The 67,127-nt window shown below is 38.8% G+C and overlaps 2 protein-coding genes, 1 long non-coding RNA gene and 1 pseudogene across 4 annotated transcripts; 3 read left to right on the top strand and 1 right to left on the bottom strand.

Moving 5' to 3' along the window:
* Window positions 1-6,568: 6,568 nt before the first annotated feature.
* LOC148736766 (uncharacterized) lies at window positions 6,569-28,005 on the bottom strand (annotated as a pseudogene). Its single transcript, XR_015997307.1, has 16 exons — window positions 27,707-28,005; window positions 27,092-27,447; window positions 26,194-26,358; window positions 25,905-26,033; window positions 25,494-25,619; window positions 25,290-25,386; window positions 24,757-24,975; window positions 23,921-24,297; window positions 23,448-23,615; window positions 16,226-16,336; window positions 15,788-15,904; window positions 15,391-15,481; window positions 14,703-15,070; window positions 14,278-14,400; window positions 8,371-8,505; window positions 6,569-7,070 (listed from the first exon to the last, which is right to left on the bottom strand). The product of XR_015997307.1 is annotated as an uncharacterized LOC148736766 (transcript).
* A 1,495-nt stretch (window positions 28,006-29,500) lies between these two features.
* On the top strand, window positions 29,501-31,003 carry LOC148736765 (uncharacterized). The gene is made up of 2 exons (XR_015997318.1): window positions 29,501-30,122; window positions 30,254-31,003. It is a non-coding gene; the product is annotated as an uncharacterized LOC148736765 (long non-coding RNA).
* A 9,048-nt stretch (window positions 31,004-40,051) lies between these two features.
* On the top strand, window positions 40,052-48,435 carry LOC148736764 (adhesion G protein-coupled receptor D1-like). The gene is made up of 16 exons (XM_088749173.1): window positions 40,052-40,462; window positions 40,664-40,853; window positions 41,393-41,497; window positions 42,140-42,227; window positions 42,721-42,811; window positions 43,301-43,350; window positions 43,617-43,746; window positions 43,901-43,995; window positions 44,209-44,311; window positions 44,416-44,566; window positions 44,726-44,810; window positions 45,023-45,089; window positions 45,801-45,883; window positions 46,030-46,150; window positions 46,939-46,980; window positions 47,154-48,435. The coding sequence occupies exons 1-16, from the start codon at window positions 40,052-40,054 to the stop codon at window positions 47,328-47,330; spliced, it is 1,989 nt and encodes a 662-aa protein (XP_088605299.1). The 3' UTR covers window positions 47,331-48,435.
* A 12,410-nt stretch (window positions 48,436-60,845) lies between these two features.
* Window positions 60,846-64,440, top strand: LOC148736763 (uncharacterized). Its single transcript, XM_088749172.1, has 4 exons — window positions 60,846-60,885; window positions 61,010-61,706; window positions 62,037-63,913; window positions 64,022-64,440. Exons 1-4 carry the CDS (start codon window positions 60,846-60,848, stop codon window positions 64,438-64,440), a joined length of 3,033 nt encoding a protein of 1,010 aa, XP_088605298.1.
* The last annotated feature ends 2,687 nt before the right edge of the window (window positions 64,441-67,127 follow it).

Genomic DNA, 67,127 nt, shown 5'->3' with positions numbered 1-67,127 from the left:
TTGTGTTTTAAGGCAATGCACGGTATGGCACCCGGCTATATTTTTAAGCTTATTAGCTTTAAAATTCCCACTAACTATGAGTTAAGGTGGAATCAAAAACTTCTGCTCAAGTTCACAAGTGGTAAGATGTTACCCACATTGGGAGCGAGGGCATTCTCCTATGCTGCAGCACGTCTCTGGAATGACTTACCAAGTAACGTCACTGGCCTTCTCTCCTTCTCTAGTTTTAAACGTAATCTTAAAACCTACCTTTTTACCCGGGCTTTTAATCTTCCATCTCAATAGCGTAGTGCTTTTTAATATTCTATCTCACTTGGTTAGTGCTTATTACTTTCTTATCTCATTATGAAAATTGTAATTTTACATATATATATAATTTTTTTTCCTACATTTTCTTTATTTTCATGTAAAGCGCATTTGATCATGTGTATGGAATTTGCGCTATATGAATTTCAATTGTTATCAGCGGCACCTGAGGGAGACATATGTAACTCTTTCGCCTCTTACTTTGCTTCCTTGTACGAATAATGCCGACTTAAAACAAAAGAAAAGCAAGCTATCTTGATTTTTCATGATTTTATAGGCTTGATGTCAGGGCATGTGTGGTGATGATTCCTTTGGTATGGATAACGTGAATATTTGGTCTTCTGTCGCCCTCGTACATAGCGTTCGTCAACATTTTCACGCTTTTCAACTCAACCCAGGTAAACTTAACAAAATGTTTAGGGAATGAAAGGGTAGTGGTGAATTCACCACTAAATGAGATCCTTCCGTTTTAAGGTAAGAAGTCAGAGTTTATCTCTGCTGATATCAGATGTCTATGATAAGTTCTAAGCTCTTTTCTGACGCACAACTAACCTTTAAAACGAATGTTCTATCCCATTAGCACATGCTTGAAAAACTACCCTAGACGGCGACTGAAAATTTCAACAGTTTTTGCGTTCTTAAGTAACATTGTTAGTAAGAGAAAAAAAGAGAAAAACAGATCATTGGAGTTTCAATCTTTGTCCATAAAAATATAGGCCACTATTTATAATTTTATGAGAAAGTGTACTTTAGGAAAACCTTAATGAGACAAATGAAATATTTCTATTTTGTTTCAGTTATGACAATTTTTTTTATTCAAATGGAGTCAATTTAGGATATGGCAAGAGAACACTAGGGGCCTCACAATCATGATTGTGATGGATATTGCGACGGTTTTTTCGATCGTATGATATTCCATTATATACCTGATTATATACCAGCTGACTTCTGGAAATACGTGGACGACACATCTTGTTCCGAAATAGTTACTAAGGGCAGTGAGAGCAAACTCCAAGAAGCTGTGGATGACCTTTCAAGACAAGAGAGTATCGATGGGTTCCAACTGAATGAGGCCAAGTGCAAAGAACTACGAATTGGATTCTCTAACAGCAACTACGATTTTTAACCCTTAGTCCTAAATGGCAAACCCCTTGAATTAGTCACCAGTGCCAACTTGCTAGGCGTGACCATTAGCCACGATTTAAAGTAGAACATGCACACCTCTGAACTAAGTAGAAATGTTCTTCTCGTCTGTACTTTTTGAGACAACTCAAGAGATCCGGAGTTGCACCAAGCGAACTTGTGCAATTCTATGTGACATGTATTAGGCCTGTCTTGGAATACGCAGGTCCTGTACTCCACCGTTCTCTACCAAACTACATCAGCGAAGATTTGGAGCGGATCCAAGGAAGGGCACTCAGAATCATCTATCCTGACCTGTCATATAGTTTAGCACTAGAAACAGCTGGCCTACCGAAACTTCACGAGAGGAGAGAAAAAATTTCAACCAATCTGTTTGACGAGATAGTCCGTAACCGCACCCATAGACTCCACAGCCTCCTCCCCCAAAGGAAGAGCTGTAGATACGCACTGATGCGCAGAAGTGATTTCACTCTCCCCATATGCAAAACCGAGCGCTTGAAGAACAGTTTTATTTTTAGCCATATTTCTAAGATGTAGATAGTTTTCCTTCTTTCTTAATGACGAAGTTATAATATTTTATACTTCCTTTTTTATCATCTGTTTTTGTAAATATTCCGTAATGTAGCCTATGACTGCAAGGCGTTGATAATAAAGCATCTATCTATTTGTTTGTTTGTTTGTTTGTTTTTGTTTTGTTTTGGTACTTCTTTGGTATTTTTTTTTACTTTCAAGTAAAGCAACCATAGTGGATACGTTATACTTGCGTGTACACAAAATAATTTATTGCTTGATGATTTATGAAAGTTTACGATGCCTAATTTACTTCAAATGCTGGATTTCATCTGCTAACGGGAGGGTATGGATATATGTTGTTTTCTATGTGCTGATTAAGTTGTTAAGTTGAATTCGTGGAGTTTATTTCGCATCCCTTTTCACACTTTGCCTTCGGTTATTGTTTGTACCGTGAGCATTTTATTTGCTTGCCACTAACCCCTAACCTCTCTGACTATGCTCAATTGATTCCCACTAAATATAAAATAAATATCTTTCTTGGGTAGACCTCATAATTGGGAGATGCCGTAAGCGGGTAACGCGCTGGATTTCATATTAATAATTCCTTGTTTGAAACTTTATTGGTTTATTGTTGTGTGTTGTTAGGCGAGACATTAAGCTTTTATAAATGAGTGCAAACGAACAGTCAGGGGAACCTTTTAACGCCCGTCTACTGAGGCAATTTAGAGCACTAGGTTCAAGATAAAACTTTGCTTTGACTTAAAATCGTGTTGTTTTTGATATAGTTTGATTAGTGGGTATTATTATTGTTATTATTATTTTTTAGTTAAATGCATTGCTACCGAGGCCGGAGATATCAAGAAAATAGCAATCAAGCAGCATGCCAAAGACAAACATAGTAAACAAATACGTAGATTATATTTCAGCGACACCAGTGGAGGATAAAGGTGAGCCATTCGCCTCTTACTTTCCTTACTTGTACGAATAATGCCAAATTACTAAGTACGTGAAAGCGAATTATCTGATTTTATTGATAGCTGATTTTACAGGTTTAGTGTCAGGGAATGTGTGGGGATGATTCCTTTGCTGGATATCACGTGCCCATTTGGTCATCTGTTGTCCTTGCACAAAGCGTTCGCATACATTTTCACAATTTTCAACTCAATTCTAGTAAACTGAAAACAGCTCCTAGTGAATGAAATCTGTACTCATTTATCACTTACACGAACGGGTGGTTGGTGCATTCAACACTTATTGGGATACCTCTGTTTTTAACTATGGATCTTGACAAAGATCAAAGTAAGAAGTGAGAATGTACCTCTATTTATTTCAGCATACAAGTTCAACCAAGTCTATCATGAATTCTTCTCTTTTGACGCTAAACTAATTTTCCAACAATCCCATTAGTTCCTGCTTGGAAAAGATACCCTACATGGCTATTGAACTTTTAACAGTTACAGCGTTCTTAGGTAAATAGCTTTGACTTTACAAAAGGAAGAAAAACCGAAAACAAAAAAGACTAAGAAACATAGCATCGGCGTTCTAACTTTTTTTCAAAAACTTATGGCATAACATGCGCCCTGATCGGTCAAAGATCTATTTTGGAGTGGTTAACTTGATCTCCCGCATCATGATTTGACAGGGCTTCTTGATTTTCCTCCTTCCCTGCGTGAGAAACTCAGAGGTGTATTATCCAATTTTATTTTGTGGTTCTCCTCGTAGGCCTAAGACCAGCTGTGTTAAGTTTTTTTCCTGACTAGGCTTCCACTTTAAAATAAGAAATTCAATTCGATTGTTGTTTCGTTCCAATTCAAAATTCAAAGCGCGGTCAGTTCTCAAGATGGAGGAACAAACACTAAGCTAGCCTGGCATGTACATGAAACTGAGAGCAGTATTTTGCCAAGGAAAATTTATATCCAGTTACAATAGCAATAAAACTAGTATTGAACTCTCTGACAGTTGAGCAGTCCATTTGGTTGACCTCAGATCTGGAAGGGGATAATCTTGAATTTGGGAATTATATAGTATTATTTTTTAAGGTGAGTTTGTCCTCAATCAGGCAATAGCGATAAACTTGTGCTTCAGATCTGCAGATTTTAAGTACTTCAGTTATTATTATTTTTAGAAATCAAGTATCAGAGTGTAATTAATACTGTTAAGGAACCTTTCGGAAAGTCGACCAAGAAAGGCGTGATATTTGACTTTTCATAGATATAGATATTTAACAATTATTCCACGAGCGCGCGTTGGATATGAGATGATAGATAGCCAACGGGGCGCGTAGCGCCGAGTTGGCTATAATCATCTCATATCCAACAAGGGCGAGTGGAATAATTGTTTTATTAAAAACGTTGAATTAAATTATTAAATTTTCTTAAATTTTTAGCTCCCTTTTAATTTTAAGCTGACACGTACGCTTACCATATTTGTAGATTATGGTATATTGGCTGATATACCATAATGGCTAAGCCAATAAAAAGTCTTGAATTGCATTATCCAATGATCTAGTTTTTAATAAATATATATATTTTCCATTCTTTTGCTTGCCTCTTTTTCCCATGGGTTATGGCTCCCAGAAGTTGGCGATGGAGAACTTTCCTTTCGCTGACTGTAAGAGTTTTCATCCTGAAAAATATGTATCTCGTGTAATATGCAGATTAGTTTGAGATTTAGCGTTGAAGTTTTAATTTTGATACTCGGGCTGTATTTATTCAAAAAATCTTTCTCAATTAGTCATTTATCGAAAGAAAACAACTTTTTATTTCTTCATTTAAAATTAAGCTACATACACATCATAGCGTTGACCTGAAGGTTGTAATTAAATGCCATGACATGGATGTATGGCAGAACTCAGGACTACAATGGAATTGTGGCATGTTACCCATTATGTGGAAGTGACTTTATACGTGTCAACGACAAATACTATCTGAACAGTGACTATGCTGGTAAAGAGAAAGAAACCTTAAAAACTGCCAGGGAGGCATGGGTGGAAAGAGATCATCCTCGCAGCCTCCACATACTTATTGTCGCTACAGTGCTCTTAAAAAGAGGCTTGTATCGGGCATGTTTTTGACAAGAGCTCAGTTGACGGCATGGTGGAATTATTGCAGAACAAAAAAGTATAAGAGTGTACAGATAGTTTTCATCATCCCAGCTTGGACAAGTTTGAATTGTCTGGTGACAACAAAACACCACTCCTGTAAGGTACGCCAAGAAAGAAAAAGAAGCTTGCTGCACAAAACAATGTGCTCAAGAAGAAACGGTTTGTGGCAGACATTCAAAATCACCTTGAAAATTCACCAGCAGTAAGTAGATGCAAATTATCAGAGGGAGAAGAAAGTACAAGTTCTGATATGTCAGAGGGTGTACAAGACAAAATAAAAGCACCTCCTGCAGTAGGAAGGAAAACTAAGAGTAATGGACCACCACCGTTAATAAAGCCAGGAATACAAGCCAATAACACAGAGAAGGCAAAAACAGCTGGGATTCAAAAAATTGCTGCTCAAGATGTGCCATTGGCAAAAGGAGAACATACAAAGATTCCACCACCTCTTTTTCCTTCAAGCAAGATAAAGGCAGATATGGTGTGTCTCTCACAATATCTGCAGTGAAGCCCAAAGGAAATCAGTGCAAATATTTCAGAGTGTTCAAGGACCACACCTATTCAAAAGCAAGTTTTGTCTTCGAGCACAAAGCTAAGGGATATTGAAAACAGAAACCACACTCACTGATGAGTAACGTTCTCGGAAATGCCATGAATCTTTCCGTGGAATTATAGGATACCGCAAACAATCATGATGTAAGCCCTTTACCGTCAATAAATGAGCAATAAACGCTCTTTGCGTTTAATGTTAAAATAGCATCCAAGGCAACACTAGCACTAATTTGAAGCGGTTCTCAGAAAAAAAAAAGGGAAGTATGATATTTTCACTGATGACGATACTCAAGTTATGATCCATTTATCCCCAGACTTTTGAGTAAAGACTGGACCAGAAACCAATCATAAAGGGCTAATTGTTAAGGGGAAATAATCAGCAAAAGAACTCCTCCCTTCCCCCCCCCCCCCCCCTCTTAAACAGTGGGCTTTTCTCTAACTTTTGGCAAGAAAAGCACCAGTTCAATGCAATAAATATACGATGATTCGTGATGTATAAAACAGTCACGTATAAGGTGTGAAAGAAACGTCGGAACAGTCACCAAGGCTCTTAACCTATTTACTCGAGCGACATTTGATATCATAGTCGCTTTCCATGTGCGCATGTGAAAGATGTTGAGTCACATGTCAAATTTACCCATAGAAAAATTATCTCTGTCCAACTGATATATCTCTTTTCGCGACGCACCGATCTCAACACCATGTGCAAATGTTGTTTTCCTCTTAAATGTATTGAAGACTCCACCCTCTTCCCCCTATCCGAAAAGAAAGACTTGCCCGTAAGAGGTCACGATGCCGTGTGGTTTTCAATTTTAATTTTGTAAAAAGAAAATGACACTTGTGTGAACAAGAGTCAAAAATCTTTATCATTGACTTTGTCTCGCTATCACTTTGTTCATACCTTCCCCCCCGACCCTTGATAACAACCGAGAAGAAAAAAATACACCCATGTATCTCTAAGAGCCATTTATTTCCTTATTGCGAAGAAGTAAAGTCATGCAGGAGTAAGTCGGGATACGTTTTATTATCAGCTCGGTGATCTTTGGCTTACATTTAATTGTTACTTTTGTGATATAGAGGTTTGAGCACGATAAGTATTAAAAGGTGCTGCAGTAACGAAGTGTACAAGTTGGTGTACCAGTGATGTGATAAACGTAGAAAGCGCCACAGTTTGTCACTTTGATGTAATGTGACCAATAGCAGCAGTTTGACTTCCAGTGAAAGCAGGCCAGTCTATTGACCTGACCATCAGACACTGATGGGTGTCCACCATTTAACCAACCGGTCGCATACGTGTCACATCTGTGTGTAGGCGGACACGAAGTGGCCATTCTGGTTCCTGCTGAACCTTGAAAGCGATACCAGCCATAGAAGCGATTGTCACAATTATGATTGGCATGGTTGTAGGTCACCCGCCTGGTGATACTTGTCAGGCTTTGGAAGTTTTGACATTCTAAGGAAGGGCAAAGAGCAATCTATTGAAGAATATGAAGGCCAGTCTGCCACTCACGCCAACAAATTGAAGATGGCAAAACTCAAACAAAGATTCTCCCTGTCTTTTGGCAACGACAAAATTTTCTTGGACAACGACTATTCTTATTCTCCTCTCATTTATCTCCCGTCTTTATTGCTTGATCAACTCTACGATACAGGAATTCAAGCTGTAAGATATCTTATCGTTTCATTAACGAACTAAAGCCTTCAAAGTTATTTAGTGTTTAGTGTTTATATCCCTCTTATAGCTGAATTTTGTAAGCCTTACTCCGTAAGAGAGTTTAAGTCGGCATTTAAGGTAACTGCCGGTTGCGAATTCTTCGGTGGTGTGTCACTTGATTTGCTATACCAATCAGGTCAAACATTTGAATTGAACAAGCTTTAAAAAATACTCTCTCTAAAACATGTATGAGTACAATCCTTATTCTATAATCGTCTATATATTATCCTCATTTTCTCAAATGCAGAAGTTCAAAAAAATACAAGTTGAGCCCCTGTCCCATCAGGACAAAAAAGGAGTACTGTCTCCAAGCGGAAAATTGACCATAGTCGGAGTGTAGCATTCTTGTTTGCAAAAAAAAAAAAAAACAACAACAACAACAACAAAGGAAGGGAAAGGGATGGAAACATCTCCATTCTGTACAGGTTGTGGACATGTAGGATAAAGCAGTTCTCAAGCTAATCGCAAGCACATTTATCTGGGCGGGTCTCTTGATTTTTCTTCTCCATTGCGGGAGAAACTTAGCGGTACGTCGTCCTTTGCCTAGACCTTTCTCTAGTTAGATTATTATGTTACTATTTACTTCTTAATCATTCATTGTGAAAAATACGGCCAAGCAGTTGTTTCATCGCTCCCTAAACTATTTACTGCTCTTCAATTACCACTATAATATATTTATCTCCGTCTCTCTCTCTCCCTCCCTCACCCTCTCCCTCTCTCTCTCACTCCCTCCCTCTCTCTCCCTCCCTCTCTCTCCCTCCCTCCCTCTCTCTCCCTCCCTCCCTCTCCCTCCCTCCCTCTCTCTCCCTCCCTCTCTCTCCTTCCCAGCCCCCGTCTCTCCCCTCCTCTTTTCCTCCCTCCTTCCTTCTCCTTCCTCTCTCTTCTTGTTGTTGTTGTGTTTTTTTTTTACCACCTATCGTTTATGGTAATAAACTATCTCTCCCGTTCATTTTCCATCTATTGGTCACTTCAAGTGAAGTGGTGTGGCCGTGAATCGAACTAGTTCTTGGTTTATCGTCTCGCAAAGGACACTCTTTACCTGAGGCAGAATACCTGCACGTCTTTCCATTTCCTGTATAGAGGCTGTTACAAGAGCAACTGTAAGACCCAACAGTATTGGTACATGACGCATGTTGATGGCAGTTGTGAGAACCACTGGTACACTCATCAATGTCTGCGGACATTAAAAGCACCAACATATTAAAATAAGTAACCGAAAAGAAAAGAAATAAATAGAATGGAATGACAGAATCCTATATCAAAGCGAGCATAACTCTTAATCATGTATTTGCAAACACTACCAACTGAGGAATAACAATTTCCGAAAAACATATTTCATCATCATCATCATCATCATAGTTTATTTAATAAAGCAGGTTGAGGGATAGGCAAGACATTACGTCCTGATGTGGACCTGCATCAACTAAACTATCAATTAATAAATACCTAATTAGTGAATAGACCGAAAATGGTATGTAAATAATGACAATTAAAGGAAATAAATATTAATAACAATACGGAGTAAATGTTAAAAGTATTTAAAGTCAACAGATTTGTAGGAAACGCTGCAGGAAGCTTTAGCAAAACTGATAGATTTCAGAATTCTCTTATTTTCCCTGAGTTTTCTCTTGAAGGAAGTTAAGTTTGAACTGTTATTTATGTCTTCGGGAAGGAGGTTCCAGGATAGTGCAGCTCTGTGCTTAAACGAAGATCTTCCCATTTCTGTTCTTGGTCTATGAACCTTAACTTTTAGGGATTTTCTTAAGTCATAAGGAGTCTCGGATTTCACTATTAAGTCATTTAGAGGCTCAATGCTATTTCCATGATAGATATTGTACGTAATAACTAAAAGTCTCCTGATGTAAAATGAAACAATAGAGTTCCAGTGTGGAGCGTTCATGATGTCATCACTGTGGATGCTATGGGGTAGGTTGTAAATAATTCTAGTAGCTCTTAAATGAATTCGATCAATATCATCCATCAAGGTTGAAGAACAAGACCCCCAGACTACAATGCCATACAAAACGCTAGGGATAATAGTTTTATAATAAATGTTTTCTAAGGTTGGTATCGGTAAAAACTTTATCCGATTCAGTACTGCAACTTTGTTCCTGAATGACTTACAAACGTTCTTTATGTGCTCCTGCCATGATAGCTTGCTGTCAATTGTCACCCCAAGACATTTAGATGATGTTTTGTACTCAATAAAGCTATTACCAAAGGCCAAGCGTGGCAGGGGGCCAATAAAGTTCTGGCTAGAAATTATCAGGGCTTCAGATTTCGATTCGTTGGCGATTAATCTGTTTGATTGACACCAGGTGTACAGCTGGTCTAGTACAGACTGGAGTGTTAAGATGATATCGTCGATGTTGTTTCCAATTGTAAAAATAGTGGTATCATCGGCAAACATAAATAATTCACCACTAGTTATTGATTCTGGAAGATCGCTTACAAATATTGAAAATAATTTTGGCCCTAGTATTGAGCCTTGGGGAACTCCATGTGTGATGGTTTTGTGCTCGGACTGATATCCTGATATTTGGACAAATTATTTACGTGCAGACATGTAATCGGTAAGCCACGAATGCAAATCGCCAGATATCCCAATTGTCTTAATCATGTATTTGCAAACACTACCAACTGAGGAATAACAATTTCCGAAAAACATATTTCGTTGAATACTTAATATTTTGTTACCTCAGGTCAGAAAACAATTCATTTCAATTTAACGATTTAACCAAAACAACAGCGTCCACTCAGGCACTTAATGAAAGTGTATCAAGGAGAATGTTGAAATTTCAGAAATATTGCTGTCATGTATCAACTACTCAGCTATAATAGTTTTCTGAAGACCTCAATTCACGGGATTCGTTACATATTACGATGAAGGGAAGGTCCATATCGCATGCACTCTGAATCAACTGTGACCCTTAACCTTGAACGTATTCATTTACTGAGAAGCTCAGAAGAAAGACGCATTGAGGGAGAATTTGCCGTTAAAAAAAAAAAAAAAACATACATTGCCGTCAAATGGGCAATAACACAAAAAAGAACATCCGGCTATCGACCTTAATCTTTGGTTAGGGGTTCAAGGAAACTACCTCTTTTGGCGAGTTCGATTGTTGAACTAATCGAACTTTGACCATACCATTATTCTCTTACATGTCCCCTATTAGAATTTTTCCTTTGGCTGGTCTATATGTTCCACTCAGAAATAAAGTTACTTACTTACTTACTATGATACGGTGGAGTAAAATGGCGCGAGTGTGTAGTGCAAGTGAGTGTATGCTTTTACTCTCGTCAACACGAATAGATTTCCATGGCCCGTTGGTGTTAACGGGGTTCCACCGTAGTCTCTTTTGCAGTTGTTGGTTTTGTTGTTGTTGTTGTTTTGGCATCGCATAACTCTTCTTAGTTTATTAGCTTCGCCGACAGGCAGGGACAGTGGCAGGGACAGTTACATTAATGAATGACAGGCAGCGACAGTTACATTAATGAACGACCGGCAGGGACAGTTACATTAATGAATTGGCGCAACAGTTTGCGCCAATTCATTAATGTAACTTTGTTCTCAAGCGATTAGAGAGAGAGGGGCCTGTGGCTAAAGCAAGGTCACATTTGAGGTCAATATCACCACCCAAAATTGCCATTTTTTGAAAAACCGTAACATTTACCTGCCCTCTTGCATAACTTTCATACCAAATCCAGTATATACTGTGGTGACCCATTTATCAAAATCAGTGAGAAAAATCAATCTCATTATCTAGAAATACCTCGTCTCAGAGCATATAAATACTCTAAGAAGGCCTCTAATTAGCACTACAAACAACTAACGGTTTAGCAAAATAAAGGTGATTTTTTTCTTTGAAAACCTAGTACCCATCATAGAGCTCAAAAGATGATGTTCTGAACTCGATATGACAACATTTGTTAACGATGCTTGAATTTCCTTTGATTTATCTTTTTCAGCTCATATCTCCATACAGACTAAACTCACAAGCATGCAAAGTCTCTATATTTTGTCAAGCCCATTTTTTGACGCAACATGAAGTTAGCTTAATGAAAACGACCGTTAACAGAAGATCTATGGTTAAACTTTTGATAGCCTTGCTGGCTCTTGTAAATACGCACGATGGCATCAGTAAAAGAGCAGGGTGATGCATACAGGTTGTAGTGAGTAGCGTCCAGATGACTTGTGATCCATCCGATTTCTCTAGTACGTTAGAGCTGAATAAATCAAATCATCCGGGAGTAAATAAGAAATCCACAGTTAGGAGAACTGGATAACAAATATTTTGTGTAGCAGTTCATATCAAACGCGCCACGCCACACCTCGAGATACGATTGTTGTTGTATCGACTGACCCACCATATTAGACGTGAGAGTGAGAGGACTGGACAAAGTCGAGGAGTCACGCAACCTTCACTGAGTTTTGAGTAACGCGGGTCTGTTGACCATCCCTTGTGGCAATCGCAGGAGTTTGCTTACTGTAAAAAAGGTTCATAACTCGGTGCCTTACGATTAGCACCACCTTCAATTATAACGTCGGAAAAAACTCGCACAATGACTATAGTTCACTGAGTTTTTTGCTTATGCAACACCTAAGCAAATTTTCCCTTGACAGAGAGATCGCGATAGTTGAAATCTTCATATAGAAGAAAATTGGAAAGCCATCAAACTATTTTGAAACATGTGTCCGAAACCCTTTTCATAGGAAATAAAAACTAAGAAAATCTTTTTCACGGGAAGCTGAGAGGACTGCCTATAGCGAGAGTGGCACTAAAAAAGCCATTTGCTACATTTATGGGCATGTATGAGCCCTTTCGTATATTTTTTTATTAATTGTATCTTGTAGCTTTGGTATCACCAGCTCTTCCTCTCGCCCCAGACTCACCTGAACCCTTGTACTTGTGTTTTAATCAAGTAGTCATGTCATTATCGCAAGACAACAAAGGAGTCATCCCTGTTTCACGCAGAGCCCATAATGCGGCACCGCATTGATCAATTACCTTTCCAAGGGAACAAAGCGCCATCGAAAAATTATCCTGAAATTTTACTATCGCTATACGTTTAATACTTGATAAGGACACAAACGTTTACGCTTGAATAGTGGGAGGAATGGAAACTTGGTCCAGACCTAATACTCTCACGTCCAAAATGGCGGGCCCAGTTGGCATCATATCATGTCTCGTGTGGAATATTTAATTTAAACAGCAACAATAATTTTTTGTCATCCATCTCTACTGAATGTAGACTCCCTCTTGTTTTGGATGGTTCCATTTCTTCAGTTCTAAAGTACCTAAGATTTCTAGTGGATCACAAGTCACCTGGACGGTGCTCACTTTGGCACGCACACATAAGCTTATGCTCTTTCTCGCTAAGTGATGGGTATTTGCGAGAGCTATTCACAGACTATTCAAACGCCAGGCGTAGATCATCTTTTAACAATCATTTTCTTCTGAGCTTAATGGTTAGGGTCGGCCGGGTAAAGGTCACCTTATTTTCAATTAAAAACGGCCTGATAAAATATGAAGACTTTGCATGCTTTCAGTATAATATGTATGGCTATACGGTCTAGCAAACATAGATCAGAGAAAATTCAATCGCCTTTAAAAAGTATTGCAATATCTAGAAAAGAACGTCAACATTTGTGCTCTATGACTAGTGCAAGGTTTTCATAGGAAAAAATACCTTTATCTTCTTAAACCATTGGGTGTTTACAGGGCTGATCAGAGGCCTTCTTAGAGCAATTATAAGCTATGAGACGAGGTATTTCTAGATAATGACATCGATTTGGCTTTAATGTTTCATTTTCACTGAACAAATACCAAATAAAGGCTTTATGTCAAGACGTTGGTCTATTTATAGCATGAACTATGCTCAAAATTCTATTATGCTTGGCCTTAGAGGGGCATGGAGAGTTTTTGCCAAAAACTTAACAAACCTTAATAAGCCAAGTTAATCTCAATTATTATAATAAATGGGTCACTAAAGTGTATACAGGATTTGGTATGAAAGTTATGCAAGAAGGATGTGATGGTTTTTCCGAAAAATGGCAACTTTGGTTAGTGATTTTGACCTCAAATGTGACCTAACTTTAGCCCCTTGCCCCTCTCTGTCTAGTCACTTGAGAACAAATTTACATTTCTGAAGTAAAATTTGTTTTATAATAGAGTCCATGGTCAAATTCATTTGGCAGCGCAGTTTACCAATGGAGTTTTATAACACTTTCAAAATGCCATTCAGAGGGATGAAATTTTGGTGCCCCTTAGGCCACAAATGGAGCCCCCCCCCCCCTGAAACTCCACAACAAAAAGAGTCGGAGAAGCGAGCCGAAGTGGCTTTTGAAATATCTTATCAAAAAAATTGTTCGTTGATTACTTGCTATCCTCCATAAGTCGGAAAATTATTTATTTCAATTAACGATTAAACCTAATGAATAACGTTTACTCGGGCACCGAAGGAAAATGTACTGAGGAGGAAGTTGAAGTTTTATGATACGGCTGTCATATATCAGCCATGTGATTCGTTGCGTAATACGATGCACGAAAGGTACAAATCGCATGCAAAACCCCAGTTTTTGTATATAGACTTTTTAATTAAAATTTACTGGAACTGCGATCAATCTGGTGGCAAGAGAATATAAACGATGATTTTCTTGTTTGGTGGCCATAGCCTCAGGAGTTTTGTAAATTTAAGAGGACAGTTAAAGCCCCTAACCTCGCTCTTTAGCTCTTCGAGAATCTCTTGTCTGAATAAGGGTAATTGGTAAATCTAATACCAACTTAAGGATGTTAATCCATACTTGTATTGAATTAGCACTGAATAACATAACAAAAATAAAACATTTTAAGCATCCAAGGAACGGTACAACCATGTCAATAAGAAATAAAAGAGGCTAAATGGTACACTTTCTCTACTTTCAAGAGTTTAAAGTTGGTCATACCATTGCATGTTCTTCCATCACCAGAATACCCAGCTCTACAGGTACAGGTGTACGACCCCACGGTATTCGTACAATCTGCGTTGTCTGCGCAGTTGTCAGTGTGTGTAGAGCATTCGTCAAAGTCTGCCACAATCAACGTATAACAATTTAAGTGTATCCCTATACCATATCATAAAAAATGCCGAAAAGATCTGTATTTGTTGGTGGGAGGGATTATCTTACCACAGCAAGGAAAAAATTAAAAAGCTTGGGGACTGAGATCTTTAGGGACGTCCAATAACTAGAAGTACCCATCAAGTAAAGAAAAAAGTCTGGATTGAAAAAGAAATAGCATGTTTCCATTTATCAAGGTCACCTCAGTTTCAATAACTACTCAGGGTGTTATTCAAAAACAATAACTACTTGCGAGACAATAAATTCATTACCTGTAAAGCACGTAAAATTTAAGCAATTTTTGCATGGCACGTCATTCCAAGCGTACCCATGCTTTGCACCAAGAGTGTGCACGCAGTCTTGGTTGTTCCAGTCATTTGGTTGTTGCGGAGCCCAGAATCTAAATTTGCTTATTTCTTTATTTGTCCAAACAAATGATCCTTCCACACTCCGATCATTGAGTCCAATCCAAGATCTTCCACCGTTATGTCGATGCTGAACGTAAACATTTTCTTCTTGGTTGTCACCAACTGGGAGCCCATTGCAGAGCAGTTAGACTCAGCGGTAAGCCATGGTGTGCATGCGGGGCTTGTGAAGTAGCAGTAGCCGTCGAAATAACTCCACCCTGTTTGGCATATATCTGTATGAAAGTGCACAATACGCGCCCGCATCAAAGTCAACACGCGTATGGATCTATGCCGTATATGCTGTAGTTATACGTTGGTTTGCTCATAACCGGTAGTACGATTTCTCTATGGCTAAGGACAGAGCAAAGCAGAAAACAAAGCAAAACCAAAACAAGAACAAAAAGGCAAAGCAAAGGAAAACCAATGGAATCCAGAGATACTTTAGGTGGTCAGTTAAAACCAAAGGTACTTTTTAAAATAATATGTTTCAGATAAAATAACCTCTGTTGTGATAAACATCCCTCTGCACTTTCAGGGCCAAACATACTCTCACCTGACAAAACAGTGTATGACACTGAAAGTGGGTCATACTTTATCTCGTACAACTCTTTTAGACAAACTCTGAATCCTGTCTCATTGATGAACTAAACAAAAAAATGAAAGAAAAATAATAACATCAAAAATAAAAGAGTTAATCTCAACTAAATATTATTTGAAAAGGAATGAAATGCAGTACAATGAGAGGGAAATTTCCATTACATATCGTAGAGCTAGCGAACGAAACAAATGGCAAAGAGTGTAATAAACAGAAAATTGAAGAGAACAATACCAATAACATCTGCTGAAACTCAGGTGTGGCTTCAAAGTTAGATAGCAGATTTCCCGTGGCAAAAAGAAAGGGGAAAACGGGAAAAAATTGACACTTTAGGATGATGAGTAATCGACGCTACCTCAACCCAAGCTGTTATCCCATTATGTATCGGTTGCAGATTTCCACCACTGGTTGAATGATTTGCAGAAACAAACACATTCGGGGTGCTGTTGAACTTCTGATTAAAGGAGACATCCTATGTAAAGAGCAGATCGAATCCAGTTCAAAATTAACTTAACTTTGCGAAGGAGGGACAACTTAAATCCTGCTCGTTATGCATTGTTTCTTGGTAGGTCTGTTAGTTTGTTTGTTTTCTTCTGATTTTCAAATGAAGACTCCATGTGGCAGTTTTACACTGACCTACTGAAGAACGATGTTTTTCATTACGGTTCAATTCACAATTAAAGACAATAACACCACCCGTTCTGGGACCTACTTTTGACGGCGAGAACGAAAAGGATATTTTTATGGGAAAAAATGCATTGGTATTGGACAAACTTTTTTAGCTCAGCTGTACCTTGCAATAAGCGCGGTTGTGATCAGCAGGTGGCGACTGAGAATTAGCAAAATAAACCGACTTGTGTTCAGAGAAGAGAGGCTTGTGCAGAGATGAGAATGCCAACCATTTCTAAAACGTGAAATTAAAGATCATTCGTTATGACTTAATTTTGTGTTAATCTGTCCAAGTGTAGCTCACCGACCTTTAGCCTTGTTTCTGAAAAATAAGACCACTTGATAAAAAGAGAATGGCAAATTAACCACAAGTAGTATTCAAAGGGGGTTTCTGACGCAGTTTGAAAATTGCCTCATTTCTAAGGATAAATTCAAAAATAGTCTTAAAAACAAGGCAATCTAAAAATGTGTCAAAATAATCATGTTTTAAAGGCAATTTTGAAAAATGTAAAGATGAAATAAACAATTCTTTAAAAATCGAGTTTCCAGATGGGATTTGAACCCACGACCCTCCGTGATCTAGTCGGATGCTTTAACCACTGAGCTACAGGAGACTCTATGGTGAGCAACGGAAAAAATTACTTTAATTTTTAATCTTACTTTAAAAAAGCACAACGATGATTTCAAGGCAAAATGATTGACGCATCATTTGTTTCCTTCAAAATCAAAGCAAAATTGACGAATTTTGAGATTGCATTGATTTTCAAGACAATCTCAAAATGCGTTTGAACCAATACTTGTAACGAGGACCGAATTATTTTCTCTGAATCTGTCACGCAATCTCAGACCTTTCTAGAATTGTCTTTAGTTTGTAATATTCCAGAAACTTCTTTCATGTGACTCAGCAGTTTCCAAAAATACTTGTAATGCGCTGTAAATAGTAAAAGAACATTATAGATACCTAAATTATATGTATAAAAGCTGGCTTGTGAGAAGTGCAAAAAAACATTTGCCCGAGGGCTTGCCCTCGTGGCCGGATGGCTCAACTCGTGCAAGCCATGATGTGACGAGGCTATGACCTTTCCATATCCGGAGAGAAGGAAGAGAAGAAAAAGACGATAGCCGAGAAGGGAAGAAGATAAAGAATACACAGCTCCCTATGTAGTCCTCCGTAAAATTTTGTGTACGCGGAAAGAATACCATGAGTCAAGAAAGCCAAGCGTTGTGGTCTTCAGACGGCGGAAGTTGGAATTCGAAGTTGATCAAGACGATGAATACTTCTACGGCATAAAGGATTGTAAGCCTGCTTTACGAACTGCTTAACTTAATCTTAACCTAAGTAAATTAAGCAGTGTAAAACTAATTAAATAATAGTTAAAATGGGTAACTGCCTGTTGTTACATTTTTTTGGCGTGCCTTATATCGTACTCGGATGTCTATTTTTTATAGATGTTTTATTAGCAGACATCTGTTGGTCATTCGTGCACGTAACATAATAGATATTTTAAAAATTACAGATTTTGGAGATATTGATCCTCTAGTAGAGCATACTCATGATGATGAAGACGACGATGAAGATGATGGAGATGCAACAACACCTTTTCAACCAGATGAGAATTCAACTCCGGGACCCTCAGGCGAAGAAATTCCAATGACGACAATGAAAAGGGGGCAAGAATAGTGTTCAAAAATGGCTGAGACATCTTTCATTGAAGGTGATATTTTTGGCTCGCGAGTTTGAACTTTAAATGAGAATTGCATTGGAATCACTTACTGGTATTTTTCCGGAGGCAAAAGCTTCAGAACTTGAGGTTTCTTACAGTGAGAAAGGAAGGTGGCAAGTGAAGATGTTTGGTCAAGGCAAGATGGTAGATCCTTTGTCTACTGAAGAAAGGGGCCTAAATAGGCAGAGGTTGAATCCTATTCTCCCAAAACAAATTAAAACTTCACTGGGTCCACAGCGAGAAGTTTTGATAGCTCAGAAGGATAAATAAATTGAAGAGAAGGAACAGTCCATTCGAGATGATCAAGAAATTTCTGGTGATGAAAATGAAAACCCCACCATACGAGAACAAGAAAGAGAAAGGATAACTGAAAATCAAGAGCGGATTGATGCCCTTAGGAATGAAAGAGAGAGACTTGGAGAAAGATTATCACTCCGTGAGAGATTGATAAATATCTTCAAGAAGTATGGTTTTAAAGTCTCAGCTGTTGTTTTGGCAGTTGGAACAACGATTGGAGTGACTCTGAGCACACTAAAAATAGGCCTTAGGGGTGGGGAACGGGCTTAAGACTCTTGGAAAAAATATCGGTGGAATTTTACCAGGTCTCGTTGGTGCAATAGTCAGCTTCGGTTTTAGAGTTGCTGGGTCAGTGATCAACTTTCTAAGAGAAAATGCCCGGACTCTAATAACGGGTGTTGCAATATTTATGGTTGAGCGATTTCAAACCAAAAAGGCGATGAATCCGGAGGGCTGAGACCAGTTCGACTGAGATCAATCCGTCTTTAATTTAATCATTATTTGTGTCGCTGTTACTCGACGCTTTCGTCTTCACAAGAGTTTCACTTGGATCTGTCTTCTGAGCTTCGCTCGCGGTCTCTTTATTTGATAGGTGAGAAGTAGGTCTCTTCATTTTTGATGAGCCCCCGTTCATATGCTTAACTCCGACTGATTTCGTATCCAAATTAACTGATCTATTGACTCCAAATTTCATGTCGAAACTTGCCTTCTTCAGCTTGTTATTATACCCGACTGCGCTCTGTGTGTTCAGAAGAATATTTGAGGGCATAAGCAAATTACCTGGTGAGATGGCAAGATCAAGTCTGACTTTCGCCTCATCAATCGGAAGCTAAAATCTCTGTACGCTCTTCGAGATGTCTGTCATTCTGATCGCATCGTCAACTAAAACAATAAACTCACGCTGAGGCTCGTTTGCGCTTCCTGATGAGCCAAAGATGGATGATCTGACATTTACTTGTGAACCGAGAATTAAATAAAAAAATGCCTCAACCGACTGAGTTAGTCTCCCCAGCCCGGTTTGCTTCAGGCCTTCTGACTTATCTGTCATGAAAAAATCGAACTGTTTATCAACTTTAGTGTTGTCATTCCTTATGAAATAATTCAAATTGCCTTTTATGGCTTTTCCACCTTCATCTCTGGACTTGTTATCACCCGGATATGGGATGGCAGTTGCCATAGGTCCAGTATTAGTGACGTAAATGAAAAGAGATCCGAGACCAAAACAGTCTTCTTCTGTAAAGCGGAAGTCTGTGCTTGGAGAAGTTCCAAATTCTGCACACAATCTTTTGAACGATAACTTTTCGTAGTTATTATTTGTCTGACTAAGCGTTGGGTCGCCCGGGAGAGCCGATTCACTCTGTATTCCACCCATCTCTAAAAGAATCCTTCTGACTGCGATATAAATTTGAAACCGCAGAAACGACTTGATCTGGTCTGGAACCATGTCAAACGGTTCACGAGAGATTCCACAGCCTGAAATAGCGCACCACACTGCAAAGTTGAGTTGTTGAAACGAGTAGCTCATAGTCGGCCCCGCAAGCCATCTCTTTGATTCTGCGCCTGAGCTGTGTTGAATTTTCATTCTTGTGAATATTTCTCTGAACTTAGCTTTAAAATATTGGTTTGGGTAATAAATATGTTAGTCTCTTCACTGAAGCTACTTATCGCACTCTTGTGAGTTAGAACGGCTGGAACCTCCTTAATTGCAGAAGAATTCAGAGTAACCTCGATGGGAAATCCTGCTATTCCAAGTGCTCGCTTCATTTCATCCTCCCAGTCTTTTCTGATTGATACTGAGACGCTCGTTTGAACACCATTGGAGCAATTCAAGTAAACTTCAGCTTTTCCCTGGTTTTCCCTGAAGAATGTTACTTGCACATTGAACTTGCTCAGGTGTGCGTTCGGATATTGTGCTTTGAATTCATTCAAGGCTTTTGTTCTTTTTTTCGCAACAATTCCTTTCGCTTCATCTGTTCTTAACCAAGCCGACATTTTAATTGGTTTTATAATCAAAATGGTTGTGTTGACAATTATTTCACATTCAAATGATTTCACAGTTCTCTTCAAAGATCCTCTCGTGAATGGAAGTGAACATATTAGGCTAGTGAGCTGTTCTCTTTACAACTCATGGCAGAACCTGGGTCACTCTGGAGAAATCTCTTCACTTGATGCTCAGGACAATTCATCTGTAAAGAAAATTTCTGAGAGAAATTATTCGTTGAAAAGCCTTGGCAAAGCTCTTGGAGATGGATTGAAAACGAAGGAGTCAAAGTTCGACAAAAGGTTATCATCATTGAACAACTACCTTGTCAATTGCGATCATTTGGATGCTGAAGAAGACTAGAGAGGTTTCCAAGGACAAAATCGAGTTGGTCTCAAGAAAGGGTGTGTATCCATATGATTACATGAGCAGCATTGAAAAGTTCAGAGAAACAGAAATTCCACCAAAAAGAGAGAGTTTTTATTCAAAGCTGAATGACTCTGATATAACTGATGAAGATTATGAGCCCTCAAAGAATATCTGGAATGAGTTCAAAGTGAAGAACGTGGCCGAAGGTCGGTCTTGGACCTTGGGTGATTATCATGATCTTGTGTTTGAGGAGTTCAGAAACGTCTGTCTTGAGAATTACAGTCTCGACCCTGCTTGGTATTACACTGCTCCTGGATTGGCTTAGGTTGCAGCATTGAATGTGACAAACGTTGAGCCTGAGCTACTGAGTGATCCAGACATGCTTGTGATGTTTTTGAAAGGAATTCGTAAAGGAATATCTATGATCTCAAATCGCTATGCAAGGACAAACAACAAATACATGGGAGAAAAGTTTGACATAGAAAAGCCATCAAAATATCTGACTTATCTAGACGCGAACAATCTTTATGGATGCGCAATGTGCAGGCCTCTTCCTGTCAGATGTTTCAAATGGATGAGACAAGCAGAGATTAAAAAGTGGAAAAACATTCCGTGCATTCTTAAGGTTGATCGTGAATATACAAAAGAGCTTGATGATCTTTACAACGATTATCCTCTTGCTCCAGAGAGGGTTATGATCAACAATGCGCAAAGCGCGGGAAGAGCCCAAGTCGAGGAACTTGTGCCAAATCTGAATGATAAGGAGAGATATATCATTCATCACAAGAATCTCAAACCTTGCGTTGGGTTTAAGGTTGAAAAATATTCACAGAGGAATCAAATTTGAAGAAGAACCCTGCCTGAAAAGTTATATCGAGCTCAACACAAACCTGCGCGTGAGTGCAAAGAACGAATTTGGAAAGGATTTCTTCAAGTTGATGAATAACTCTGTCTTTGGAAAAACAATGGAAAACATCAGGAATCGAGTTGATGTGAGGTTAGTCAACAATCGAAAGAAAGCAAACAAGCTTTCAGCAAAACCAAACTTTCAGCACTGCATACTATTTGACGAAAATCTCATCGCAATCCATACGGGGAGAACATCACTAACGTTTGACAAGCCAGTTTACTGTGGAATGGCTCTTCTTGATATCAGCAAGACTTTTATGTATGACTTCCACTATGACTATATTAAACAGAAATGTGGAGATTTTGCAAAGCTTCTTTTCATAGACACTGACAGTCGAACAAAGCATACAGATTATGCTTCAAAGCCTTGCAACAAGGCACATAATGAGGATCTTGATATAGAAGAGACACGTTTTTCTAACTTCTACAAGCCGAGCACACAACACAAAGAAGGTGAAAAGATCTACGTCGGAGGAATGGCTTTGGGTTTGGGATTGGCAGCAAGTCGTTTTTTGTGATCGCAATAGAAAATGGAAAGAAAACTTTCAAGAGTTTACTATAGCCCGAAAGGATTTTCGAAGGGATTAGATGCAGTGAAGAAGTTGGTAAAGGAAGCTGGAGTTTCTGAATATGTTGCAAGGCTTTGGCTGATGAAGCAGGCCATCTGGCAGATTTATTTGCCTGCCCAAAGCATATCCCACGAGGAATTTTTCACGTTGAATCTCCAAACACAGTTCATCAAGCTGATCTTACTTTCCTTCCTCATGACAGACTTCCTAGAGGAAGAAAGGTCTATAAATATGCATCGACAGTGGTCAAAGTTGCGAGCAGATTCAAGGCTGCTGAACCTCTCACCTCAAAAGATTCTTCTGAGGTCTCAAAGGCTTTCCAGAAAAACTACAAGAGATTGCCATTGAGATGGCGTAAAGTTCTTCAGGTTGATCCTGGACGTGAATTTATGGGTGAAACGACTAAAGAGATGGCAAAGCAAGATGTGAGAATAAGAAGAGAAAATGTAAACGTTCATAGAGATCAAGGGATAGTTGAGCGATTTAATAGAACTTTGAGTGAGCGTCTTTTTACTTTCCAATACGGCCTGGAAATAAACTTCGAAGACAAAAAGAGATCAACAGAATGGGTGAAAAGGCTTCCAGAAGTTTTTTCAGCATTAAATAGTGAGGAGACAAGATTGACTGGAAAGAAACTAATTGACGCAATCAAAGAAAAGGCGGTTGACGCAAATAGTTCAACTTCTTATTCAAGACCTGTTGGCTTTAAAGAAAAGAGACTCGACTCTTCAAAAAAGGTGAGATATCTCTATGCTGCTGGTGAGTTAGAATGTAGTCAAAGACGAGCAACAGTTCCAATATGGTCTCTGGAGGTCTTCAATATCGAAAAAGTATTTGTGAATGAAAGGGAGCCTGTTCTCTCCTATCTGAAAGACGGACCAAAGCGAGGGTTCGTCAGAGAAGAGCTTCAGATTGTTCCATCTAAAATATGAGTTACCTCCTGAAGGATTTCGATGATTTGAAAAATGTTCCAAATGCTTCATAAGTCTCCATGAGTTTTTGGGATTATTTCTGAGATATTGTCTTTATTAGTTTTTCTTGGTGATTCTAACGCACTTTTGTCTTGAAATTCAATGCAATCTTAAAATTCGTCAATTTTATTTGAAAGACTTGCTTTGATTTTGAAGGCAATTTCGAAAAAATGCGTCGATGATTTTGCCCTGAAATCATCGTTATACTTTTTTAAATGAGATTAAAGATAAAGTAGTTTCTTTCAAAATGAACTGGAAAACATGGCTGTTTTGACACATTTTTAGAATGATTTGTTTTCAGGACAAAGTTTAATTTTACCTGAAAATCAAGGCAATTTTCAAAATGTGTCAGAAACCCCCTTTTGATACTACTCCACAATTTACAAAGAAAAATAAAGCACGCAAAAGTAAAACAAACAAACAAACCAAAACAAAAACAAAACACACAAACGCACACATAAAAGAAAAAAAAAGTGGTGCACCTCTTTGGAGATAATGAGTGCAAGTAACTGGAATGTATACTTACAACGTGAACATCTTCGTGAGATCCTGCATAATTCTGAAGTTCCCTTAAGCAGACTTTGAATGAGGACTGCGTGACATCTTCAATCCAAACACTTCCAGCGTCACGTTTCAGTCCAGCGTGATGATGAGCAGCCGTTACAAATACTGATGGCGTCACAGAAAACTTTCCCTGTTAAAAGGTAGTGCATATTAGCTTCTAAAACGCTAAAGTTACACAAGTTCATCTCCTTTATTCAATCTGAAATCTCGAAAAGCAAAATACGCAGACCTGAAACTGAAAACTAATCACGTTCAAGAACTTCCAATATAGTCTTTTATAGTCAACATTTTAATCTGTGTAAAAAAGTAACTCTTTAATGATATTTATTTTATGAATGATAATGCTAGGTCGGTACTGCGAACACGGCTCCAATTTGAAAAGAAACTTTTTTTCCTTTTCAAAACATTTGTAATAACACAGCTTGGTCTACTAACCAAGGGAAAACTGATAGATTTACAAGTCGTTCTAGTCCACCATTGTGATAACCGCACTTCGTCAGCAACTCCATCCACTGGTGCCCCTTGGTAAGCTATCCAATCAACTGTCACATTAGCATTTGAGTGTCTTTCGTTGTAACCGGCCGCCATCACACATGCCGTGAATCTATCGTAATTGACATTTTCAACCCAGGACACAGCGGCATCGTGTACGTAAGACTTGTCACTAGTGTCAATATGATTGACAGTGATCTGAACTTCGAGGGCCTTGTCAGGATAGAACACAAATGGCCTGAGGCGAATGACTTCGCAATGAGAATATCCAAGCGATGGGATGTGCGGCATGTGGCGACGACCGCGCTGAAAAGGAAATCCTAGAAAAAAAATCAAAACCATTTGGCTACGAATAATTTTCTGTCTTCTACTTTAAATTTGTAATGGAACTCTAAACCATTTATACCAGCCAAGGCGTCATTACCAAAGAACCAACAACAATAAGATGATTGAAACCACAAAATAAAGTAGTTATTTCTAAAAAATTACCCTACATTGGATAGCAGTATGAAGACGAGGACAATGTCACTTCTCCCGGCTCTAACACTGCTTCTGCCGCACTGACTTCTGACAGCCACCATTTCCGACACCCACACACCAGTCGAAATGACCGCCATTACTACCAGCAGTTAGATCTACGTGGAACACCGATGCTGCCAGTACCACTGACATTGACATTTTCATTGACACTATCACCGTCATCTCTTCAGGTGTCTAGAAACGGATTTACCGATAAAAGAAACCGTTGAAGGCAAAGATTTTACTCAAATGTAACTAACCTTCACAGCTACCAGGGTGCTGTACAGTGTAGTTAAGTCGAAGGACACACATTTCCTGCCGAAACAGACACTCGTTATCGTATGTTGAGCCGTTTGATGAGCAGATAGGTTCTTGGTATGATGGACAGCTCTCCAAAGAAACGCATCTAGCATCATAGGGCCCAAATGCTTTGCACAAACAGTGATAATGGCAAACGACGTCAATGCAAGGGTCCAAGTCTGCGAGAAAAACGTGGAAACGTGAAAGAAGATGCCGGCAAGTTAACAAGTTTGCCATCGTAGATAATTTATTTGCAACTCCTATCTCACTTTTCAAATGCTTATAGAAGGTGGTTAATTTAGAAAAGACATCCAAAAGTTGCATCTAAAAATAGGATGACAAAGCCCTAAGTTAAAAATGACAACCACGCTCTACGAAGTTACATTTTGACTGACGAACTACAAAGTTGTAAAGGTATGTCACTTTGCAGGAACAATGAAAATTTAGCCTTTCTCAAATTGACAAAAAAATAGTCATGAATTTCTTTGCTCACCACCAGTCACCATGTAATCCACGGTAATGGCATCCTTACTGTTGTAATCGCTGTTAAATGTTTTGACACAAGTCTGAGCTTCAGTTTTAGATGTGTGCTAAATGAAAACAAAAATAAGAAGAAATCATTTCAACATAGTAACATAGCTAAGAGTCCCATTTTTTTCATCGAGGAGCTAAACCAATATTAGAACACATTACTAACCTCCACCCAGGTAGTGACAGCATTGCATTGGGAGCCGGATTGAAGAGAATTGTTCATTTGAGTGCTTCGCTTTGCAGTCACCAAAACAACCGGTGGAGCGTAGAAGGGCTCTGTAAAGTTTATGGTCTGAATTAAAGAAAGAAGAATAAGTAAATGACGAGTATTTCCTCAAGAGTTAGAGTGAAGTGTGAACAGCAGTAGAACTGCTCAAGGCCACACTGTCCTGGTGGGAGGAGGGGGGGGGGGGCGCTAAGTATATGAGAAATATAAAAGAGGAAAACAGAATGGGAGAAGAGAAATCGAGGGTACTAAACTTTAAGCCGGTTGCAGGTCAAACGCAGACAAAACTTTAAAAAAAGTGAAACGATAAAAGAAGGAACAAAAGATACAATTAAAAATTATATTACTTACTTGACAAAAGGCGTAATTATGCTGCGGAGATGGCGAGTTTGTGCTGGAAAATAACAAACTGTTGATGAAGGTAAAGTTGTCGACGCTGATGTTGTTGAAAGCTATCCAATTATATCGATCAAATAAAAGCTTCCATAATTACTCTGACAAACATAGAATATTTAAGCGTTTTTCTGTCGATGATAATTTTTTTTTCAGAATTAAGCTCGACTAAGTGTTTCTCATCTCTTCCAATAAATTTCAATACATTTTCAGTGGACAGCACCTTTTAAAACTCGCGGTCACTTACTACTTTTAGGTTCTTGTGTGGACCATCGAAAATCTTGGCTTCCCTCAAGCAAATCTTAAAGCTGTTTACTTTCAAGTCCTCGACCCACAAGGCCATGGCATCCTGAGTTCTGTTAATAACACCGTGATTGGCAGTCACGAAAATAGTTGGAGGAGATAGAAAACGCTGAAACATAAGTAGACAAGTTTTTATCCAATCCATTTTGAGACTATGCCGATACCCTTAATTAAGGAGTGAGGGAAATGCAATGAAGCACATATAAAGGAAACAACCCTACCATTGATACTATTAATAATGGTAACAAATTATGAATTCAGTATATGGCTTGAACCCGGGGGTAACATGTGAAGGTGTAGTCTGATCTTCCGGATGAGTGTAGTCCTGAGAAGGACTGATGTCGGTGGTAGTGACTGACGTTTCGTTAACCTGTGTGGAAGTCTGATGATGACTTCCACACAGTTTGTCGAAACGTCAGTCACTATCACCGACAACAGTTCATCTCAGGACTACACTCACCCGGACGATCAGACTACACCTTCAAATTATGAATTATAAATTATGAACTAAAGAGGGTACTGTGAGACTATAAGATAAAAAAAAAAAAAAAAAAAAAAAAAAAAAAAAAAAAAAAAACCCGAGATCAAGCAGAAGAAAAGCCCATATCATTGATAATAAATGTCGAAGGATTAGGTGCAACTTTAGCGTGTTTAAAAAGATTGTGAAACGTGTTATTCTGGGGGTTTAATAAAAGGTTAAGTGTCTTTGTTTTCGAAAGCACGCGTTGGTAAGGTCGGATCCCTTTTCCTAGCACAGACTTTTGCATTCAATCTTCATCATTTAATGGCATACCCTGTTTAATCATCAGCGCCTATGAGGTGCTAATTAGCACACATCTAACCTGTTTGAGATCGATCCTCTCACATTCTGTACCAGTTGTCCAAGAACTCAGCGATTTGGTGCCTATTTGGGATCCGTAAGGTGCTGTCTGAACAGCAATCCACTCCACTTCTTTAGTACCGTTCGAGCTGTCTCCAAACTCCACCACACAGGCTGTAAATCCACTCTTCGTAACATCTTCAACCCAGACTGCAGCTCCATTTCTAGGATTTTGGCTCTTCTCTGTGTGGCCAACGGAGGCAAAGACCTTTACCTGCTGTCCACCAGAGAAAAGATACTGGAATGAGATCTTCTTACAAGCAAACAGACCTGGTATGGCGGTGGTGATGTTCTCCTTTCCGGCCTTGAAACCGAGAGCTGTTACGAAATAAATCAAATACAAAAGCTTTGAAAATATACACCTTGCTCATTGCAGTTGTACGAGAATTATAAGGTACACCCTATTTTTTGATCCAGTTGATTGTTCTATTCCTTCTCCTTACGCCCCTCCCCCATTTTTCTTTCTCTTTGGTGTCCATTTAACCCACGTTTTTATCGCCATAAACAAGTCATTTAACGTCAGTAATTCAATGTTAGCTATACTGTGGCTTTATAAAGGAAAAACATATCAACATACCTTTACTTGCTGGAGCAATTAAGATAAGTACGAAGAAAGCAAAGTGCAAATCGCCTGAATTTTGGCGCTCGCGCAACATCTTGCTCAGAATGAGAGGTGTATTTCCCGCTGGAAAGTATATACTCTCATAAAGATCCTTATGTCAATCATCTTTGACTGCAAGGACTTGTCCATTTCGTGAGGGCAAGTTTAATCACGGAATACTAAAGAATCAAATTTAATACGTTGATCGTAGTTAAGGAGGGGGAAATAGGAGGGGAGGGGGTGAGGGGGAAACTATCGACAGCCTTTGCCATTTCATTTTGATCCATCAGTGGCAGTGTTGGTAATTTTTTAACAAGTAGAGAAGTGTTGACTGCACTCTGCTCTGTTGTTAAGAGCACGAAAGTGTAGGGGAAAACACGAGAAATAGTAGAGTGTTTCCCTCTACCTTTTGAGTGCTCTAGCCGCTAATTGAGTGGAGTTTTTTAATTTTTATACGAAATCTGAAAGATGAATGTGCAGTCAAATCCGGCCCAATTGTGACTCAAAAACACAAAAGTTTTTTTCACGTAATAGTTGATTAACAAACTGCTCAAGGCATGCGTTTTATGAATGAACGACGGCCGATGTCACAGGAAGATGAAGATTGCTCGGGATGACAGCGCCGTATAACTCGACGGCTGTGACTGATGTTATCTTCCACTCGACCCATGGAAAGAATATCAGAAAACTCTCTAAGTTCAGTTCACTCCAAGGGCGGAAGATTTACTTTCTGACGCTTGCTTTACTGCGTCTACTGGAGATAACCATGGTCAGCTAGCCAAGATTGCAGTCGCCTTGACTGAGCTATGCCAGTACGGTTATATATACTTTTTTTCCTCTGGACACGAACATGGACACTTCTACCTCCTTACCCCCACCCACGCTCCCACCTTCATCTACCACACCTCTGAAGTTTAAGAGTCACCCTCAATATCTTTTACCTCACTTTTTAGAGAGGGGAGGAAATGATTTGCAATATTTTCATAAAGCGGGATCCTCTTAACGAACAAAAGGCAAGCTCCTAGTAATTGGACGTTTTCCACTATATATTATGCGAGATTTGTGTCTCTAAGATAGAAAAAAGAAAGAATTTTAGGATTATGATGGTTCAAGTCATGGACTTACCCAACTGATTTAAAGCAAAGGCTATTAACTCCCTTGCGATTTATTCCAGTCACGAGATGCTAGATACTTTTACTCCCTCATTTTATCGCATAACGCAGTACTCAAAACTCTCTGGCCAGTCTTGTTAATATTCGATTTCCTCTGGATCTCGATTTGTTCCCTGTACTGCTCGCAGAGTTTTAGGAGTGTTTGCATGTTGCATATCACAAAATCAGTTTTAATCCATAATTCTTTCTTCTATCACTTTTTCTTAAGCTTTGCCCAAGAAACCGCGAGGTCATGATGTTATTGCCTACAAATCTTCATCTACTTTTCTTAATCTTTTAATTATGTAAAAAAAGCGGAGTTTTTGGAATTCCTGATTAATATTAGTATATTACATACCTCTGAAAATTTTCCTGACATTGTATTCTATGTAAAGCCTGATAAACGTAGTGCTTCGAGGAATGTTTGCGAGTTTCGTGCTATAAAGTTATGCTGTGACTAAAGCCTGTTTGCTTACGTAAAATCCTCTTGACTAATTTGCTAATTTGCGTGTTGTCTAATTTTTTTCTCATGCACACGAAGATAATCTTCACATTTGACCTTAAGGAAAAACACAAATGTAAAAGTGTCACAAACGGAGAGCAAAAGTTATTGCTAAGATCATAACTCCACGATAATTGTTTTGTAGGAACATTTCTTGTTGGAGCAAGAGCCACTGACTGCAACTACCGAGAATCCGCCGACAGATGCGAAATATATCATACAAGACCTTTTTAAAGGCCATTAAATGGGCCATGACATTGCATTTTTGACAAAATAGCCCAAACTCTTTTAAACCTGGACGTGCCGCTTATTGCGGGTCAAAGTAGAGAATTGGAGGAATTAAAGTACAATGACGAAACTTTAAGATGATGCATATAATGACTTTTAAGTATTTATGGCAGACCTCTTCAGAGGCCAATGAAGTTGACGTTTATTTTACCTCCGCGAAAGAGACTCGAAGTACTTTATTTCAACGGGTCACAATTTAGACTTAAACGTATTAGATGTAATTTTTGACGCTTTCTTTACTGCGACTACTCGAGATCACCAGGGTGAGCTAGCCACGATTGCAGTCGCTCTGACTAGGCTATGCCAGTTCGGTTATATTTTGTTTTTACTCTGGACACGAACAGGGATACTTCTACCCTGGCGCCGACAATCAACAACTGAAAGGTCAAATCCTCAAGCGAAATGAAAATGTCAATCGTTCCGGTATCAAAGCAAGATCTACAAAAAACCGGTAAGTGCTTTACAGTTGTAAAAAGAAGTGTATTTAAAATATAATGAATAAGAGTGGAATTTCACGGTTAACTCTGGCGAAAAACAGTTCAGTTAAAAATTACAATTTAAACAGTTTTTCTTTCATCGCAGGGAGTCGCTTGTTGGTGTCAATGCTGGACTGAAAGTTTATAGAAATATTTACTGGAGAATTATTAAAAGTTACTCCGGTAAACATTCCGCCAACTGCTCCTGTCATCAGGTAACTAGAACGACTGGCATTGCTGTCAAGGTCACAAGTAGCTGCTGTGTTGCTTGGCGTGGCTGAGCTATTGAGGACAATCTCCCGTAAAGCATGACTTGAATAGCCGTTGGTAGTTGTCGTGCTTGGCGTGGTTTGAAAGCGGCCAACTTATTCGACATTCGCCGCTGTTTTTCCAGAGGATTATGGCTGTAGCTGGATATGGATTCCGGATTGGAGTGGCCAGTGAGCTCTGATATCTCCACTCGGTCGAAATCCTCACTGAGCGCTTGGATGACAGTTTTGCGACCACTCGAATTTGTGAATTTGCCGTCTAGTGTTTTTTGAAACCATGTTGTATCTAAAGGAGGCCAGTTCGTCGTCTGTATAGGCTACAATGGTTTGGATTTCGGGAAAAGATGCTTGACCTTTTTCGGCATTGATACCTGTTTTGGTTTTCTTTCGTAACGCTTGTTTGGTTTTCCTCGGCGAGAACTGTCGTTTGGCTTTCTTCCCTCGTCTCTGGCATTTTGATTTTTTTCTATGCGTTTTCTCGTACTTTTGAGCGTGAGTGGTTTCCTCCAATTTTCTGAAAATTTCAATTTCAATTCAAAATTTGGAAGACATTCGTTTTCTATAAATTTTTTCATATTTTCATAGCACTAGTTGTATTTACGCTTTTACGTTCGGAACAATAATTATTGCTCGCAACTCACGTCAGCGCTATCGCTTTATGCGTTAGTGCGATTTCACGCTAAATACCCTCTCTTCCGGTTGACGTATTGACCAATCAGAGGGCGTGTTTACTTTAAGCTATGCGATTCTACATAATACAAGACATTACATTAGATAGCTACTCGATATTTACAAAAGAGCCTATTAAAAAAAAACTATTTTTAAAACGCTGGGCATATTAACCCTGGGGAGCTGACTCCTAGGAACTCGGAGGAGCGCTGAGCTTTCTTTCATTTCAGGGAGAGAAGGGTACAGAGGGTGACCGGGTTACTGGAGATCTTCTTGAATAGTGAGCTATCAACCTCTTCCAATACACCATATAATTATATTAATTTGGTACGAAGTATATTTGCGTTTAAAGCAGCGCTGTAGAAAATTCTGGAGCGTTGTTAATTCAGGTATTGAAGAGGCGTATATGGCTAAACCATACGTTAGTTTAGGCAAAACAATTGATCTAAAAACGTAATCTGCATCTGGTTGTTGATATCCCTATTTGTGCAGACACCTTCAGTTGTAATAAAACACCTTATAACATAAAGACACTTATTGGCCTCCTGTATCTTACCCTTAATATTCTCATTAAACCTGTGATTATTCTGTAAAGTAAGCCCTAACACTTTTAGACAAGAAACTTGCCTTATATTGTTCACATTGTCTATATCGCGAGCAACCTTCTTACAAAGTATTAGTTCATTACGTTTTTTGGGATTGCATGCCATGGCATTATCTTGGGTCTAACTGAAAAACTGATTGACAATCTCTTGAGGAAGATCTATTTCATTTTTACATACTTTGACTAGCAAGATAGTGTCGTCAGCATATTTAACTACGCTGGTGAGGTAACTATCCCTAATGGCTAAATCGTTGATAAACAAGTTGAAAAGATGAGGCCCACTGACACTATCCTGGTTTGTTACTTTGTTCACATTATGCCATTTGTAGATAAAACCCTTAAATATTAGTCTTTGTTTGCTATCCATTAGAAAACTGAAGCACCAGTTGACAAGATAAGGATTGAGATGAAGAGCCTTTCCCCAACTAACGAGTGTTTTACATTATCAAAGGCCTTCGAAAAGTCCATAAGTCTATCGCGAAAAGCCTAACATAATTACAGTCCTTATCATCAAGTACCCTCAAGTAATTAAGGTATTTGAATACAGGCGTCAGTACAGCTGCGGCCCTCCCTAGGCATATTGCGTGACCGTCAGATTTTCCTTAAAAAAACAACGTGCTATAACTGGGGTTACATTAATTCCTCGAAAATCCGAATGTTGAGCAGGAGTGTCTACTTGTGGAAGGGGGTTGATGTTAGCTTCTTTCCAAGCTGTCGGCCAATAGTAAGAAGAGAGAGACTTTTTCCACAAGGCAGTCTCCACAGGAGCGAGACTTGTGCAATTGTCCCTCCAAACCCATAAAGGCAACCCATCAGGGCCATTAGCAGTTGTTTTAATCTTTGATAATGCCATCATCACATCAAATTCGGGGAGCTTTGGGGGTGGGTGCGTCTTGGGGTTTACTCTGAGAAGCTCTATCAGAAAAAAATATGTAAATGAATTAGGAAGTTTTGCAACTGTCGGCGGATTCTCGATGTTTATGGTCAGTGGTTCTTAATATCAATAACATAACAGAAGAAATGACTTAAATGACTGGTGGATGCTGAACAAGGTGAACTGTCGGGGCCTGTAGGTTAACGGGACTCCTTTAATTCCTCAGGGAATATAGGAACGAGGCATTTAAGGTGTAGTAATGTATTTTAGGGAATACGAGTGGAGCTTTATGAAAACTACGAGGAGCTCCATATATCAACAGAAATATACAGTAAGTTTTAACTCTAAACGGCAGGATCTGTCTGAGGGTGCCCTCTTTACATAATTGAACAAATGACCGAGTAGCAGAGAAACGGGAGAAATTCCAGACAAGGCATTGAAAGCAAATGGGTCATTTAGCGCAATTATGAATGAATAGTGCCTTATTTCCCAAAGAGAATTTGTTCGCAGTAAAGATTAACATAAAGAGCCGTGTAGCTGTTTCATTATCGGAACCGTAAGAATAACACGAAAATCTTTGCCCGATAAACTGCTTATACTCGGAAGGTCATGCGTTTCAGAGTTGCTGTGAGAATCTATCTATCCATCTCTTTCAACTTATTTTGATAATCAACTGCATCCTGGTAAGAGGAGGTTCCTCGTCGTTTGTTTAGAAATTACAGAGTTAAACCAATTGTGATGGAAAATCAGTGAAAATGACAACAATATCCTTCACCATTTTTCCCTTTTTTTAATATATAGTTACGTTTTTGATTCCACACCGCTTTGTTTACTACAAGTTTTAAAAACCATTTTTCCTCTATGTTAAACTGCCCAGAACAAGCCACGCATGTAAACAAGAGTTTGTCCTTTAACTGAAAAACTCCAGACTGCAAAGTAGCTGAGAGGAAAAACCATGATTTTTTTTTTGCCCTTTTTAAAACTTTGCTGAGAGTTAATATATATTATTATCATTATTATTACTGTTACTATCATAAGTCATGAGGATTTAGACCTGCAGGTATATGATAAAAATATACTAATAATTATAAATACTATGCAATATTTATAGACATTATAATGTATAAGACCATCACTTATATTTTTGTTCCCACTGCTTAGCAATGGGTTGGTTACAAACGCAACAGTGAGGGGATACCGTAAGATGAATTAGAAAACGCTATATTTAGTCTGTTACTTCATCTAGTCAACGTCCTGAAAAGCAATCGTATCTAGTATTCAGAACATGTCAATATGCCTGAAATTCAACAAACGGAAATATCCATAAACCCGAACTCCGAACTCCACTTATTATATCTATTTATCTTTTAATTAAGCAACAATTGAGTAACTGGAGTTAGCTTCTAATCTACTTAATTTTACCACTTTTCATCAAGGATGCGAAAAACTAATTAACTTCCTCAATCCAAAGTATATGGTCCCGCTGCACAAATTCTTCCGAGAGTCAAAAATTGGAGGATACCTTTTTTACTGCGTTTATCTTTGAAGACTTAATAGGGAGGAAGGCTATAAAACAACAGCACCTAAGAACTCCTGATCTTATAGATGTTGGTGAACATCTGGGTAAGTGGAAAACAGTTTCCTTCATTATGCGAGCTAGCAACACTACTTTACATTAGCTGAAAAAATCTAGTTTCTCTACGAATACAAGATCGGAAGAATGTGGAATTCTAAAATTAGGGAAATTGCTAACGCGCAAAATCTTGACTGGGATAAATGCAACGGGGGGAAATCTAGTCATGCAGGTCAGAGCGTGTTCTGGCTCAAACGATTTTTTGTTTTTTTTTGTTTTAATTTGGATATATCAACAAAGTTGAAATGGTAAATTGGCCACCGTAACGATTACAAAAGCTGACGTTTCGAGTGTTAGCCCTTCTTCGGAGCGAATAGAGGAATTATGGGTTGTGTGTGCTTTTAAAGGCAGAGAATGGAGCTGCGTTATTGGTGGCAACATGGCAACGAGAAAAACAAGAATAAATTAGTGGAATGAGAAGCGTTCGTTGATCCCTGTGGGATTTAGACTGCCGGTTTGAAAGATGAGCTTTTGTTCAAGATTTTTACGGCTTTCCGTGCTACCTAACTGTAAGGAAAGATCGCAGATTGCCATATGTTGCTTAGATTGATTAGCTAAATTGAAATGTCTAGCGACTGGTTTCGATGTGTCCTTGTCATTCCTTTCCACCTCTCGAAAGTGGTATTGTATTGTATTGTACTGTAATCTTTATTTAGACACGATCAATTCATCAACCTATAAAAATACATATCACATACGCTAAGATATTTGAAATTAAAACTACATACTATAACACTAAAGCTGTTTTCCGTGAATGCCGTGCGTTAGACTTAAAAAATTTCATTGATCTTACGTTTAAATAACCCCAAAGACTCTGTGTTCCTTATATAGCGTGGTAAACTGTTCCATAATGTGGCGCCATTGTAGCTAAAGCTTTTTCTGTAATAATTAGTGCGCGGTAGTGGAACATTAGGCTTATTTTCAGAGTCCCTGAGGTCATACGCAGAGTCACGCCACGTAAACTTTGAATATAGATACCTTGGAGCTAGCCCGTCCAGACATCTAAACATCATGGTGGCTTTATGGATTTCCTGCTGGCGTGCAAGATTTTTCCACCCTAAAAACTCGAGTAGCTCAGTTGCATCAGCATCATAGTTAGAGAATGTCAACACACGGGCTGCTCTATTCTGCAATTTCTGCAGTTTGTCTCGTAGCGTTTTCCCACAGCTACCCCAAACAATGTCACAGTAATCAAAGTGAGGTTTTACTAAAGCTTGGTAGATGAGATGTAAGGTTGATGCTGGGATCAGGTGCCTAATTCGCTTTAGGGCCCCGATACCAGAGGCGATCTTTTTCGTTAGTTTTTCGATGTGACTATGCCAATCGAGTTTATCGTCTATTATTACACCAAGCGATTTTATAGCTGAAACCTGGCTCACTTGAGTATTGTGCATTCTAATTGTTGGTGAAGCTGTGAGAGTATTCAGTCTCTGCCTCGACCCTATTAGCATGAATTCGGTTTTAGTCATGTTCAACGTGAGTTTGTTCGCTTGTAGCCAGTTGAAGACGTTTTCTAGGTCTTCATTTAGACAAAACTAAACGTTCTCAAGATTGCTTCCCGCATATGTTAGGTGCGTGTCATCGGCATACATTCTCGGTTTACAATTTGATAAGCAATTTGGGAGATCGTTGATATATAATAAGAACAATAATGGACCGAGAATGGTCCCTTGAGGGACGCCGCAAGTCAACGAGTAGCTACTGGATAGCGACCCGTTGACAGAGCATTTTTGTGTTCGGCTAGTGTAAAGCGTCCTGGGGTCTGAGTATGCGTGAGCCATCTTCGGAGTGGGCGTTGAGTAGCTGAATGAATAAGTCTCCAAACCGATCTTTTTCCCTCTTCGAAAGGATTCCAACGGGAAAAATCAACAAAAATAACAATGTTAGATAATCGAGCCCGGTTTTGATATATTCAGGAAATGTTATGTTCGTGCAATGGGATGTTCGAACTGTTATCACTTTTTAACTACAAAAAAAAAAACAAAAAAACAAAAAAAAAAAAATGCAAATCTGCCAAAAACAAACAATCAAACAGATGCTTTTCCTCTCAAAAGTGTAATGGGGAAATTACAATCAGACAATTGTTTGTCAAATTATTTCCAAAAACCATTCAGACTGCGTTAGTAAAAATTGCAATTATTTTCTGTACTACATATTTTGCTTCCCATGAACATGGTCTGATAATAGCAGTGAAAATAATCGTCAACGCAACTGACAATTGTTTGTCAACTTATTTCCAAAAACCAATCAGACTGCGATAGTGATTGTCAACACAGGGCATGCCCTGACTGCTTTCAACTGAAAAAAAAACAGAGAATGGTGAAATTTGAATATTAGGTACCGTTTCTGTTCAGCTTTGTATTGTTTTGTGTTTAATCTATAGCAAGTATTCGATAGGAACAAGCACAAATTTACACTTATGTTGCTTGAAGGAACTGAATACGAGGCTAATACAATTGCTAAACGAAAAAAAACTTTCAACAAAACCTCCAGAAACTCCTCTTTTTACAAAAGCTTTTGCCATCTGATACGGACCGAAAATATTCTATCCATTGCCACCTGTTTAGGCGCGTAGTAATGTCAATGTGTCATCGGAGAAGTTATAATGGATCTACGAGCTTAAAAGCTAAGTTATAAAGCCATAGTGTGAAAAAAAAAGCATTGAATCTAACCGTTTAGTGTCTCAATCCGCGCTCAGTGAGACTGGCATTTCGTAATTTTACCCTCTCTCGATTGTATTACATCTCAGCTATGTAGAGCCCCGAGTGAAGCAGTCTGAATAAGAGATATTAATTCGCTAGGGCAAATTTGCGGTTGTCGATATTGTCATCGCCGGATTATCTTGGATCCCTTGATATAAGGGAAACTCCTTTCACCTGGACGGAGCTCCTCAAAAAAATGCCATTGCTTGGACTATTGATCGTTCTTGGTAAGTACTTGTATCAAACCAATTCGGTGTAGCGTAGCTCGTGGCAGTTTTAGTAACTTCCTGTTACGTTTTCTCTCTGATATTATTACAGAAAGCTTTCACAATTTCTTGATGCTTGTATTGACGCATTTAATAGACGTGAAAATCTGGTGAGAAAAAAGAAATAGGAAGAAATAAAAACAATTGGAAAGAAGGGAGCTTTTTTTTCTATTTTGGATGTTCCCTTCTGTCATCTCTTAACTACGAGTAAAAGCGAATTACAAACAAGATGTAAATTACATGTAGGTAGAAAAATTTACCTATACCGGAACACAACAAATTAATTTACTCCCTCTTCTAAAATTTCTTGGCGATTTGTGTATGATTCGCTCTGTGTTTAATCTCTTTCATATGTGGTCATATGTCGACCCCTCTGTAGACACAAGCGCTCTCCCGTGACAAAAACCTTTTCAAGGAATAGTTAGCTCAGAAAACAAAAAGAAAATGGCCTTACATATTTCAAATATACCGGTAACTATGTTATGAGTCGCTAGAACTCCGCTATAATGGTTGTAATTAATTTTCTTTCTCCTTAACAAACTCATAGTGGCAACACACTTCAGTCTATTTACTGTCGCCGTGAAGGTGCATTTCTGACACGAGCGGTATTTCGTTTGTCAAATTTTCCACGGACACGTTTCCCTTTATTAGTGGTGAAAAAAAGATATGATGGTTTACTTTTTTTATTTTGCGACGTCAAGTTTTTTTCATAAATAAGGATTAATGAAAAACTTTACAGATGTTCCGCTAGAGATGACGTAATCGAAAAAATAAACTCTCTAACATTTGATCGTTTTAAGACCACATTTCCATGGGTATCTTATTATCGTAGTGCTTTCCTCGCAACTTATTCTTCTGCCAAATCCCCCTTCCTACCCCACTCCACCCCCCTTGCCTCTCATGGTTATGAATTAGGGAGTTATTATTTATCACTGGTGATTTACATTTTGTCTGGTTTCATCTCTCCCACAGCGACTAAGATGATGCTAATTTCAGCTCAAGGTTTGTAATTTCTTTGTAGGAAAAAGGGAATAGGACATTTCAAGAGATAGACATTGTCTGAGGTGTTCACCTCTGCCGTCAAGGCTTGACACTGAATGTATCATCTATCGCTAAATAAATCTTAAGAGGCGAACTACTCGGGAAAATCACTAATTTTTTATTGCTGGTAATTATCCCTTCAAAAGATGTAAGAAAAGACAAAAGAAAAAAAAAACAACAACGGGGTAAGTAGTCTCCCTCGCAGCCGTGTTTTTTTTTTAGATGTCACTCAACGCTTCTCCAAAAGGACGGCTGCTGATAACCGAACTGCATTCCTTTCTCATTGTCCTTGCGGTTTGGTCGCGGTCTATTGAACAGACCAATCACATACCAGAAAGTCTGAATTACGTAAGGTTTCACGCGAAAATGTGGATGTGGCAGATGATCTAGCTATAATGTCGGGCGAAACACTGAAGAAATTTGTCGATGAGAGCTCGAAATGTTTCACATGTTCATCGTTGTGCCCTGGTAAAGAGAGAGTATATAGTTTTGGGAAAACCTCTCACAATTTGGTTGTAATTATAGAATCTACACTTAACATAGACGTAAACTGCTACGCCAGCGACACAAACGCTAGATTGTTTGAGCGGTTGTCAAAGTTTCAGCCAGCAACTGAGAAAGTAGAAGAAGCTAAAAACTGAACTGAAACTCTTTATTTGCATATTTCAAGAGGTTACCACATATTATAAAAGTCATAATATATAAGAAACAGTAAATTACATCGATAATCAAAAGGAAATACTAGACGCTTTTCAATCTAGGCCAAGGGCTAAACGTTTGCTTCGACCTACAGATGGAGATCAGGAGGAAAAAAGCGCGTGCTTGCCCTCAACAAACCGGGCGAAGCTTCGAGAACACTGCAATTTAGGTCGGCCAACGTCTCCTACACTACTTGTACTTCTTCATTTGCCAGTCCGCCGCTAGCTGGAGCGAACCCGATTAGTTATGTTCGTGGCTTCTTATCACCGGTACAGGAAATTGGCCCGAATTATCGAGTGTTTCAGCACGTTGGTAAAACGCAACAACAATAACAATAATATGACCACTTTCATCGGTAACATGGTCAAACACGAGCGGGAGTGCTTGATATATTAATGATTTCCCGGACCCTGTAGGCAACTTAACAAAAACATCTTCTTTCTCGACTAAAGCTTTTTTAATTGCAAGCTTCTGGTGAGCATTAAGCTCGAAAATTTTGAACTTTGACGACGCTTTGCGAAAAGCTCCTTCAAGCACCGCCATTTGTCTTGTGTTTTCCACATGAGGATCGCGATAGAAAACGATATCTGATTGGACGAGTCTCAAAAGGTGAGTATGGCGCGAAAAGGTTCCTAAAAATGGAACCCGAGCTGTGATTGGCCAATTCGGAGAAAGGAATGTAGTTCGGTTGTCAGCAGCCGTTCATTTGGGGGAGCGTTGCGTGACGTCCAAAAAAAAAAAAAAAAACGGCTGCGAGGATACTACAGGGTAAGGTGTTGGCCTATAAACTTTACACTGTAACTTCAATCCTAAAGCGGGTCCCCATCCCAAAACAAAATATTAATTAAAAAATTAATAAGAAAAGACAAGTGAAGTCAGAAAAAACTGAGGGTCTAAACATCGTGATAACTCTGTGTTTTTCTCTACAGACCAATAATACTCATAATGAGTGAAAAGCGATAAAAAACAGAAAGACAAAAGCAATCAAAAACTTATTGGAGTTCTCTACTGATTGTAATTTTTTTCTGAAAGTCCATGGAAAAGGACGTTAGTGGAAATAAAAATGATCTACAAAAAAAAAAATTATTATGTAAAAGAAATAAAATAAAGTATGTGTGCAAACGAGGAACATCGTTGACATTTTTAAATGTTTCCACTAAATGTTCACTTTTCTAACGCAGATAGTCATTGCTCAATCGGTATCAAAACGCTCAGTCACTCAGCACTTAACGGTACGGAGTGTCTGCAGGGGATTGGCCCATGGCGTCAGAACTGGCGTAAGCTGACATGTTTCAATGAAACAGATACACATATTGACCAGAAATGTTGTAAATCTTGGTGTGAGCAGTTGGCGTCTTGTTTCGGACAGTCGTGCAGTTGGACGTCGCGCTGTAATAAAATGTGGAGATGCAGTAACCCTCGCAGACACTTCTCTATCATCATGACAAATAGAACAGACTTGTCGTATATGGGCAGTATCAGAGTGAAACATTGCTGGGCAACGAAAGCAACGAAAGCACCGCCTTTTTCTGCCATGAAGCTAACATCAGCAATCGAAGTACGTGCATTTGATTCTTGTGTAACGTTTTTTTAGCGCCCAATGTTTCCTAGCGTTCCTTTCACTCTTTACAGAGCTTTTGCATAAATTTTGCATTCCATTAATTTTTATATTCCTTCACGAGTAAGGCTACTAGATGACATACGTTAACAACCGTCTTATTCCTGCTCGAAACTTTTTTTTTATTTTTAACCTTATCAGTTTCCAAGCAAGACACTTGTCGATACCATCCTAGAAGAAGTGATACCCCTTTCTGGAAGTAAAATAAATCAAAAAAACACGGAGCGTGCTCTTCTCTCCGTTACTGATTTGGAGGAGTTTATCGGGAGTTATTCAAAACATCATCTTAATCAAACCGCACCTGAGATTTATATCAGCAGTGAACATGCAAGTGAGTAAATGTTAAAAGCTAATTTGGGAGTTTTCTTGATTGCTGATACCGATATCATGCATTTTTTGTGGAATGTTTGATAAAAATCTGCTAGGGCAATACTTGCTTTAAACTATTGACTTTGGTTGCAAGCTTTGTCTCCATCAACCCTTCATCGAGTCCTGTTGGCGACATGTATAAAACCCCCATTAAGGCTGTTCATACCAGCGAATTCCTATCGCGCACCGATTGTATCCAAGGAGTCTTTCAATACCATACAATTTCGCAACAGAGTGTGTTAAAGAAAAAAAACTTTCGAATCCGTCGCGGTAATACATGTTTTATGATTTAAAAATGATCACCTACACTTTATCCGAAGTTCAAATTGAGAACACTCCTTTGACTGGTGAGCATTCCAAAGTGCTTGCATTGACTTCTTCTAAGTAATGGTTTTCAGACCTTCTAGGCCTAAATATTTTGTGAACGGTAACTTGTGACTAATACGAAAGCATCCTTATTTATTTTGGCCTGCACTTAAAATACTTTTTTTTTTCCATCAGATATTTTGGTCAGGAAGATTTTTAACGAAAATGAGAGTGATGTCCAACTTGGGGATGATAAAGGAGAAAACTCTCTCAGCCTTCCCACTGCAGGCTTGGATAACGGTTGGAGAGTTACATATTTTTTATTCTTTTAAAAGTAGTCCAACTCGGGCTTTAATCAAACAAAGAATTAGACGACACGAAGTCCTGTTGCCAATTAATAAAATCTATGACAAATTTAAGAAAAGAAACTAAACATAAGTAATAGGTTTTCAGAAGAAACACAAACAAACGAACAGAAATAGCAACAACAACAACATTGAACTCGGCGAAAAGCGCGGCAACAGCGAGCGCACATAACACGTCCTATCTACTTTCATTGTATCCCTTTAACCTTCCTATTACATTGCCCAATTACAAGCATGAAGCGTACACTGTCCTACAAGTGCTTAAATCAGGCTAGTGATAACCAATCAGGTTCGAAGATTTTGTTAAATTTTGATTATGAGGGCTATGGTCAGAAGGGGGCTGGGTTTCATGTACGAAGGAAAATTCAAACTGAATGACTGAGATTTTAATTTGGTTGTTTGTTTATTTTTATTTGTTTATTTGTCCGTAGATCGATACATTTTATTCCTATTCAGATGTAAGGCAAGCCATTTGAATTAGCCACTTGGCTTGTAAGGTCTTAAAGTCGTGATTGCTTGTCCTTCTTTTTATTATTAGACCAGTAGTATTAAAATTGTCTCCACTATTACGTCTTAGGATCAGCGGCACTTGCGGTCATTTACAAAGATCTCCATGAAATATTCCAACCGAACCAAGCCAACTCTGCCTCTTTCAACGAACGAAGGTTTGCTAAAACCTAGTTCTATATATAGTATCTTCATGTTTTTATAGCTCTCTTTTGGTGTGTAGATAAGCTACACGAGGCAAGTTTAGAGCAATGTGCTAGATCCCAGGTTGAATTTCTGTTTCGCTTTTGTTTTGATTTTCTTTTAATGAATTTTTATCAATTTTCTTTTTGTCTTTAAGAACATTTATCTTTTTTCCTTTTTCGTCTACTTTTATTTGTTTTGTTTTTCTGTTTATTTGTTGGTCTTTCGAGTGACTTTTGACATCTCAATGATATACATAGAAAAATAAATGAATGCATATTTAAAAAGATAGACTAGGAATTAAGGATTTCCGCTTTGTCGTCTTTGGATCATAAAGAAATTTCGCTTTGTCGACTTTGGTCCATAAAGAAATTTCGACGGAGTTTTCAAGACTTGTGATGAAATAAGTGCACACAATAGCTTTTTTTTATCTAAGCATTTTGCAAAATTATTTGGAATCATGGTTAGGAACATCAACACATTTATCTTATCTGCAACGATATGGCCAAGGAACACCAAACTCAGGAAGAATATCACGTTGAGATTTAAAAACCTAAAGGTAAGTTGTATTTATTCAAGAGACAGTTGCAGCCATGTTTGTAACTATTTAAAAGAGTTTAAACAACTTTAGTATATCTGGATAATATGAGCAAACTTTGCCAATTACTCTCTCTTAACGCATCCCTCCTGTACCATCCGTGTTTCTGTCTGCATTTTCGTTGTTTCTATTTATATATATCCAATTGTCTCCTCTTTTTAGTCTTGATTTTGATTGACTTTTGTTGTCGTTTTTGTTGTTGTTGTTATGGTGGACTTTTTTTTACCTTAAATTGTTAGTGTTAGTTTTTTTATGACTTCGAGACCTTAGTTCTTTTTAGGGCGCCTCTCAAAGAGAGGCAAACTAGACTAGAAATATTGGAAAGCAACTCTTCAGATGTATCACAAATGGGGGTGGGGTCTGAAAAAATGCGGTGGGAGCACTCCTACCTCCTTACTGGCCCGCAAGACGCTGGATTACTTAACACTAATGGTAATTATACGGTTTCAGCCTGCAACTTTGGACAGAGGCTGCATGTTTTGGAATACTTCCGAGAACAGGTAAAGAACTTTGAATTAACTAATGACATCGTTCACTCCAATTATCAAATCTCTTGAGGACTTTTCTTTCGTACAGGTGAGGCTTTTGTGAGTGGCACATCATATAGTGTGCTCACTTCTTACTCCTTTTCCTCTTTCTCAGACCTCCGTATAACACGTGGTCAATAGAACTGTCAGTTGTTTCGTTCATTAAATTTTTTTTAGTGGGGGAGGGGGTAGGGAAATTTTATGACTGTTGTTCTAAATGCTTTCTGCATGCCCTCTAGATGGTCAGGGCAAGGGTGTCTCCTAAAATCTAGGAACGAAACTTACACCGAGTGCAGCTGCAATCATCTAACTCACTTCGCAGTTCTTATGCAGTTTGATAGTGGAACGAGCGATAACAGTTTAACTAAGGTAGGCATATTGCGAAATATACATACATTGATCTCAAAAGGCACCATGTATCGGCGTGGCGCTTTTTCCTCCGTCGGTGTTAAACCGGGTGTATGGTACGTAACCTTTCTCTGTTATGATTATTGAATCTCTGTTTTTTGTATTCATTTTCAAGACTGACGAAAAGGCGCTGAAAATTCTTACGTACGTGGGCTTGTCTATCTCTTTAGCTGGAAGCACTTTGACAATTATCAGTTATGCTCTTCTTACGTAAGTATGTGACATAACTCCACACAAGCATTCCGAAGCCAGCCGATGATTTAGACCGAACAAGAACTATTATGACCTTAGACGCACAAAGTGATATGACCCAAGTCGAATTATCTTTTGTTTCCCAAAGTATATAACATGGCTTTGTATAAAATGAGGATAAAACTGATATGGAGGAGTCCTCTTACAGATCATTTGTTTAATTTTGATTAGAGACATGAGGGGACCTTTATCTCAGATCCGAGTGAGTCTAGTCACCTCACTTGGTGCAGGGCAAATTATCTTTCTAACCGGAATTGGTGCTGTTGAGAACAAGGTGAGATATTACATCAAAAACGTGGAGTCTCTTTGTGTTAATCCTTATGACGGTAACCTGCTCTTAACTTATTCAGTCCATGCCACTTTTTCTATCCTATGCAGTCTGCCTGTGTTACAATAGCAGCTTTCGTACAGTATCTCCTGATGGCCGCTTTCTGCTGGATGCTTGTGGAAGGAATTTATCTTTATATATTTGTTGTAAAAGTTTACAACATCTCCGACAAGATGGAGGTGTCACATGGATTTTCATGGGGTAAAAATGCATTCAAAACTTGTCATACTCTCATTGATAATTGTTTGAAAAGCAAAACATGAATAATTACCCGCACCATTGTCATCAAATTCATCACTACCATCATCACCACAGCCTTGTAGTTTGACATTGTAATCACTTCGAGTTTCAAATACACAGGTCTACCCGCCCTAGTCGTCTCCATATCGCTGGGCATTGCAGCAGGAAGCGAACAGGGGATTACAAGCTATGTCGGTGAAAAATTGTAAGCATTGAGGAATTTTTTCTCCTGATCCATGAGTCTGTCACGAATCGTCGTTTTCTGCCTTTTCGTTTGTTTGTTTTATTTTGTTATTTCTCTTGTGATTTTTACTTGCAAGCAAACGGGGCATAGAGGATACTGTGCACGTGCATGTACACAATAATAAATCATTAATTGATAATTTATCAAAGTTTCCGATACCTAATTTACTTTAGCTGCTGGATTTCATCTGCTAACGGGATGATATGGATATTTGTTGTTTTCGTTGTCCTGATTGAGTTGGTAAGTTAAATTCTTAAGGTTTATTCGCTTTCACGTTTTGCCTTCAGTTATCGTTAGAATCGCGACGATGTTTTCTTTCTTACCACTTACCTCTAACTTCATTCACTATGTTCGATAGTATTCCGCGAAATGTAAAGTGTATGTTTTCCTCTGGGAGCCCCATTGTTAGAGGACGCATTAAGCGGTTATCGCACTGGACGGCAGGTTAAGAAGTCCACGGGCCCGTTTCTCGAAAGTCCCGGTAACTTCACGGACCCGAAGCCATGTTTTAAAATCAAAATTTAAAGGATAAAAAAGCAGGTTCGAGCACCCAAACCAGTCCTTTTTTGTTTCTTTAACTAATAGTTTTGTTGTATAATTTCCAAAAATTTTTAAATGGACATCTTGAATGAAAACAGAACAGCTTTACGGGCCCGTTAAGTTACCGGGACTTTCGAGAAATGGGCCTCTGGTTGGAAACTTTAACGGTTGATTGTCTTGTGTTGTTAGGCGAGACATTTTGTGTGTACAGTGCTTTTCTTCCTCTCCACCCAGGTACATAAATGTGTACGAACACATTTTCAGGTAAACCTGAGAAACTTAGTGGGATGATAAGGAGGGGGAAGCGTCAAACTTTTTACGTCCTTCACCTTAAGTGCAAACTTAGCTCTACCTCGAAATCATGTTGTTTTTGATTTAGTTTGATGAGTGCATATTCTTTTTTTTTTTCAGTTAAACGTAATGCTACTAGGGCGAGTTATCAAGGAAATGACAATCATGGATCAGGCGAAAGACAAACACAGTCAACAAATAAGGTGAGTATGTCAGTGGCGCCAGTAGAATATAAATCGCGGTGAGCCATTCGCCTTTTTTGTTTTGCTTCCTTTTACATGTAATACCTACTTACGAAAATGAAAGCAACCTATCTTCTTCTTCTTTATTTTTTTCCATGATTTTGTAGGCTTGGTGTCAGGGCATGCATGGTGATGATTCCTTTGCTGGGGATCACGTGGCTATTTGGTCTTCTGTTGTCCTTGCACAAAGCCTTCGCCTACATTTTCACACTTCTCAACTCCACTCAGGTAAACTAAACACAAATTTTATAAAATGAATTCCGTCCAATATGAGTTAGCTAACTGGGTTACTTCTGTTTTGATAAATCTCACCAAAGTTGAAGTCAGTAATCAGAGTTTATCTCTACTCATATAAGATACACCCTACTCATGTGAGAGCACAAGCTCACCACTGTTTATTATGAATTCTCAGCTCTCTCTCAGATACTCGACTGCCTTTTTAAGCGAACGTTCTATGCCATTACCACATGCTTGGAAAATAGACCCCCTACGGCTATTAAGCTTTCAACAGTTATAGCGTTCTTAAGTAAATAACGTTAACGAGAAAAAAAAAATTAAATAAAAAACAGACAATCACGATTCTAATTATATCAAATAAAAATACCGATCACTCTTTACAATGATAAGAAAAAGTAAAATTTAATTTTCCGGAAATAAAAATAACAAATGAAATCATAAAACCAATCTCACGATCTTGAATCTGCAATGATGATGGTTTTCTTCATCTCATAAAATTTATCTTATATTATCGATCTTACAATATAAGTAGTGTCACTGTCACGCATATTGTCGTGCCTAGCAAATTACCATGTGCTAAACTTAGTGTAAAGCAACTTGTAAAAATAGAGAACTTGTGATTAATACCAGTAATTTGGACATTTTTCTGACCATGAAATTGCATATTCAGGGAACTGAGGGTGGAGGGCGTAGATGAAAGCTTTATGAGTCTACACACCGGCAATAAAAAAAGTTATACTGCAGGCGTTAACTTGATACCCCACTTTATGATTTAACAGGGCTTCTTAATATTTCTCCTTCACTGCGTAAGAAACTCAGAGGTATGTTATTCAATGTTGTTCTTAGCTCTCTTTGTACCTTTGTTCAGATTTCTTTCTAGCTAGGCTTCGACTTTCTAATAAGAAATTTAATTCCATGGTTATATCGATCCAATTGAAAGCATGATCAGTTTTAAAACTCGTGTAATCGTTTTGATTTCACCTTATCCTTGCAGATTAGATCTCGCTTGAAAAGAAGGATCACTGGCGTCACCCCAACTATAGATGAACAAACGAGCATTAAGCGAGCCTCGCAAGTGAATGAAACTGATGGGAATATCGTTTTTCCGAGAAATATTCCTTTCCAGCCTCGCAATGACAATGAAAGTGGTGTTGAAGTCCCTGAGTTCTGAATCGGCATCGTAGTCTTTTTCCACAGTCTAGATCTGTGTATATCTTAAATTAAGTTCGTTTAGAAAGTTTGGTACGACTCAGAAGAGCTGGATAAGAACCCACTCACGAGATTACTGTAATGTGGTCTTGCCTGTTTACTGGGAACTGGGGGGAGGGGGCATCTTCAAACACGTTTCCTTTGATTGTTTGTAAACTGCTGATGCAGTCCGGCCAAAGTCCCCCGAAAAGTGTTGTGATGCGCATTTGATCATATCCACATGTTAATTTGCGCAATATAAATATTAAATTATTATTATTATTATTATAACCTTCTAAAGCTGAGGCGCGGATATCTTTGCATTTGATCCAAATTATAATAATATAACAGTTCAAGTAATCATCATGAGAAGTATCCTTTATTTCGAGAATGAGTAACGGATATAACCAAGGTCAGATGGTCTAGAAATCCAAAACCACATCCAAGAGACAATTCCTGAAAGTAAGGGACCTACCTAGGGTATCTCAGAAGGAAAAAAAAAATTTTGTTTTCAAACTTAAACCTGCTCACCAATGAGTATCCATTAGAAATGGTTAGGACTTCATCACCGTGAAAGAAAATCTTCCTCAGATGTTTCATTTAGTCTATTCATTATTTTATCTATCTACTTATCGTCGTTATTCCTTCATAAGAAACGATAAGGCACTTTGATTATATCATCTCCATTTCTAGAAAAGAAAGTGAACTTTGTACGAAGAGGTTAGGCTTCCTCTCACTCCTCCCTGTCTAATGAAAACATCTAATAGTCTATCAAAATTTAATTTTAAGGTGTATGTAATTATATTCAGGCATCGATAAATAATTTGTTTCTAATGTCTACTAATTTTGAACTGCGACAAAGTGATTTCGATTCCTGATATTACTACATAAAATTAAATGCGCCGCAGTAACGTAGCTTGGCTAGGAATGTACCAAACATATGACCTCTTGCGTGACAGTCGTTCAACGGATCGCATCACATTTTCTTTTTTTCATCTAGCCCCGAACTCTTTTGAAGCTGGACGCATTGCCTATGGCGGGCCAAGAAAGAAACTTTGAGAAATTAAACTACAAAGATGAACCTTTAAGATGATATATGTTTTGATTTGTAAAGATATCATACCAGATATTTTTAAAGGTCTTTAAATGGGTCGTGAGAGCTATTCAGCGAAGGAGTTCAAATGTAAAAATAAATCTTCAGGTGGTGTATGTTAATGATCTGGAAATTATATATGGCAGACCTCTGCATGGGCCACTGAAGTTGACCCTTATTTTACCTCTGCGAAAAAGACGGGATGTACTCTATCTCAACGGGTCCCTATTCAGACTTAAACGTAACAACCAGAAATTTATATTTTCCAAGAGATAAAAGGACTATCTTCCAGCAAATAAAGTTTAAAAGTGGGATCGCATCCTGTTGTAGCGTACGAAACTGCCGAAGTCGCTTAATCTTTCATTGCTTTACGGTGGGCGGACAAAGTCTATCTAGGCGTATTTTGAACTATTCGATATCTAGGACAAAAAAAAAAACCTGATAGAACTTTTTGTTATAATTTTCGAAAAAGGTTCATTAAAAGGGTCCTTTAGAAAAAACTAAATGAATTACGAAACTCTGCAACTGTCGGCGGATTCTCAATACTTATGGCCAGTGGCTCTTAAGATTTCTTTCGCTGGACTTCAGGCCGGGCAGGTCTTGTTCCAGACTTTATCGGTGCATTGTTTTGTGTTGTAAGGTGAGACATTTTGCGTTTACAGTGCTTCTCTCTCTCTTCACTAAGGTGTAGAGATGTGTACAGACTAATTGTCAGAGAAACTTGATGGAATGACAAGAAGGGGGAAGGGTTTAACTTTTAGTGTCATTTTACTTTTTCTGCTCGAACCACCTAGCTCAAGTGCATACTTTGCTTTAACTCCATATAATTTTTTTTTAATCAGATTATAATTTTTTTTCCAGTTGAACGCATTTCTACCGGGGTGAGTTATCAAGGAAATGACAACCATGAAGCAAGCGAAATACCAAAACAGTGAAAAAATCACTTTAGTATTTCAGCCATCAGAGAACTCACATTTATGTTCGTCGTCATTTAGATGTTTTGAACGTCTCACACAAAGCGAGGTTTACAACATCATCATGGGAATGGCCAGGAAATCATGCGCTCTCGATCCAATTCCGACACCTTTACTTGTTAAGTCTATCGATGTTCTTTTACCAGTTATAATAACTAAAATAATCAATCTTTCACTTCAAAGCGGTTATTTTCCTCCAGTATGGAAAGAAGCTCTTGCTCTGCCAATTTTGAAAAAAGCTAATCTTCATCTTTTTTATAAGAATTACCGGCCCGTGAGTAATCTTTCGTTCATCTCAAAAGTAACCGAACGAGCTGTGTTTCTACAAGTTGATAATTATATGAAGAGGAACGATCTTGATCCGTCTCTACAATCTGCCTAGTGGAGGAACCACAGCACAGAAACAGCTCTTCTAAAAGTGACAAACGGTATTCTACTTGACACGAATTCTCAGCAAACAGTCCTTCTCGTGTTATTAGACTTAAGTGCCGCTTTCGACACGGTTGATTACAATGTACTTGTACGTAGGCTTCAATTTTCGTTTGGAATTACTGGTACACCACTTGAATGGTTCTCTTCTTATCTGACGGCACGTCGACAACGCATTTCCATCTGTGGTACCTTATCTGATAGTTTCGATCTGGACTGGGGCGTTCCGCAAGGTTCCTGTGTTGGTCCTTTATTGTACATAATTTATTCTTCGACGTTTTTTAAAATTGTCCAACGACATCTCCCAGAAGCTAACTGTTATGCAGATGATTCACAACTATACCTTTCTTTTAAGCCCGATAAAGTGACGAGCCATCAAGATGCTATTATCATGATGCAAAATTGCATAGATGATATCCGCCTATGGATGGATCATAATAAACTCCTCAACGATGAAAAAATGGAGTTTATTATTCTGGGGACCCGGCAACAACTTTCAAAAATTAACATCTCTTTGATTACTGTTGGAAGTTCCCAGGTTGAAAGATCGTCTGTTGTCAAAAACCTTGGTACTTTTCTTCAGGACAAACTATCTATGAATGTTCATATAAACAAAGTTTGCAATGTATTATTTTATTGTATTCATAGTATCTGGCGAACTAGGAAGCACTTATCGCCAAACTCTACAAAGACTTTGATCCACGCTTTTATTACCAGCAGATTGGATTACTGTAACAGCTTGCTTTATGGTACACCTCAAGTACAAATTGACAAGTTATAAAGGGTTCAAAATGCAGCCGCTAGGCTAATCTTTAAACAACCTAAGTTTAGCCATTACACCACTGTTATGCCAGTTCAGTGGTTACCAATTAGGTACCGTCTAGAATTTAAGATTCTTTTATTGTGTTTTAAAGCAATGCACGGTATGGCACCCGGCTATATTTGTAAGCTTATTAGCTTTAAAATTCCCACTAACTATGAGCTAAGGTTTAATCAAAAGCTTCTGCTCAAGGTCCCAAGTGGTAAGATGTTACCCATATTGGGAGCGAGGGCATTCTCCTATGCTGCAGCACGTCTCTGGAATGACTTACCAAGTAACGTCACTGGCCTTCACTCCTTCTCTAGTTTTAAACGTAATCTTAAGACCTACCTTTTTACCTGGGCTTTTAATCTTCCATCTCAATTGCGTAGTGCTTTTTAGTATTCTATCTCACTTGGTTAGTGTTTTTTAATTTCTTATCTCATAAAGGAAAATTGTAATTTTGCATATATATATATATATTCTTTTTTCCTACATTTTCTTTATTTTCATGTAAAGCGCATTTGATCATGTATATGGAATTTGCGCTATATGAATTTCAATTATTATTAGCGGCACCTGAGGGAGATATATTTAGCTCTTTCGCCTCTTGCTTTGCTTCCTTGTGCGAATAATGCCGACTTAGAACAAAAGAAAAGCAAACTATCTTGATTTTCCATGATTTTATGATAGGCTTGGTGTCAGGGCATGCGTGGTGATGATTCCTTTGGGGATCACGTGAATATTTGGTCTTCTGTCGCCCTCGTACATAGCGTTCGTCAACATTTTCACGCTTTTCAACTTAACCCAGGTAAACTTAACAAAATGTTTAGGGAATGAAAGAGTAGTTAGTGGATTCACCGCTAAATGATTTCCTTCCGTTTTAAGGTCAGAAGTGAGAGTTTATCTCTGTTGATATCAGATGTCTATCATAAGTTGTAAGCTCTTTCCCGACACACAAATAACCTTTAAAACGAATGTTCTATGCCATTAGCACATGCTTGGAAAACTACCCTAGACGGCGACTGAAACTTTGAACAGTTTTTGCGTTCTTACGTAACATTTTTAGCAAGAGAAAAAAAGAGAAAAACAGATCATCAGAATTTCAATCTTTGTCCATAAAAATATGGGCCACTCTTTACAACTTTATGAGAAAGTGTCCTTTAGGAAAACCTTAATGAGACAAATAAAATATCACTATTTTGTTTCAGTTATGACAATTTTTTCTTATTCAAATGGTGTCAATTTAGGATATGGCAAGAGAACACTAGGGGCCTCACAATCGTGATTGTGATCGAGATTGCGACAGTTTTTTCGATCGTATGATATTCCATTATATACCTGATTATATACCAGCTGTCTTGTGGAAATATTTGGACGAGACATCTTGTTCCGAAATAGTTACTAAGGGCAGTGAGAGCAAACTCAAAGAAGCTGTGGGTGACCTTTCAAGACAAGCGAGTATCGATGGGCTCCAACTGAATGAGGCTTTCTATTCCACTCATCAGGGGATTTTAATGGCAGAATAATGCGATACCATCACTTATATATTACACTAATTGCTAATTAACATGGTTTATGCAGTGTGAAAAGTGTCAAGTCAGCTGTTGTTGAATGTGGTTTATGTTTCTGTGACGGCAGGAAGAGACGAGTTCGTTACGCTTGTTGAGTGTTGATAGGTCTGGGTGGCAGATGATTAGGAATTTCTGAGTGTGTATGGAGTTTAACTGACGAGTGGATCAACTTTTGTTGGTCTACGAAACAGGCTGTATTAAAATCCATATGTGCGTAACTTCAGTAGTCCATTTGCTACTATATATATATATATATATATATATATATATATATATATTTTGTCACCATTAAATATAGATATATACAACATATATATATATATATATATATATATATATATATACACACCATTATATATATATATATATATATATATATATATACAACAGACAACATTATATATATATATATATATATTTCGCTCTACTTCTATGAATTGAGCACTGTTCTACGAAAATAAATGTTTGAAAAGAAAATTTGCCCTGAGCGGGATTTGAACCCACGTCCCTCCTGTTACTAGTCAGGTGTGATGACCACTACACTATCAGGACAACCATGCTTGCAACACGGCAATCAAAGATGTGATTTACGTGATCGGAGACGTGGTCTCCCGGGAAATTTAACTTTTCAAGGTGACCGGGCAGGGGAAGCCCATAACCCAATATGAAATCCAACTAAGGATCTATTAAAGATACACGACCGAAGTCAACTTAGTGGATCACAAAGGAGGATCCAATTACGGATACAGGCTAGTTTCAATTAAAAAAATCCTGTATACGAGGGAAACCCTGATCCTGTACATCCCAAGTAATCGTACTTAAATAGAATAAACATTTGAAAAGAAAATACATGTAGTGTACAAAAGTGGTAGTCAACCGATTTGCCTGAAACTTGACACAAAAGTTGAGTGTCATAAGATATTTCAAAAGCCACTTCGGCTCACTTCTCTGACCGTTTGTTCTGGAGTTTCGGGGAGGGGGGTCCCATCTTTGGCCTAAGGAGCACCAAGAATTCATTCTTCTGAGTGGCATTTTGAAAGTGCTATAAAACTCCATTGGTAAATTGTGCTGCCAATTGAATTTGACCATGCCTAGTGGAGCTTTTACTTAATTAATGTAACTTTGTTCTCAAGCGATTAGACAGAGAGGGGCCTGGGGCTAAAGCAAGGTCACATTTGAGGTCAAAATCACTACCCAAAATTGCCATTTTTTGAAAAACCATAACATTCACCTGCCTTCTTGCATAACTTTCATACCAAATCCAGTATATACTTTAGTGACCTATTTATCAAAATCAGTGGGAATAATCAATCTCATTATCTAGAAATACCTCGTCTCATAGCATATAAGTACTCTAAGAAGGCCTCTAATTAGCACTACAAACAACAAGCGGTTTAGCAAAATAAAGATGATTTTTTTCTTTGAAAACCTGGTACCAATCATAGAGCACAAATGATGATGTTCTGACCTAGATATGACAACATTTGTTGAAGATGCTTGAATTTCCTTTGATTTATATTTTTCAGGTCAAATCTCCATACAGACTATACTCACAAGCATGCAAGGTCTCTGTATTTTGTCAGGCCCATTTTTTGACGCAACATGAAGCTAGCTTAATGAAAACGACCGTTAACAGAAGATTTAAGGTTAAACTTTTGATAGCCTTGCTGGCTCTTGTAAATACGCACGATGGCATCAGTAAAAAAGAGAGCAGGGTGATACATACAGGTTGTAGTGAGTAGCGTCCAGATGACTTGTGATCCATCCGATTTCTCTAGTACGTTAGAGCTGAGTAAATCAAATCATCCGGGAGTAAATAAGGAATCCACAGTTAGAAGAGCTGGATAACAAATATTTTGTGTTGCAGTTCATATGAAACATGCCATGCTACACCTCGAGATGCGATTGTTATTGTATCGACTGACCCACCATATTAGACGTGAGAGTGAGAGGGCTGGACAAAGTCGAGGAGTCACGCAACCTTAACTGAGTTTTGAGTAACGCGGGTCTGCTGACCATCCCTTGCAGCAATCGCAGGAATCTGCTTACTATAAAACAAGGTTCATAATTTGGTGCCTTACGATTAGCACCACCTTTAATTTTAGCGTCGGAAAAACTCGCACAATGACTGTAGTTGACTGAGTTTTTTTGTTTTTGCAACACCTTAGCAAATTTTCCCTTGGCAGAGAGATCGCGATAGTTAAGATCTTCATACAAAGAAAAATTGGAAAACCATCAAACTATTTTGAAAGATGTGTTCAAAACCCTTTTCATAGGAAAAAAAAAAAACTAAGAGAAATTATTTTTACGGGAGGTTGAGAGCACTGCTTTTAGTGAGATTGGCACTAAAAAAGCCATTTGCAACGTTTATGGGCATGTATGAGCCCTTTCGTATATTTTTTGATTACTTGTAGCTTGTAGCTTTGGTATCACCCGATCTTCCTCTCGCCCCAGACTCACCTGAACCCTTGTACTTGTGTTTTAATCAAGTAGTCATGTCATTATCGCAAGACAACAAAGGAGTCATCCCTGTTTCACGCAGAGCCCATAATGCGGCACCGCATTGATCAATTACCCCTGCAAGGGAACAAAGCGCCATCGGAAAATTATCCTGAAACTTACTTTCGCTATACGTTTAATACTCTATAAGGACACAAACGTTTACGCCTTAATAGTGGGAGGAATGGAAACTTTGGTCCAGTCCTAATACTCTAACGTCCAAAATGGCGGGCCCTATTGGCATCATGTCATGTCTCGTGTGGAATATTTCATTTAAACAGCAACAATATTTTTTCTCCATCCATCTCTTCTGAATGTAGATTCCCTCTTTTTTTGGATGGTTCCATTTCTTCAGTTCTAAAGTACCTAAGATATCTGGTAGATCACAAGTCACCTGGACGGTACTCACTGTGGCACGTACACATAAGCTTATGGTCATGCTCGCTAAGTGATTGGTATTTGCGAGAGCTATTCAGTCTATTCAAACGCCATGCTTAGACCATCTTTTAACTGTCGTTTTTTTCTGAGCTTAATGGTTGGGGTCGCCCGGGTTAAGGTCACCTTATTTTCAATTAAAAAACGGCTTGAAAAAATACGAAGACTTTGCATGCTTTGAGTATAATATGTATGGCTATATGGCCTAAAAAACATAGTTCAGAGAAAATTCAATCATCTTTAAAAAAATATTGCCATATCTAGATCTGAACGTCATCATTTGTGCTCTATGACTAGTGCAAGGTTTTTATAGGAAAAAAAAATACCTCTATTTTGTTAAACCATTGGGTCTATGCAGTGCTAATCAGAGGCCTTCTTAGAGTAATTATAAGCTATGAGACGAGGTATTTCTAGATAATGACATTGATTTGGCTTTATAGACAAACATTTTGGTTATAAGTAAAAAACCTTTTGAGGATATTTAATGTAGCGTTTACGGCGACCAAAATCTTAATTCTCAAGTTCAAGGGCGTGTCGCTCCAAACGCGGTTAACGAGGTGTTTGGGACTATTTTAGTGATCGAAATGACAACCCAAAGCTGACTGTTTGCACGAATCTTTATTCTTGAAAGGCAATCGACCACGAACCACAATCAATGACGAAAATAACGATTATTCTCACAGTCAATCAATCTATCGAACGATCAATCTGGCTGAAACAACAATACAACGAAGTTCTATCAATCTAACGAAAAGCCGCGGAATACATGATCAAAGAATCGCATGTTAAATACTGGGCTCTAAAGTCTACAACGAGATTAACAACACAAGTGAAACAGAGAAAAAGTTTGGAAACAAATTAACAGAGTTTTGATGACTGATAAACAGCCCATTGTTCTATCTAAATGATGGGCGTTCACTGACTCGCAAATTGGCACGAATTTGGCCTTTAAATCTTAAATCTGTACAGATCATTGCAAAATTTGTTTGTATATTGTCGCCCAACACTGAAAAGACTGGAGAGGGAAAAAAAAAGTCACAAAGGTACTCACATATCGGTCCTGCTTGTGCCAGAGGTTGAGAAAACGAAAGGGCGAAAGTTTGCCAAGGCTATTCAAAACTTACGAAGAACTGATTAAAGGGACGCTAAAATTGCCTTTTATATGCGCGTGGTGACGCTGAAAGGTCCGATTACAAAACCAATAGAAATACAGAAAAACAGATAAGCATTGTAACTATGTGGCTATCTCAGATCATTCTGAAATTAGTGAACTAATCAATGATCAATCAAAAAATGAGCCTTCTGCCTAATGTTAGCGTTTGAGAGTCTTTCGTTGTAACCAGCTGCCATCGCACATGGGGTGAGTCTATCGTAATTGAGATTTTTAGCCCAGGACACGGTGCCATCGTGTACGTAGGACTTGCCACTGGTGTCAATACGATTGACTGTGACCTGAACTTCGAGGGCCTTATCAGGATAGAACACAAAAGGCCTGAGGCGAGTGACTTCGCAATGAGAATATCCAAGCGATGGGATGTGCGGCATGTGACGACGACCGCGTTGAAAAGGAAATCCTAGAAAAAAAGAATCAAAACCAATTGGCTACGAATAATTTGCTGTCTTCTACTTTAAAGTTGTAATGGAACTCTAAACCATTTATAGTACTAAGATCTCAGCAACCCGAAAGTGCATCGTCCCTAAGGCCGTTATCATTTTGAGAACCAGTTGCTGAAATCTTCTGGAATCAAATCTTAAATTTTTTTTATTTTTTTATTTTTTTCTGAAAACCCCATTTTGTACACTTTGAATTGAGATAAAGTAATCTACATTCCTGTAAGTACCTACTGAGATATAAAATAAAACAATTGATGCGGCCAGTTTTGTCTGTTTTTTACTTGATCATAACGAGTTTTTAACTCAAATATAACTAACCTTCACAGCTACCAGGGTGTTGTACAGTGTAGAAGATTTATTTGCAACTCCCATGTCACATTTCAAATGCTCAAAGAAAGTCGTTAATTTAGAGAAAAGACTTCCAACAGTTGCATCCACAAATAGGATGACAAAGCCCTAAGTTACAAAATTACAACAACACTCTACGAAATTGCATTTTGACTGACGAATTGCAACGTTGCACAAGTATGTCGTTTTGCAGAAACAATGAAAATTTAGCCTTTCTCAAATTGGCACAAAAATAATCATGAGTTTCTTTGCTTACCTCCAGTCACCATGTAATCCATGGTGATGACATCCTTATTGTTGGAATCGCTGTTAAACATTTCGACACAAATCTGAGCTTCAGTTTTAGATGTGTGCTAAATGAAACCAAAAATAAGAAGATTTCATTTCAACATAGTAACATAGCTAAGAGTCCCATTATTTCATCGAGGAGCTAGACCAATATTGGAACATATTACTAACCTCCACCCAGGTAGTGACAGCGTTGCATTGGTACCCGGATTAAAGAGAATTGTTAATTTTAGTACTACGCTTTGCAGTCACCAAAACAACCCGTGGAGCGTAGAAAGGCTCTGTGAAGTTTATATTCTAAATTACAGAGAAAAAATGAGTAAATGACGAAGATTTGCTCACTAGTTAGAACAAGTGTGAACAGCAGTAGAACTGCTCTAAGGCCACACTGTCCTGGGGGGGGGGGAAGGTAAAGGGGGGTTAAGTATGAGAAATATAAAAGAAGAAAAACTGAATGGGGGAAGAGAAATCGAGGGCACTTAACTTTAAGCCGGCTGAAGGTCAAACGCAGACAAAACTTACTAAAAAATGAAGCAATAGAAGAAGGAACAAGAGATTCAAATAAAAATTACCTACTTGACGAAAGGCGTAATTATGCTGCGGAGATGGAGAGTTTGTGCTGGAAATTAACAAACTTGCTGATTAAGGTAAAGTTGTCGACGCTGATGTTGTTGAGAGCTATCCAACTCTGTCGATCAAATAAAAGCTTCCATAGTTACTTTGACAAACAGTATTTAAGCATTTTTCTGTCGATGATAATTTTTTTTCAGAATTAAGCTCAACTGAGTTTTTCTCATCTCTTAAAAAAAAACAAAACAAAACAAAAAACAAAAACGAGAGTTGAGATTTTTCTTCTCAAAGAAATGTTGCATACTTTAGTCAATAAATTTTCCATGAACAGCACCTTTTAAAACTCGCGATCACTTACTACTTTTAGGTTCGTGTGTGGACCATCGAAAATCTTCGCTTCCCTAAAGCAAATCTTAAAGCTGTTTACTTTCAAGTCCTCGACCTACAAGGCCATGGCATCCTGAGTTCTGTTGATAACACCGTGACTGGCCGTCACGAAAATAGTTGGAGGACATGGAAAACGCTGAAACATAAGTGGACAAGTTTTTATCTATTTTAAGGTATTCCGATAACCCTAATTAAGGATTGGGGGAAATACAATGAACCACATTTAAACCTTCATTGGAAACAACCCTACCAATGAGACTATTAATAATGGAGATAGATTATTAATTATCAATTATGAACTAAAGAGGGTACTGTGAGACTATGGGATAAAAAAATACGGGAGATACTGGAGATTAAAAAGAAAAGCTCATATCGTTGATAACAAATGTCGAAGGATTAGGTGCAACTTAAGCGTGTTTGAAAAGATTGTCAGACGTGATATGCTGGGAGTTTAATGAAAGGTTAAGTGTCTTTGCTTTCGAAAGCACATGTCGGCAAGGTCGGAAACCTTTTCCTACCACAGACTTTTGCTCTCAATCACATACCCTGTTTATTCATCAGCGCCTATGAAGTGCTAATTAGCACACATCTAACCTATTTGACATCGATCTTCTTACATTTCGTACCAGTTGTCCAAGAACTCAGCGATTTGGTGCCTATTTGGGATCCGGAAGGAGCGGTCTTAACAGCAATCCAGTCCACTTCTTTGTGTACCGTTCGAGCTGTCTCCAAACTCCACCACACAGGCTGTAAATCCACTCTTCGCAACATCTTCAACCCAGACTGCAGCTCCATTTCTAGGATTTTGGCTCTTCTCTGTGTGGCCAACGGAGGCAAAGACCTTTACTGCTGTCCGCCAGAGAAAGGATACTGGAAGGAGATCTTCTTACAAGCAAAGAGACCTGGTGGGGCAGTGGTGATGTTCTCCTTTCCGGCCTTGAAACCGAGAGCTGTTACAAAATAAATCAAAATCAAAAGCTTTGAAATTATACATCTTGCTCATTGCAGTTGTACGAAAATTATGAGGTACACCCTATTTTTCGATCCGGTTGAATGTTCCATTCCTTCTCCTTGCACCCCTCCCCCATTTCTCTTTCTCTTTGTTCTCCATTTAACCCATGTTTTTATCACCATAAACAACTCATTTAACGTCAGTAATTCAATTTTAGCTATACTATGGCTTTATAAAGGAAAAACATATAAACATACCTTTACTTGCTGGAGCAATTAAGAAAAGAATGAAGAAAGCAAAGTGCAAGTCGCCTGAATTTTGGCGCTCGCGCGACATCTTGCTCAGAATGAGAAGTGTATTTCCCACTGGAAAGTATATACTGTGATAAAGATCCTTATGTCAATCATCTTTGACTGCAAGGACTTGTCCATTTCGTGAGGGCAAGTTTAATCACGGAATACTAAAGAATGATATTTAACACGTTTATCGTAGTTGGGGAGGGGGGATTAGGAGGGGAGGGGGTGAGGGGGAAGCTATCAACAGCCCTTGCCATTTCATTTTGATCCGTCAGTGGGAGTGTTGGTACCTATTTAACAAATAGAGAGGTCTTGACTGTGGTCTGCTTTGTTGTTAAGAGCACGAAAGTGTAGGGAAGAACACGAGAAATAGTAGAGTTTTTCCCTCCACCTCTTGAGTGCTCTAGTCGCTACTTGAGTGGATTTTTTCAAATTTTAATACGAAATCTGAAAGATGAATGCTCAGTCAGATACGGCCCAATTGTGACTTAAGAACACAAAAGTTCTTTTCTCGTAATAGCTGAGAAACAAACTGCTCAAGGCGTGCGTTTTATGATTGAACGACGGCCGAAGTCACAGTGTTACAAGGATTGGAATTGTCCAGAAAGTTCGCGAAGGTCAATGTCACGCAATGTGTTGTTTTGAGAATTTTCTAGAACTGTGACTCATCAGTTTAAAAATAGAATTTACTGTAATAGATATAAACAGTTACTATTGTAATGGTTATGAATAGTTACTTTTGGAAACTTCTAGACTCTCTTCGGATGCTTATATAAGCAGCTCGCTAGTCAGGTTGTTGTTGTGATTTGGGACTTCGTTCCCTGTTTGTGATATACAAGTGATGTTGTGTGACAAGTGACAAGTGAAGGGATTTTCCCGTTCGGATGTGATATTGACATTCTGCTGTCAAGTCCAGAGTTGTTTACCGTCGAGTGCAATACGTCGAAGGAAGTCTTCAGGAGATTTCGCCAAAGAGAAGGACAGTACTTTGCTTGTGGTCAGATAAGCGTAGATAGATACATAGTTAATCTTAGTTGAATTGTTCCAAGAGTAGTCGCTAGCTCGTGTTAGTTTATCTCCCGTTGTTTACAGTTGAATAATTTGTGTTTCGTGGAAATAGCGAGGTTATTATCTTTCTGCCGGTAATCAGTTACCGTAACAGAAATTGGGGGCCTGTCCGGGAGTGAATTTTACAGAAGAGTATTATAGTATTCAGTAATCTTATTAGATAAGCTTAAAGATGACGGATTTTGATCCAGAGAAGTTCATGTCAGAACCTTGTGAGGACACGTTTTACGACTTAAAGAAGGACGAGCTGATTTCGTTAGCGAAACATTTACAGTTAGAGGTTAAGAAAGCAATGCGAAAACACCAGATTCAGAATATCATTGTTAAACATTTTAGTCAGTTTACAAGTATTCAAAGAGACAGTTTTGGAAGCATTTGAAACGTCTGATTCGGAGTTAAAGAAGCTACAGCTTCAGTGGGAGTTTAAGAAATTAGAAATGCAAGAGGAAAGAGAGATGCAAGTGAAGAGAGAAGAAATGGAAAGACAAGAAAGACGAGAAGAAATGGAGAGAAAGGAAAGACTGGAGAGAGAGGAAAGACAAGAGAGGCTAGGGAGAGAGAAATTGGCATTTCAGCATGTAATGGAAATGAAAAAGCTAGAGGTACAAATGCAATTAGGATTAGTCTCGGGTAGTGAACAGCATAGTGAAAATTTTGATGTTACAAAACATATTAGGTTAGTTCCTTCTTTTCAAGAAACAGATGTAGATAAATACTTTCTACATTTTGAAAAGGTAGCGGAAAGTCTTAAGCGGCCTAAGGAGTATTGGGCAATGTTATTGCAGAGTGTGTTACTAGGTAAGGCTCGAGAAATTTACACGCAGTTAACTATAGAGCAAGCTTCAAATTATGACACTGTTAAAGAGCTTATTCTTAAGGGGTACGAATTAGTTCCTGAAGCTTACCGTCAAAAGTTCAGAAACTGTATAAGAACGAGTAATCAAACTTATGTAGAATTTGCTAGAACTAAGGAACAGTTATTTGATCGTTGGTGTTCTTCACAGAAAGTAGATAAAGATCATGATAGATTAAGGTAAGTAGTTTTAATTGAGGAGTTTAAGGGGTGCATTCACAGTGATGTCCGCACTTTTATTAATGAACAAAAAGCCGAAACGTTGGAGGAAGCCGCACGATTGGCAGATGACTACTCCTTGACCCACAAGGTTGTCTTCGAGGAAAAACCCAGCGGGTTCACGTCTTCTCGCGGCCAGATGCCAACCGCGTTAAGAAACGCTCAGAAGGAGAACCCAAACCAAAGGCAGACGTATCGTAGCAGTTCGCGCCCCAGTTCCACGTCATTTATCCAGAACAAGCCGGCGGTGTCAAGAAAACCTTTTAAGTGGATAACGTGTTATTACTGCAGGAGAGAGGGACATTTGATGTCAGAATGTCCTGAAAAGCTGAAAACGAGAAGACAACAAGGTCATTCAGATTCCAAGCCTACCGGTTTTATTGCTGCATCACGTCTGACACCTGTGACAAGAGAAGATTTCAAAATCGGAATTCCTGAAGAAGAACCCTCTAGGCAAGAAGTCAGATCCACTCCAAGACCTGTTATGGAGATGTTTGAACCCTTTATCCACGAAGGTTCAGTGGCGCTCTCCAGTGATTTATCTGATGCAGTCTCAGTTAAAATTCTTCGAGATACTGGAGCTTCTCAGTCTCTGATATTGGCGGAAACCTTGCCCTTTTCTGAGAAGTCATCTACCGGAACAAGCGTCCTCATTAAAGGAGTGAACTCCTCAGAATACTCGCCAGTACCACTGCACACTGTGTATTTGTCATCAAATCTGGTGTCTGGTCCTGTTAACGTCGGACTTGGGTCCTCGTTACCTTTCGAGGGAATTCAACTTCTCCTCGGAAATGATTTGGCCGGAGATAAAGTAGTCATCAATCCTATTGTGACTGACGTGCCTTGTGTAGAGCAGCTGCCTGACCCAGTAGAGAAAGAGATTCCAAATTTGTATCCTGCGTGTGCTGTAACCCATGCTATGAATAAGAAGAAACTAAGTGATGAAGATAAAGCTGTTGATATAGCAGATACCTTCATCAGCCAAGTTTTCGAAGGAGCTGTCCCAAAGAATGTGTCAAGAACAAAGTTAATAGAAGAAGATGATGATATAAGAAATTTGAGGAAGCTTGCTGAACTGAATTCCAGATCACACCTCCTAGCTGAGCAACATAGAGATCCAGAGATCTCCCCATTATTCCAGAGGGCAGTTAATGAAAATGAAGTTTCACAGAACCCCGTTTGTTTCTTCACACAAAACGGAGTTTTGATGAGAAAGTGGAGACCACCAGATGTTCCAGCTGACGATGAGTGGGCTGTCAAGTACCAGATAGTTGTGCCGAAAGCCTACACACCAGAAATTCTCAGCATGGCACATGAAACCCCCTTGGCCGGTCACATGGGCGTCAACAAAATCCGACAAAGAATTTTGAGCCACTTCTATTGGCCAAATCTAAGGAGGGATGTAGCTGAGTTTTGCAGATCATGTCACGCTTGTCAAGTAGTAGGGAAGCCAAATCAAACCATACCAACGGCACCACTACAGCCAATCCCAGCAATCAAAGAGCCCTTCAGTGATATTATTGTTGATTGCGTTGGTCCATTACCAAAGACGAAATCTGGAAACCAATACCTGCTGACAATCATGTGTGCATCTACCAGGTTTCCCGAAGCAATACCCTTGAGAAATATCAAGACAAAGACCATTGTTAAAGCCTTAACCAAGTTCTTCTCGCTGGTTGGTCTTCCTAACTCAATCCAGTCAGACCAAGGTTCAAATTTTATGGCGGGCATATTTCAGCAAGTCATGAATGAATTGGGAATCAGACAATACAAATCTTCTGCTTATCATCCAGAAAGTCAAGGAGCTCTCGAGAGATGGCATCAGACGCTGAAGAACATGATGAAGATCTACTGTTTCGAGACTGAGAGAGATTGGGACAAGGGAATCCCTTTGCTGTTATTTGCTGCTCGAGAGTCGGTTCAGGAGTCTGTGGGCTTCAGCCCATTTGAGCTTGTTTTTGGCCACACTGTTAGGGGACCTCTTAAACTTCTTAAAGAGAAATTCTTATCTAGTGAAAGTCATACTATTAATCTATTACAGTATGTCTCAGATTTCCGAACTAAGCTTAATAGAGCTTGTGAATTAGCGAGAGCTAATCTTAAGTTGTCTCAGAAGTCTATGAAAGAGAGATATGATATAAACACTTCTGAGCGTAGTTTTGACCCAGGTTAAAAGGTTTTAGCGTTGTTACCAGTTCCTGGTAACCCTTTACATGCTAGGTATTTTGGGCCTTACGTAATTAAGGAGAAACTATGCAGTCTCAATTACGTTCTAGAAACGCCTGATAGGCGTAAGCAAACGCAGTTGTGTCATGTGAATATGATAAAGCCTTATGTTGAAAGAGATAGGAGCCTAAAGATACACCCAGTTAGTCTTAATGTGGTTAGTTTTGAACCAGACGAAACTTTAAGTAGAGACCTTAATAATAAGCTAAGTCCACTGGCCACAGCAAAGCTTTCCAACTCTGATGTTCTTCGGGATTTGGACTCCAAGTTGTCCCATCTGTCGTCAATACAGAGTCAGGATCTTACGGATCTTCTCCAGGAGTTCAAGCACCTGTTTCCCGATGTACCAACGAGGACAGAACAGATTTACCACGATGTGGATGTAGGTGATGCTTCCCCTGTGAAACAACATCCCTACAGGCTGAATCCTATGAAGCAGAAATATCTCAAAGAAGAAATACAATTTTAATTGGAGAACGATTTCATTGAGCCAAGTCACAGCAGTTGGAGTTCACCTTGCATTTTGGTGCCAAAGCCAGACGGTAGTTACAGAATGTGTACAGACTACCGAAAAGTGAACAGTGTTAGTAAATCAGACACCTTTCCAATACCACGCATGGATGATTGTATTGTCAAAGTGGGAAATGCAAGATACGTCACCAAGTTTGACTTACTTAAGGGTTTTTGGCAAGTTCCGCTCACTGAACGAGCAAAAGAGATTTCAGCTTTTGTAACCCCAGATGGACTGTACCAATATAAGGTTATGCCTTTTGGTATGAAGAACTCGCCAGCCACTTTTCAGCGCCTTATCAATAAAGTTATTGCTGGCCTTCACGGATGCGAAGCGTACATCGATGATGTTATTATCTACAGTGATACCTGGGAGGAACATTTGCAAATCATCCAAAAGTTTTTTGAGAGACTAACTGAAGCAAAGCTCACTATTAACCTCGCCAAGAGTGAATTTGCACAAGCACAAGTAATTTATTTAGGGCACGTGGTTGGACAAGGGAAAGTAAAACCGGTCGATGCGAAGATCAGTGTTATTTCTAAATTTCCGCGACCAGAAAACAAGAAACAACTTATGCGTTTTCTCGGAATGGCAGGATATTATAGAAAGTTTTGCCCAAACTTCTCTGCAGTCGCTGAACCTCTGACTCGATTACTAAACAAGAGAGAAACGTTTGTGTGATGCGACGCTTGTCACAAAGCATTCAAAGAACTAAAAGCGTTACTGAACAGCGCCCCAGTGTTGGCAGCTCCCGATTTCGATGCCCCGTTCAAGTTAGCTGTAGACGCAAGTGATTTTGCTGCTGGTGCTGTGCTTTTACAAGATGATAAGGATGGTGTAGATCATCCTGTTTGCTACTTCTCAAAAAAATTTAGTAAAAGCCAGAAAAATTACTCTACCGTTGAGAAAGAATGTTTGGCAATAGTGTTAGCCCTCCAGCATTTCGAAGTTTACGTCACTTCTTCGAGTCTACCGATCAAAGTTTTCAGTGATCATAATCCTCTTGTTTTTCTTCACAAGCTAAAGGAAAAGAATCAACGATTGCTGAGGTGGAGTTTGATGCTTCAAGAATACAACCTGGATATAACACATATAAAAGGAAAGGATAACGTGGTTGCTGACTGTCTTTCAAGAGTGGAAGTGTGAGCATATATCAAAGAAAGTTTTACAAACTTTCTTTTTTGAAGAGGGGGAGTGTTACAAGGATTGGAATTGTCCAGAAAGTTCGCGAAGGTCAATGTCACGCAACGTGTTGTTTTGAGAATTTTCTAGAACTGTGACTCATCAGTTTAAAAATAGAATCTACTGTAATAGATATAAACAGTTACTATTGTAATGGTTATAAATAGTTACTTTTGGAAACTTCTAGACTCTCTTCGGATGCTTATATAAGCAGCTCGCTAGTCAGGTTGTTGTTGTGATTTGGGACTTCGTTCCCTGTTTGTGATATACAAGTGATATTGTGTGACAAGTGACAAGTGAAGAGATTTTCCCGTTCGGATGTGATATTGACATTCTGCTATCAAGTCCAGAGTTGTTTACCGTCGAGTGCAATACGTCGAAGGGAGTCTTCAGGAGATTTCGCCAAAGAGAAGGACAGTACTTTGCTTGTGGTCAGATAAGCGTAGATAGATACATAGTTAATCTTAGTTGAATTGCTCCAAGAGTAGTCGCTAGCTCGTGTTAGTTTATCTCCCGTTGTCTACAGTTGAATAAATTGTGTTTCGTGGAAATAGCGAGGTTATTATCTTTCTGCCGGTAATCAGTTACCGTAACAACAAGAACATGAAGATTGCTCGGGATGACAGCGCCGTATAACTCGACGGCTGTGATTGATGTTATCTCCCACTCAACCCATGGGAAAGATTATCAGAAAAGTCTCTAAGCTCAGTTCACTCCAAGGGCGTAAGATGTAATTTCTTACGCTTGCTTTACTGCGAATACTGGAGATCACCATGGTGAGCTAGCCAGGATTGCAGTTGCCCTGACTGAGCTATGCCAGTTCGGTTATATATTTTTTTTCCTCTGGACACGAACATAAACACTTCTACTTCCTTAAACGTATTGAGCTAACCGCCGCCTGGTTAGCTCAATTGGGAGAGCGCCGGACTGCTGTGCGGGAGGTCGAGAGTTCAATACCGGCCGGACCAACACTCAGGGTCTTAAAATTAACTGAGAAGAATATGCTTCCTTTCTTTAACATCAAGAAATGGTTAGATATTCTAGTCTTCTCGGATAGGGACGAATAAATGGAGGTCCCGTCTCCTGCAGGGTTAGGGGCAGGAGACGTTAATTTCCCACGCACGAGATTACTGTGTGATGGATGTCCTCCCCTGGGGTGGGATGGGTGGGTAACAGGACCCCCGTTGATACCAGTGTTTACTACACTGAAAGGGCTATCCTGTATAAATATAGATGTCTGTCTGTCTGTCTATTAGAAGTAATTTTAGGCGCTTTCTTTACTGCGACTACTGGAGATCACCATAGTCGCTGAACCTCTGACTCGATTACTAAACAAGAGAGAAACGTTTGTGTGGTGCGACGCTTGTCACAAAGCATTCAAAGAACTAAAAGCGTTACTGAACAGCGCCCCAGTGTTGGCAGCTCCCGATTTCGATGCCCCGTTCAAGTTAGCTGTAGACGCA

Source organism: Stylophora pistillata, chromosome 2 (genome assembly GCF_964205215.1).
Source record: "Stylophora pistillata chromosome 2, jaStyPist1.2, whole genome shotgun sequence".
NCBI classification, from domain to species: Eukaryota; Metazoa; Cnidaria; class Anthozoa; order Scleractinia; family Pocilloporidae; genus Stylophora; species Stylophora pistillata.
The sequence above is the reverse complement of the archived record's forward strand: the minus strand, read 5'-3'. Positions and strand labels throughout refer to the sequence as shown.

What these genes read in the sequence shown, in the direction of transcription:
- LOC148736764 (XM_088749173.1), top strand. Translation starts at nt 40,052, where the DNA reads ATGTTTCCACTAAATGTTCACTTTTCTAACGCAGATAGTCATTGCTCA. An exon ending in TATCAGCAGTGAACATGCAA is followed by an intron (nt 40,854 to 41,392) that starts GTGAGTAAATGT and finishes TTTTTCCATCAG; the next exon opens with ATATTTTGGTCAGGAAGATT. An exon ending in CACTTCTCAACTCCACTCAG is followed by an intron (nt 46,151 to 46,938) that starts GTAAACTAAACA and finishes ATGATTTAACAG; the next exon opens with GGCTTCTTAATATTTCTCCT.
- LOC148736763 (XM_088749172.1), top strand. Translation starts at nt 60,846, where the DNA reads ATGACGGATTTTGATCCAGAGAAGTTCATGTCAGAACCTT. An exon ending in GAAGTTCATGTCAGAACCTT is followed by an intron (nt 60,886 to 61,009) that starts GTGAGGACACGT and finishes TAAACATTTTAG; the next exon opens with TCAGTTTACAAGTATTCAAA. An exon ending in AAAGATCATGATAGATTAAG is followed by an intron (nt 61,707 to 62,036) that starts GTAAGTAGTTTT and finishes TTATTACTGCAG; the next exon opens with GAGAGAGGGACATTTGATGT.